The sequence below is a fragment of the Hordeum vulgare genome, chromosome 3H (assembly GCF_904849725.1).
Source record: "Hordeum vulgare subsp. vulgare chromosome 3H, MorexV3_pseudomolecules_assembly, whole genome shotgun sequence".
Taxonomy (NCBI): Eukaryota; Viridiplantae; Streptophyta; class Magnoliopsida; order Poales; family Poaceae; genus Hordeum; species Hordeum vulgare.
Genome location: NC_058520.1, coordinates 467,342 through 539,430, shown reverse-complemented (window position 1 = coordinate 539,430; position 72,089 = coordinate 467,342).

The window sequence follows — 72,089 nt, the reverse complement described above, 5'->3', positions numbered from 1 at the left end:
TTTGATCAACGAGCTAGTCAACTAGAGGCTTACTAGGGACAGTGTTTTGTCTATGTATCCACACAAGTATTGTGTTTCCAATCAATACAATTATAGCATGGATAATAAACGATTATCATGAACTAAGAAATATAATAATAACTAATTTATTATTGCCTCTAGGGCATATTTCCAACAGTCTCCCACTTGAACTAGAGTCAATAATCTAGTTCACATCACCATGTGATTCCAACGAATCCAACACCCATATAGTTATGGGGTCTGATCACGTCTTGCTCGTGAGAGAGGTTTTAGTCAACGGTTCTGAAACTTTCAGATTCGTGTGTTCTTTATGTCATCTTATAGATGCTGCTACTACGTGCTATTCGGAAATGCTCCAAATATCTACTCTACTATACGAATCCATTTCACTACTCATAGTTATCTGGATTAGTGTCAAAGCTTGCATTGACGTAACCCTTTACGACAAACTCTTTAACCACCTCCATAATCGAGAAAAATTCCTTAGTCCATTAGTTACTAAGGATAAATTTCGACCGCTGCTAGTGATCCAATCATGGATCACTCTCTGTACCTCTCAACATACTTTGAGTCAAGGCACACTTCAGGTGCGGTACACAGCATGGCATACTTTAGATTCTACGGCTAAGGCATAGAAGACGACCTTCGTCTATTCTCTTTATTCTGTCGTGGTCGAGTTTTGAGTCTTACTCAAATTCACACCTCACAACGCAACCAAGAACTCCTTCTTTGCTGGTCTATTTTGAACTCTTTCAAAAACTTGTCAAGGCATGCATCTTGTTGAAACTTCTATTAAGCGCTTTCGATCTATCTCCATAGATCTTTGATGCTCAACGTTCAAGTAGCATAATCCAGGTACTCCTTTGAAAACTTCTTTCAAACAACCTTGTATGCTTTACAGAAATTCTACATTACTTCTGATCCACAATATGTCAACCACATATACCTATCAGAAATTCTATAGTGCTCCCACTCACTTCTTTGGAAATACAAGTTTCTCATAAACCTTGTACAAACCCAAAATCTTTGATCATCTCATCAAAGTGTATATTCCAACTCCAAGATGCTTGCACCAGTCCATTGAAGGATCACTGGAGCTTGCATACTTGCTTGTATCTTTAGGATCGACAAAACCTTCTGGTTGTATCACATACAATGTTTGCTCAAGGAAACCGTCGAGAAAACAATGTTTTGACATCCTACGTGCAATATTTCATAAATAATGCATGAACAACTAACATAATTCTAACAGACTTTTAGCATCGCTACGAGTGAGAAAGTCTCATCATAGTCAACTGTTTGATCTTATCGAAAACATCTTTGCGACAAGTCAAGCTTTTCTTAATAGTGACTTATCACCATCATCGTCTGTCTTCTTTTAAAGATCCATTTTTACTCAATAGTCCTATGACCATCAAGTAGTTCTACCAAAGTCTACACTTTGTTTTCACACATGGATCCTATCTTGGATTTCATGGCTTCCAGCCATTTGTCGGAATCTGGGCCCACCATCGCTTTCTCCATAACTCGTAGGTTCACTGTTGCTCAACAACATGACCTCCAAGACAGGGTTACCGTACTACTCTGCAGCAGTACGCAACCTTGTCGACCTACGAGGTTTGTAGTAACTTGATTCGAAGCTCAATGATCATCATCATCAGCTTCCACTTCAATTGGTGTAGGCGCCACATGAACAACTTCCTGCGCCCTGCTACACACTGGTTGAAGTGATGGTTCAATAACCTCATCAAGTTCTACTACCCTCCCACTCAATTCTTTCGAGAGAAACCTTTCCTCGAGAAAGGATCCGTTTCTAGAAACAAACACTTTGCTTTCGGATCTGAGATAGGAGATGTACCCAACTGTTTTGGATATCCTATGAAGATGCATTTATCCGCTTTGGGTTCGAGCTTATCAGACTGAAACTTTTTCACATAAGTGTCGAAACCCCAAACTTTCAAGAAACGACAGTTTAGATTTCTCTAAACCTCAGTCTATACTATGTCATCTCAACGGAAATACGCGGTGCCCTATTTAAAGTGAGTGCGGTTGTCTCTAATGCATAACCCATAAACGATAATGGTAATTCGATAAGAGACATCATAGTATGCACCATACCAAATAGTGCGTGGCTATGACGTTCAGACACATCATCACACTATGATGTTCCAGGTGGCATGAACTACGAAACAATTTCAACATTGTCTTAACTGTGTACCAAAACACGTAACTCAGATATTCATTTCCATGATCATATCGTAGACAGTTTATCCTCTTGTTACGACGAACTTCAGTCTGAAACAGAATTGAACTTTTCAACATTTTAGACTTGTGATTCATTAAGTAAATACTCCTGTATCTACTCAAATCGTCAGTGAAGTAAGAACATAATGATATCCACTGCGTGCCTCAGCACCCATTGGACTGCATACATCAAAATGTATCACTTCCAACAAGTTACTATCATCTCAATGAAAACAAGGCCTTGCTCATGTGGTATGATTCGCATGTCACTAGTGATTCAAAATCAGGTGAGTACAAAGATCCATCAGCATGGAGCCTCTTCATGCAATTTATACTAACATGACTCAAGCGGCAGTGCCACAAGTAAGTGGTACTATCATCATCAACTCGTATCTTTTGGCACCAATATCATGAACATGTGTAACACTACGATCGAGATTCAATAAACCATTGAAGGTGATTATTCAAGAAAACAGAGTAACCATTATTCTCTTTAAATGAATAATCGTATTGCAATAAACACGATCCAATCATGTCCATGCTTAACGCAAGCACCAAATAACAATTATTTAGGTTTAACACCAATCCCGATGGTAGAGGGAGCGTGCGACGTTTGATCATATCAATCTTGGAAACACTTCCAACACGTATCGTCACCTCGCCTTTAGCTAGTCTCCGTTTATGCCGTAGCTTTCATTTCGCGTCACTAATCACTTAGCAACCGAACCGGTATCCAATACCCTCGTGCTACTAGGAGTACTAGTAATGTACACATCAACATCATGTATATCAAATACACTTCTTTCGACTTTTGCCAGCCTTCTTATCTACCAAGTATCTTGAGTTGCTCCGCCTCAATGATTGTTCCCCTCATTACAGAAGCACTTAGTCTCGGGTTTGGGTTTAATCTTGGGTCTCTTCATTAGTGCAGCAACTGTTTTGCCGTTTCACGAAGTATCCCTTCTAGCCCTTGCCTTTCTTGAAACTTAGTGGTTTTACAAACCATCATCTATTGATGCTTCTTCTTGATTTCTACTTTCGCAGTGTCAAACATCGTGAATCGCTCAAGGATCATTGTATGTATCCTTGATATGTTATAGTTCATCACGAAGCTCTCACAGCTTGGTGGCAGTGACTTTGGAGAACTATCACTATCTCATCTGGAAGATTAACTCCCACTTGATTCAAGCGATTGTCGTACTCAGACAATCTGAGCACATGCTCAACGATTGAGCCTTTTCTCCTGTGCTTTGTGGACAAAGAATCTTGTCGGAGGTCTCGTACCTCTTAACAAGGGCACAAGCATGAAATCACAATTTCATCTCTTTAGAACATCACTTATGTTTCGTGACGTTTTACAACATTTTCGGCGCCTTGCTTCTAAGCCATTAAGTATTTTTGTACTGAACTATCGTGTAGTCATCAAAAACGTGTATGTCGGATGTTCACAGCATCCACAGACGACGCTCGAGGTGCAGCACACCGAGTGGTGCATTAAGGACATAAGCCTTCTGTGCAGCAACGAGGACAATCCTCGGTTTTACAGACTCAGTCTGCAAAGTTTGCTACTATCAACTTTCAACTAAATATTCTCTAGGAACATATAAAACAGTAGAGCTATAGCGCAAGCTACATCGTATTTCGCAAAGACCATTAGACTATGTTCATGAAAATTAGTTCAATTAATCATATTACTTAAGAACTCCCACTCAAAAAGTACATCTCTCTAGTCATTTGAGTGGTACATGATCCAAATCCACTATCTCAAGTCCGATCATCACGTGAGTCGAGAATAGTTTCAGTGGTAAGCATCTCTATGCTAATCATATCAACTATACGATTCATGCTCGACCTTTCGGTCTCATGTGTTCCGAGGCCATGTCTGCACATGCTAGGCTCGTCAAGCTTAACCCGAGTGTTCCGCGTGCACAACTGTTTTGCACCCGTTGTATGTGAACGTTGAGTCTATCACACCCGATCATCACGTGGTGTCTCGAAACGACGAACTGTAGCAACGGTGCATAGTCGGGGAGAACACAATTTCGTCTTGAAATTTTAGTGAGAGATCACCTCATAATGCTACCGTCATTCTAAGCAAAATAAGGTGCATAAAAGGATTAACATCACATGCAATTTATAAGTGACATGATATGGCCATCATCACGTGCTTCTTGATCTCCATCACCAAAGCACCGGCACGATCTTCTTGTCACCGGCGTCACACCATGATCTCCATCATCATGATCTCCATCATCGTGTCGCCATCGGGGTTGTCGTGCTACTCATGCTATTACTACTAAAGCTACGTCCTAGCAAAATAGTAAACGCATCTGCAAGCACAAACGTTAGTTATAAAGACAACCCTATGGCTCCTGCCGGTTGCCGTACCATCGACATGCAAGTCGATATTATCTATTACAACATGATCATCTCATACATCCAATATATCACATCACATCGTTGGCCATATCACATCACAAGCATACCCTGCAAAAACAAGTTAGACGTCCTCTAATTTTGTTGTTGCATGTTTTACGTGGTGACCATGGGTATCTAGTAGGATCGCATCTTACTTACGCAAACACCACAACGGAGATATATGAGTTGCTATTTAACCTCATCCAAGGACCTCCTCGGTCAAATCCGATTCAACTAAAGTTGGAGAAACCGACACTTGCCAGTCATCTTTGAGCAACGGGGTTACTCGTAGCGATGAAACCAGTCTCTCGTAAGCGTACGAGTAATGTCGGTCCAAGCCGCTTGAATCCAACAATACCGCGGAATCAAGAAAAGACTAAGGAGGGCAGCAAAACGCACATCACCGCCCACAAAAACTTTTGTTTTCTACTCGAGAAGACATCTACGCATGAACCTAGCTCATGATGCCACTGTTGGGGAACGTCGCATGGGAAACAAAAATTTCCTACGCGCACGAAGACCTATCATGGTGATGTCCATCTACGAGAGGGGATGAGTGATCTACGTACCCTTGTAGATCGTACAGCAGAAGCGTTAGTGAACGCGGTTCATGTAGTGGAACGTCCTCACGTCCCTCGATCCGCCCCGCGAACAATCCCGCGATCAGTCCCACGATCTAGTACCGAACGGACGGCACCTCCGCGTTCAGCACACGTACAGCTCGACGATGATCTCGGCCTTCTTGATCCAGCAAGAGAGACGGAGAGGTAGAGTTCTCCGGCAGCATGACGGCACTCCGGAGGTTGGTGATGACCTTGTCTCAGCAGGGCTCCGCCCGAGCTCTGCAGAAACGCGATCTAGAGGAAAAACCGTGGAGGTATGTGGTCGGGCTGCCGTGAAAAAGTCGTCTCAAATCAGCCCTAAAACCTCCGTATATATAGGTGGGAGGGAGGGGAGGAGGCAGCCTCAAAACCTAAAGGTTTGGCCGAAATTGGAGGTGGAGGAGTCCTACTCCAATCCTACTTCGAGTAGGATTCCACCTTCCCACTTGGAAACTCTTTCCACCTTGTGTTTTTTCCTTCTCAAACCTTATGGGCCTTAGTGGGAACTTATTCGAGCCCACTAGGGGCTGGTTTATCTCTTCCCATAGCCCATGAGACCCCTTGGGGCGTGACACCCCTCCCGATGGTCCCCGGCACCCCTCCCGGCACTCCCGGTACACTACCGATGAGCCCGAAACTTTTCCGGTAATGCAGCAAAACCTTCCGGTAACCAAATGAGGTCATCCTATATATCAATCTTCGTTTCTGGACCATTCCGGAAACCCTCGTGACGTCCGTGATCTCATCCGGCACTCCGAACAACATTCGGTAACCAACCATATAACTCAAATACGCATAAAACAATGTCGAACCTTAAGTGTGCAGACCCTGCGGGTTCGAGAACTATGTAGACATGACCCGAGAGACTCCTCGGTCAATATCCAATAGCGGGACCTGGATGCCCATATTGGATCCTACATATTCTACAAAGATCTTATCGTTTGAACCTCAGTGCCAAGGATTCATATAATCCCGTATGTCATTCCCTTTGTCCTTCGGTATGTTACTTGCCCGAGATTCGATCGTTAGTATCTGCATACCTATTTCAATCTCGTTTACCGGCAAGTCTCTTTACTCGTTCCGTAATACAAGATCCCGCAACTTACATTAAGTTACATTGCTTGCAAGGCTTGTGTGTGATGTTGTATTACCGAGTGGGCCCCGAGATACCTCTCCGTCACACGGAGTGACAAATCCCAGTCTCGATCTATACTAACTCAACGAACACCTTCGGAGATACCTGTAGAGCATCTTTATAGTCACCCTGTTTCGTTGCGACGTTTGATACACACAAAGCATTCCTCCGGTGTCCGTGAGTTATATGATCTCATGGTCATAGGAACAAATACTTGACACGCAGAAAACAGTAGCAACAAAATGACACGATCAAGATGCTACGTCTATTAGTTTGGGTCTAGTCCATCACATGATTCTCCTAATGATGTGATCCCGTTATCAAGTGACAACACTTGCCTATGGCTAGGAAACCTTGACCATCTTTGATCAACGAGCTAGTCAACTAGAGGCTTACTAGGGACAGTGTTTTGTCTATGTATCCACACAAGTATTGTGTTTCCAATCAATACAATTATAGCATGGATAATAAACGATTATCATGAACTAAGAAATATAATAATAACTAATTTATTATTGTCTCTAGGGCATATTTCCAACAGAAGTTCCCCGAACGTTCGTACCGCCCCGGGACTAAAAATCGGAGAGTAATAGCATGAAAAAATGGACAGAATGGACCAAATCTGTGAGTTTTAACGAGGTCCCCGTAAACTGTCCCCAGATTTCGCAGAATGTTCGGATCGCCCCGTGTCACAAAATCAGTGAGTAATAGCATACAAACCCGACCATAATGTATGAAATCTACGAGTTTTGACGAGCTCCCCGTAACTGGAAACCGAAGTTACCCGAACATTCGTATCGCCACGGGACCCAAAATCAGTGAGTAATGGCATATAAAACTGGCCAGAATGTATAAATTCTGCGAGTTTTGACAAGGTCCCCATAAACGCTCCCCGAAGTTCCCCGAACGTTGGGATCGCCCCGGGACCCAAAATCAGTGAGTAGTAGGAGGGAAAACTGGCCACATTGGACCAAATCTGTTAGTTTGGCCGAAGTCCCCTTAACCGGTCCCTAGATCTCGCGGAACGTTCGGGTCGCCATGTGACCCAAAATCAGTGAGTAATAGCATACAAAACTAGCTAGAATGTATAAAAATCTGTGAGTTTTGACGAGGTTTTCGTAACCGAACCCCGAAGTTCCCCAAACATTCGTATCTCCTCGGGACCCAAAATATGTGAGTAATAGCATAAAAAACTGGCCAGAATGTAAAAAATATGCGAGTTTTGATGAGGTCCCCGTAACCAGACCTCGAAGTTCCGCAAACATTTTTATCGCCCCGGGACCCAAACACGGTGAGTAATAGCATACAAAACTGGCTAGAATGGACCAAATCTACGAGTCTTGACAAGGTTTTCGTAACCGGACCCCTTTAGTTCCCCGAACGTTCGTATCACCCTCGGACTAAAAATCGGTGAGTAATAGTATGAAAAAAGGGACAAAATGGACCAAATCTGTGAGTTTTAACGAGGTCCCCGTAAACTGTCCCCAGATTTCGCAGAATGTTCGAATCGCCCCGTCTCACAAAATTAGTGAGTAATGGCATACAAACCGGGCCATAATGTATAAAATCTACGAGTTTTGACGAGCTCCCCGTAACCGGAAACCGAAGTTACCCGAACATTCGTATCGCCCTGGGACCCAAAATCAGTGAGTTATTGCATATAAAACAGGCCAGAATGTATAAATTTGGTGAATTTTGACGAGGTCCTCATAAACGATCCCCGAAGTTCGCCGAACGTTGGGATCGCCCCGGGACCCAAAATCAGTGAGTAGTAGAAGGGAAAACTGGCCACATTGGACCAAATCTGTTAGTTTGGCCGAAGTCCCCTTAAGCGGTCTCTAGATTTTGCGGAACGTTCGGATCGCCCTGTGACCCAAAATCAATGAGTAATAGCATACAAAACTAGCTAGAACATATAAAAATCTGTGAGTTTTGACGAGGTTTTCGTAACCGAACCCCGAAGTTCCCCAAACATTCGTATCGCCTCGGGACCCAAAATATGTGAGTAATAGCATACAAAACTGGCCAGAATGTAAAAAATATGCGAGTTTTGACGAGGTCCCCGTAACCAGACCCCAAAGTTCCGCACACATTCGTATCGCCCCGAGACCCAAACACGGTGAGTTTTGACCAGGATTTCGTAACCGGACCCCGAAGTTCCCCGAACGTTCGTATCACCCCGGGACCAAAAATCAGTGAGTAATAGCATACAAAATTGGCCGGAATGTATAAATCTGCGTGTTTTGTCGAGGTCCCCGTTACCGGAGCATGAAGTTCCCCGAATGTTCATATCGCCCCATAGCCGAAAAACATTGAGTAATAGCATACAAAACTGGCCAGAATGTATAAAATCTGCGAGTTTTCACGAGGTCCCTGTTACCGGAGCCCGAAGTTCCCCGAATGTTCATATCGCCCCGTGACCCAAAATCACTGAGTAATAGCGTACAAAACTGGCTAGAGTGTATAAAATATGCGATTTTTGACGAGTTCGCCGTAACCAGACCCCGAAGTTCCCCAAGCTTTCTGATCGTCCCGAGACCCAAACACGGTGAGTAATAGCATACAAAACTGGCAACAATGAACCAAAACTACGACTTTTGACGAGGTTTTCGTAATTGGACCCCGAAGTTCCCCGAACGTTCGTATCGCCCTGGGACCAACAATCAATGAGTAATAGCATGGGAAAATGGTCAGAATGTACCAAATCTGTGAGTTTTAACGAGGTCCCCGTAACATGTCCCTAGATTCCGCGGAACGTTTGGATCGTCGTGTGACCCAAAATCAGTGAGTAATAGCATACAAAACTAGCTGAATTTATAAAATCTGCGAGTTTTGACGAGGTTTTCATAACGGACCCCAAAGTTCCCGAAACGTTTGTATGGCCCGGGACCCAAAATATGTGAGTAATAGCATACAAAACTGGTCAGAATGGACCAAATCTGCGAGTCTTGACGAGGATTTCGTAACCGGACCCCTTAGTTCCCCGAACTTTCGTATCACCCTCGGACTAAAAATCGGTGAGTAATAGCATGAAAAAATGGACAAAATGGACCAAATCTGTGAATTTTAACGAGGTCCCCATTAACTGTCCCCAGATTTCGCAGAATGTTCGGATCGCCCCGTGTCACAAAATCAGTGAGTAATAGCATACAAACCCGGCCATAATGTATAAAATCTACGAGTTTTTACGAGCTCCCCGTAACCGGAAACCGAAGTTACCCGAACATTCGTATCGCCACGGGACCCAAAATCAGTGAGTAATAGCATATAAAACTGGCCACAATGTATAAATTCTGTGAATTTTGACGAGGTCCTCATAAACGCTCCCCGAAGTTCCCCGAACGTTGGGATCGCCCCGGGACCCAAAATCAGTGAGTAGTAGAAGGAAAAACTGGCCACATTGGACCAAATCTGTTAATTTGGCCGAAGTCCCCTTAAGCGGTCCCTAGATTTCGCGGAACGTTCGGATCGCCCTGTGACCCAAAATCAGTGATTAAAAGCATACAAAACTAGCTAGAATGTATAAAAATCTATGAGCTTTGACGAGGTTTTCATAACCGAACCCCGAAGTTCCCCAAACATTCGTATCGCCTCGGGACCCAAAATATGTGAGTAATAGCATACAAAACTGGCGAGAATGTAAAAAATATGCGAGTTTTGACGAGGTCCCCGTAACTAGACCCCGAAGTTCCACAAACATTCGTATCATCCCGGGACCGAAACACGATGAGTAATAGCATACAAAACTGGCTAGAATGGACCAAATCTACGAGTTTTGACGAGGTTTTCGTAACTGGACCCCGAAGTTCCCCGAACGTTCGTATCGCCCCGGGACTAAAAATCGGAGAGTAATAGCATGAAAAAATGGACAGAATGGACCAAATCTGTGAGTTTTAACAAGGTCCCCATAAACTGTCCCCAGATTTGGTAGAATGTTCGGATCGCCCCGTGTCACAAAATCAGTGAGTAATAGCATACAAACCCAGCCATAATGTATGAAATCTACGAGTTTTGACGAGCTCCACGTAACTGGAAACCGAAGTTACCCGAACATTCGTATCGCCACGGGACCCAAAATCAGTGACTAATAGCATAAAACTGGGCAGAATGGACCAAATCTGCGAGTTTTGACGAGGTCCCCATAAATGCTCCCCGAAGTTCCCCGAACGTTGGGATCGCCCCGGGACCCAAAATCAGTGAGTAGTAGAAGGGAAACTGGCCACATTGGACCAAATCTGTTAGTTTGGCCGAAGTCCCCTTAACCGGTCCCTAGATTTCGCGGAACGTTCGGGTCGCCATGTGACCCAAAATCAGTGAGTAATAGCATACAAAACTAGCTAGAATGTATAAAAATCTGTGAGTTTTGACGAGGTTTTCGTAACCGATCCCCGAAGTTCCCCAAACATTCGTATCTCCTCGGGACCCAAAATATGTGAGTAATAGCATAAAAAACTGGCCAGTATGTAAAAAATATGCGAGTCTTGACGAGGTCCCCGTAACCAGACCTCGAAGTTCCGCAAACATTTTTATCGCCCCGGGACCCAAACACGGTGAGTAATAGCATACAAAACTGGCTAGAATGGACCAAATCTACGTGTTTTGACAAGGTTTTTATAACCGGGCCCTTTAGTTCGCCGAACGTTCGTATCACCCTCGGACTAAAAATCGGTGAGTAATAGCATGAAAAAATGGACAAAATGGACCAAATATGTGAGTTTTAACGAGGTCCCCGTAAACTGTCCCCATATTTCGCAGAATGTTTGGATCGCCCCGTCTCACAAAATCAGTGAGTAATGGCATACAAACTGGGCCATAATGTATAAAATCTACGAGTTTTGACGAGCTCCCCGTAACCGGAAACCGAAGTTACCCGAACATTCGTATCGCCACGGGACCCAAAATCAGTGAGTTATTGCATATAAAACTGGCCAGAATGTATAAATTCTGTGAATTTTGACGAGGTCCCCATAAACGCTCCCCGAAGTTCCCCGAACGTTGGGATCGCCCCGGGACCCAAAATCAGTGAGTAGTAGGAGGGAAAACTGGCCACATTGGACCTAATCTGTTAGTTTGGCCGAAGTCCCCTTAACCGGTCCCTAGATTTCGTGGAACGTTCGGGTCGCCATGTGACCCAAAATCAGTGAGTAATAGCATACAAAACTAGCTAGAATGTATAAAAATCTGTGAGTTTTGACGACGTTTTCGTAACCGAACCCCGAAGTTCCCCAAACATTCGTATCGCCTCGGGACCCAAAATATGTGAGTAATAGCATACAAAACTGGCCAGAATGTAAAAAATATGCGAGTTTTGACGAGGTCCCCGTAACCAGACCTCGAAGTTCCGCAAACATTTTTATCGCCCCGAGACCCAAACACGGTGAGTAATAGCATACAAAACTGGCTAGAATGGACCAAATCTACGAGTCTTGACGAGGTTTTCGTAACCGGACCCCTTAGTTCCCCGAACGTTCTTATCGCCCTGGGACTAAAAATCGGTGAGTAATAGCATGAAAAAATGGACAAAATGGACCAAATCTGTGAGTTTTAACGAGGTCCCCGTAAATTGTCCCCAGATTTCGCAGAATGTTCGGATCGCCCCGTCTCACAAAATCAGTGAGTAATGGCATACAAACCGGGCCATAATGTATAAAATCTACGAGTTTTGACGAGCTCCCCGTAACCGGAAACTGAAGTTACCCGAACATTTGTATTGCCACGGGACCCAAAATCAGTGAGTTATTGCATATAAAACTGGCCAGAATGTATAAATTCTGTGAATTTTGATGAGGTCCTCATAAACGCTCCCTGAAGTTCCCCGAATGTTGGGATCGCCCCGGGACCCAAAATCAGTGAGCAGTAGAAGGGAAAACTGGCCACATTGGACCAAATCTGTTAGTTTGGCCGAAGTCCCCTTAAGCGGTCTCTAGATTTTGCGGAACGTTCGGATCGCCCTGTGACCCAAAATCAGTGATTAATAGCATACAAAACTAGCTAGAATGTATAAAAATCTGTGAGTTTTGACGAGGTTTTCGTAAGCGAACCCCGAAGTTCCCCAAACATTCGTATCGCCTCGGGACCCAAAATATGTGAGTAATAGCATACAAAACTGGCCAGAATGTAAAAAATATGTGAGCTTTGATGAGGTCCCCGTAACCAGACCCCAATGTTCCGCACACATTCGTATCGCCCCGGGACCCAAACACGGTGAGTTTTGACCAGGATTTCGTAACCGGACCCCGAAGTTCCCCGAACGTTCGTATCACCCCGGGACCAAAAATCAGTGAGTAATAGCATACAAAATTGGCCGGAATGTATAAATCTGTGTGTTTTGTCGAGGTCCCCGTTACCGGAGCATGAAGTTCCCCGAATGTTCATATCGCCCCGTGACCCAAAATCACTGAGTAATAGCGTACAAAACTGGCTAGAGTGTATAAAATATGCGAGTTTTGACGAGTTCGCCGTAACCAGACCCCGAAGTTCCCCAAGCTTTCTTATCGTCCCGAGACCCAAACACGGTGAGTAATAGCATACAAAACTGGCTACATTGGACCAAAACTACGACTTTTGACGAGGTTTTCGTAATTGGACCCCGAAGTTCCCCGAACGTTCGTATCGCCCTGGGACCAACTATCAGTGAGTAATAGCATGGGAAAATGGTCAGAAGGTACCAAATCTGTGAGTTTTAACGAGGTCCCCGTAACATGTCCCTAGATTCCGCGGAACGTTTGGATCGTCCTGTGACCCAAAATCAGTGAGTAATAGCATACAAAACTACCTAAATTTATAAAATCTGCGAGTTTTGACGAGGTTTTCATAACGGACCCCGAAGTTCCCGAAACGTTCGTATTGCCCCAGGACCCAAAATATGTGAGTAATAGCGTACAAAACTGGTCAGAATGGACCAAATCTGCGAGTCTTGACGAGGTTTTCGTAACCGGACCCCTTAGTTCCCCGAACGTTCGTATCGCCCTCGGACTAAAAATCGGTGAGTAATAGCATGAAAAAATGGACAAAATGGACCAAATCTGTGAGTTTTAACGAGGTCCCCATAAACTATCCCCAGATTTCGCACAATGTTCGGATCGCCCCATGTCACAAAATCTATGAGTAATAGCATACAAACCTGGCCATAATGTATAAAATCTACGAGTTTTGACGAGCTCCCCGTAACCAGAAACCGAAGTTACCCGAACATTCGTATCGCCACGGGACCCAAAATCAGTGAGTAATAGCATCTAAAATTGGCCAGAATGTATAAATTCTGTGAATTTTGACGAGGTCCTCATAAATGCTCCCCGAAGATCCCCGAACGTTGGGATCCCCACGGGACCCAAAATCAGTGAGTAGTAGAAGGGAAAACTGGCCACATTGGACCAAATCTGTTAGTTTGGCCGAAGTCCCCTTAAGCGGTCCCTAGATTTCGCGGAACGTTCGGATCGCCCTGTGACCCAAAATCAGTGATTAAAAGAATACAAAACTAGCTAGAATGTGTAAAAATCTATGAGTTTTGACGAGGTTTTCGTAACCGAACCCCGAAGTTCCCCAAACATTCGTATCACCTCGGGACCCAAAATATGTGAGTAATAGCATACAAAACTGGCCAGAATGTAAAAAATATGAGAGTTTTGACGAGGTCCCCGTAACCAGACCCTGAAGTTCCTCAAACATTCGTATCATCCCGGGACCCAAACACGATGAGTAATAGCATACAAAACTGGCTAGAATGGACCAAATCTACATGTTTTGACGAGGTTTTCGTAACTGGACCCCGAAGTTCCCCGAACGTACGTATCGCCCCGGGACTAAAAATCGGAGAGTAATAGCATGAAAAAATGGACAGAATGGACCAAATCTGTGAGTTTTAACGAGGTCCCCATAAACTGTCCCGAGATATCGCAGAATGTTCGGATCGTGTCACAAAATCAGTGAGTAATAGCATACAAACCCGACCATAATGTATGAAATCTACGAGTTTTGACGAGCTCCCCGCAACTGGAAACCGAAGTTACCCGAACATTCGTATCGCCACGGGACCCAAAATCAGTGAGTAATAGCATATAAAACTGGCCAGAATGTATAAATTCTGCGAGTTTTGACGAGGTCCCCAGCAACGCTCCCCGAAGTTCCCCGAACCTTGGGATCGCCCCGGGACCCAAAATCAGTGAGTAGTAGGAGGGAAAACTGGCCACATTGGACCAAATCTGTTAGTTTGGCCGAAGTCCCCTTAACCGGTCCCTAGATTTCACAGAACGTTCGGATCGCCCTGTGACCCAAAATCAGTGAGTAATAGCATCCAAAACTAGCTAGAATGTATAAAAATCTGTGAGTTTTGATGAGGTTTTCAGAACCGAACCCCGAAGTTCCCCAAGCATTCGTATCTCCTCGGGACCCAAAATATGTGAGTAATAGCATAAAAAACTGGCCATAATATAAAAAATATGCGTGTTTTGACGAGGTCCCCGTAACCAGACCCCGAAATTCCGCAAACATTCTTATCGCCCCGGGACCCAAACACGGTGAGTAATAGCATACAAAACTGGCTAGAAAGGACCAAATCTTCAAGTCTTGACGAGGTTTTCGTAACCGGACCCCTTAGTTCCCCGAACGTTCGTATCGCCCTGGGACTAAAAATCGGTGAGTAATAGCATGAAAAAATAGACAAAATGGACCAAATGTGTGAGTTTTAACGAGGTCCCCGTAAACTGTCCCAAGATTTCGCAGAATGTTCGGATCGCCCCGTGTCACAAAATCAGTGAGTAATAGCATACAAACCCGGCCATAATGTATGAAATCTACAAGTTTTGACGAGCTCCCCGTAACTGGAAACCGAAGTTACCCGAACATTCGTATCGCCACGGGACCCAAAATCAGTGAGTAATAGCATATAAAACTGGCCAGAATGTATAAATTCTGCGAGTTTTGACGAGGTCCCCATCAACGCTCCCCGAAGTTCCCTGAACGTTGGGATCGCCCCGGGACCCAAAATCAGTGAGTAGTAGGAGGGAAAACTGGCCACATTGGACCAAATCTGTTAGTTTGGCCGAAGTCCCCTTAACCGGTCCCTAGATTTTGCGGAAAGTTTGGATCGCCCTGTGACCCAAAATCAGTGAGTAATAGCATACAGAACTAGCTAGAATGTATAAAAATCTGTGAGTTTTGATGAGGTTTTCATAACCAAACCCCGAAGTTCCCCAAACATTCGTATCTGCTCGGGACCCAAAATATGTGAGTAATAGCATAAATAACTGGCCAGAATGTCAAAAATATGCGAGTTTTGACGAGGTCCCCGTAACCAGACCCCGAAGTTCCGCAAACATTATTATCGCCCGGGGACCCAAACACGGTGAGTAATAGCATACAAAACTGGCTAGAATGGACCAAATCTACGAGTCTTGACGAGGTTTTCGTAACCGAACCCCTTAGTTCCCCGAACGTTCGTATCGCCCTGGGACTAAAAATCGGTGAGTAATAGCATGAAAAAATGGACAAAATGGACCAAATCTGTGAGTTTTAACGAGGTCCCCGTAAACTGTCCCCAGATTTCGCAGAATGTTCGGATCGCCCCGTCTCACAAAATCCGTGAGTAATAGCATACAATCCCGGCCATAATGTATAAAATCTACGAGTTTTGACGATCTCCCCGTAACCGGAAACCGAATTTACCCGAACATTTGTATCGCCACGGAACCCAAAATCAGTGAGTAATAGCATATAAAACTGGCCAGAATGTATAAATTATGTGAGTTTTGACGAGGTCCCCATAAACGCTCCCCGAAGTTCCCCGAATGTTGGGATCGCCCCGGGACCCAAAATCAGTGAGTAGTAGGAGGGAAAACTGGCCACATTGGACCAAATCTGTCAGTTTGGCCAAAGTACCCTTAACCGGTCCCTAGATTTCGCGGAACGTTCGGGTCGCCATGTGACCCAAAATCAGTGAGTAATAGCATACAAAACTAGCTAGAATGTATAAAAATCTGTGAGTTTTGACGAGGTTTTCGTAACCGAACCCCGAAGTTCCCCAAACATTCGTATCTCCTCGGGACCCAAAATATGTGAGTAATAGCATAAAAAACTGGCCAGTATGTAAAAAATATGCGAGTCTTGACGAGGTCCCCGTAACCAGACCTCGAAGTTCCGCAAACATTTTTATCGCCCCGAGACCCAAACACGGTGAGTAATAGCATATAAAACTGGCTAGAATGGACCAAATCTACGAGTTTTGACAAGGTTTTTATAACCGGGCCCCTTAGTTCGCCGAACGTTCGTATCACCCTCGGACTAAAAATCGGTGAGTAATAGCATGAAAAAATGGAAAAAATGGACCAAATATGTGAGTTTTAACGAGGTCCCCGTAAACTGTCCCCATATTTCGCAGAATGTTCGGATCGCCCCGTCTCACAAAATCAGTGAGTAATGGCATACAAACTGGGCCATAATTTATAACATCTACGAGTTTTGACGAGCTGCCCATAACCGGAAACCGAAGTTACCCGAACATTCGTATCGCCACGGGACCCAAAATCAGTGAGTTATTGCATATAAAACTGGCCAGAATGTATAAATTCTGTGAATTTTGACGAGGTCCCCATAAACGCTCCCCGAAGTTCCCCGAACGTTGGGATCGCCCCGGGACCCAAAATCAGTGAGTAGTAGGAGAGAAAACTGGCCACATTGGACCTAATCTGTTAGTTTGGCCGAAGTCCCCTTAACCGGTCCCTAGATTTGGTGGAACGTTCGGGTCGCCATGTGACCCAAAATCAGTGAGTAATAGCATACAAAACTAGCTAGAATGTATAAAAATCTGTGAGTTTTGACGAGGTTTTCGTAACCGAACCCCGAAGTTCCCCAAACATTCGTATCGCCTCGGGACCCAAAATATGTGAGTAATAGCATACAAAACTGGCCAGAATGTAAAAAATATGCGAGTTTTGACGAGGTCCCCGTAACCAGACCCCGAAATTCCGCAAACATTCTTATCGCCCCGGGACCCAAACACGGTGAGTAATAGCATACAAAACTGGCTAGAATGGACCAAATCTACGAGTCTTGACGAGGTTTTCGTAACCGGACCCCTTAGTTCCCCGAACGTTCGTATCGCCCTGGGACTACAAATCGGTGAGTAATAGCATGAAAAAATGGACAAAATGGACCAAATCTGTGAGTTTTAACGAGGTCCCCGTAAATTGTTCCCAGATTTCGCAGAATGTTCGGATCGCCCCGTCTCACAAAATCAGTAAGTAATGGCATACAAACCGGGCCACAATGTATAAAATCTACGAGTTTTGACGAGCTCCCCGTAACCGGAAACCGAAGTTACCCGAACATTTGTATCGCCACGGGACCCAAAATCAGTGAGTTATTGCATATAAAACTGGCCAGAATATATAAGTTCTGTGAATTTTTATGAGGTCCTCATAAACGCTCCCTGAAGTTCCCCAAACGTTGGGATCGCCCCGGGACCCGAAATCAGTGAGCAGTAGAAGGGAAAACTGGCCACATTGGACCAAATCTGTTAGTTTGCCGAAGTCCCCTTAAGCGGTCTCTAGATTTTGCGGAACGTTCGGATCGCCTTGTGACCCAAAATTAGTGAGTAATAGCATACAAAACTAGCTAGAATGTATAAAAATCTGTGAGTTTTGACGGGGTTTTCGTAAGCGAACCCCGAAGTTCCCCAAACATTCGTATCGCCTCGGGACCCAAAATATGTGAGTAATAGCATACAAAACTGGCCAGAATGTAAAAAATATGTGAGTTTTGATGAGGTCCCCGTAACCAGACCCCAATGTTCCGCGCACATTCGTATCGCCCCGGGACCCAAACACGGTGAGTTTTGACCAGGATTTCGTAACCGGACCCCGAAGTTCCCCGAACGTTCGTATCACCCCGGGACCAAAAATCAGTGAGTAATAGCATACAAAATTGGCCGGAATGTATAAATCTGTGTGTTTTGTCGAGGTCCCCGTTACCGGAGCATGAAGTTCCCCGAATGTTCATATCGCCCCGTGACCCAAAATCACTGGGTAATAGCGTACAAAACTGGCTAGAGTGTATAAAATATGCGAGTTTTGACGAGTTCGCTGTAACCAGACCCCGAAGTTCCCCAAGCTTTCTTATCGTCCCGAGACCCAAACACGGTGAGTAATAGCATACAAAACTGGCTACATTGGACAAAAACTACGACTTTTGACGAGGTTTTCGTAATTGGACCCCGAAGTTCCCCGAACGTTCGTATCGCCCTCGGACCAACTATCAGTGAGTAATAGCATGGGAAAATGGTCAGAAGGTACCAAATCTGTGAGTTTTAACGAGGTCCCCGTAACATGTCCCTAGATTCCGCGGAACGTTTGGATCGTCCTGTGACCCAAAATCAGTGAGTAATAGCATACAAAACTACCTGAATTTATAAAATCTGCGAGTTTTGACGAGGTTTTCATAACGGACCGCGAAGTTCCCGAAACGTTCGTATGGCCCCGGGACCCAAAATATGTGAGTAATAGCATACAAAACTGGTCAGAATGGACCAAATCTGCGAGTCTCGACGAGGTTTTCGTAACCGGACCCCTTAGTTCCCCGAACATTCGTATCGCCCTCGGACTAAAAATCGGTGAGTAATAGCATGAAAAAATGGACAAAATGGACCAAATGTGTGAGTTTTAACGAGGTCCCCATAAACTGTCCCCAGATTTCGCACAATGTTCGGATCGCCCCATGTCACAAAATCTGTGAGTAATAGCATACAAACCTGGCCATAATGCATAAAATCTACGAGTTTTGACGAGCTCCCCGTAACCAGAAACCGAAGTTACCCGAACATTCGTATCGCCACGGGACCCAAAATCAGTGAGTAATAGCATATAAAACTGGCCAGAATGTATAAATTCTGTGAATTTTGACGAGGTCCTCATAAATGCTCCCCGAAGATCCCCGAACGTTGGGATCCCCACGGGACCCAAAATCAGTGAGTAGTAGAAGGGAAAACTGGCCACATTGGACCAAATCTGTTAGTTTGGCCGAAGTCCCCTTAAGCGGTCCCTAAATTTCGCGGAACGTTCGGATCGCCCTGTGACCCAAAATCAGTGATTAAAAGAATACCAAACTAGCTAGAATGTGTAAAAATCTATGAGTTTTGACGAGGTTTTCGTAACCGAACCCCGAAGTTCCCCAAACATTCATATCACCTCGGGACCCAAAATATGTGAGTAATAGCATACAAAATTGGCCAGAATGTAAAAAATATGCGAGTTTTGACGAGGTCCCCGTAACCAGACCCTGAAGTTCCGCAAACATTCGTATCATCCCGGGACCCAAACACGATGAGTAATAGCATACAAAACTGGCTAGAATGGACCAAATCTACAAGTTTTGACGAGGTTTTCGTAACTGGACCCCGAAGTTCCCCGAACGTACGTATCGCCCCGGGACTAAAAATCGGAGAGTAATAGCATGAAAAAATGGACAGAATGGACCAAATCTGTAAGTTTTAACGAGGTCCCCGTAAACTGTCCCCAGATTTCGCAGAATGTTCGGATTGTGTCACAAAATCTGTGAGTAATAGCATACAAACCCGGCCATAACGTATGAAATCTACGAGTTTTGACGAGCTCCCCGTAACTGGAAACCGAAGTTACCCGAACATTCGTATCGCCACGGGACCCAAAATCAGTGAGTAATAGCATATAAAACTGGCCAGAATGTATAAATTCTGCGAGTTTTGACGAGGTCCCCAGCAACGCTCCCTGAAGTTCCCCGAATGTTGGGATCGCCCCGGGACCCAAAATCAGTGAGTAGTAGGAGGGAAAACTGGCCACATTGGACCAAATCTGTTAGTTTGGCCGAAGTCCCCTTAACCGGTCCCTAGATTTCGCGGAACGTTCGGATCGCCCTGTGACCCAAAATCAGTGAGTAATAGCATACAAAACTAGCTAGAATGTATAAAAATCTGTGAGTTTTGATGAGGTTTTTAGAACCGAACCCCGAAGTTCCCCAAACATTCGTATCTTCTCGGGACCCAAAATATGTGAGTAATAGCATAAAAAACTGGCCATAATATAAAAAATATGCGAGTTTTGACGAGGTCCCCGTAACCAGACCCCGAAATTCCGCAAACATTCTTATCGCCCCGGGACCCAAACACGGTGAGTAATAGCATACAAAACTGGCTAGAAAGGACCAAATCTTCAAGTCTTGACGAGGTTTTCGTAAGCGGACCCCTTAGTTCCCCGAACGTTCGTATCGCCCTGGGACTAAAAATCGGTGAGTAATAGCATGAAAAAAATGGACAAAATGGACCAAATGTGTGAGTTTTAACGAGGTCCCCGTAAACTGTCCCCAGATTTCGCAGAATGTTCGGATCGCCCCGTGTCACAAAATCAGTGAGTAATTGCATACAAACCCGGCCATAATGTATGAAATCTACGAGTTTTGACGAGCTCCCCGTAACTGGAAACCGAAGTTACCCGAACATTCGTATCGCCACGGGACCCAAAATCAGTGAGTAATAGCATATAAAACTGGCCAGAATGTATAAATTCTGCGAGTTTTGACGAGGTCCCCATCAACGCTCCCCGAAGTTCCCTGAACGTTGGGGTCGCCCCGGGACCCAAAATCAGTGAGTAGTAGGAGGGAAAACTGGCCACATTGGACCAAATCTGTTAGTTTGGCCGAAGTCCCCTTAACCGGTCCCTAGATTTCGCGGAAAGTTTGGATCGCCCTGTGACCCAAAATCAGTGAGTAATAGCATACAAAACTAGCTAGAATGTATAAAAATATGTGAGTTTTGATGAGATTTTCATAACCGAACCCCGAAGTTCCCCAAACATTCGTATCTCCTCGGGACCCAAAATATGTGAGTAATAGCATAAATAACTGGCCAGAATGTCAAAAATATGCGAGTTTTGACGAGGTCCCCGTAACCAGACCCCGAAGTTCCGCAAACATTATTATCGCCCCGGGACCCAAACACGGTGAGTAATAGCATACAAAACTGGCTAGAATGGACCAAATCTACGAGTCTTGACGAGGTTTTCGTAACCGAACCCCTTAGTTCCCCGAACGTTTGTATCGCCGTGGGACTAAGAATCGGTGAGTAATAGCATGAAAAAATGGACAAAATGGACCAAATCTGTGAGTTTTAACGAGGTCCCCGTAAACTGTCCCCAGATTTCGCAGAATGTTCGGATCGCCACGTCTCACAAAATCCGTGAGTAATAGCATACAATCCCGGCCATAATGTATAAAATCTACGAGTTTTGACGATCTCCCCGTAACCGGAAACCGAATTTACCCGAACATTCGTATCGCCACGGAACCCAAAATCAATGAGTAATAGCATATAAAACAGGCCAGAATGTATAAATTATGTGAATTTTGACGAGGTCCTCATAAACGCTCCCCGAAGTTCCCCGAACGTTGGGATCGCCCCGGGACCCAAAATCAGTGAGTAGTAGAAGGGAAAACAGGCCACATTGGACCAAATCTGTTAGTTTGGCCGAAGTCCCCTTAAGCGGTCCCTAGATTTTGCGGAACGTTCGGATCGCCCTGTGACCCAAAATCAGTGAGTAATAGCATACAAAACTAGCTAGAATGTATAAAAATCTGTGATTTTTGACAAGGTTTTCGTAACCGAACCCCGTTCCCCAAACATTCGTATCGCCTCGGGACCCAAAATATGTGAGTAATAGCATACAAAACTGGCCAGAATGTAAAAAATATGAGAGTTTTGACGAGGTCCCCGTAACCAGACCCCAAAGTTCCGCAAACATTCGTATCGCCCCGGGACCCAAACACGGTGAGTTTTGAGAAGGATTTCGTAACCGGACCCCGAAGTTCCCCGAACATTCTTGTCACCCCGGGACCAAAAATCAGTGAGGAATAGCATACAAAATTGGCCGGAATGTATAAATCTGCGTGTTTTGTCGAGGTCCCCGTTACCGGAGCATGAAGTTCCCCGAATGTTCGTATCGCCCAAAAACCGAAAAACAGTAAGTAATAGCATACAAAACTGGCCAGTATGTATAAAATCTACGAGTTTTCACGAGGTCCGTGTTACCGGAGCCCGAAGTTCCCCGAATGATCATATCGCCCCGTGACCCAAAATTAGTGAGTAATAGCGTACAAAACTGGCTAGAGTGTATAAAATATGCGAGTTTTGACGAGTTCGCCGTAACCAGACCCCGAAGTTCCCCAAGCTTTCTTATCGTCCCGAGACCCAAACACGGTGAGTAATAGCATACAATACTGGCTACTTTTGACGAGGTTTTCGTAATTGGACCCCGAAGTTCCCCGAACGTTCGTATCGCCCTGGGACTAACAATCAGTGAGTAATAGCATGGGAAAATGGTCAGAATGTACCAAATCTGTCAGTTTTAACGAGGTCCCCGTAACATGTCCCTAGATTCCGCGGAACGTTTGGATCGTCCTGTGACCCAAAATCAGTGAGTAATAGCATACAAAACTACCTGAATTTATAAAATCTGCGAGTTTTGACGAGGTTTTCATAACGGACCCCAAAGTTCCCGAAACGTTCGTATGGCCCCGAGACCCAAAATATGTGAGTAATAGCATACAAAACTGGTCAGAATGGACCAAATCTGCGAGTCTTGACGAGGTTTTCGTAACCGGACCCCTTAGTTCCCCGAACGTTCGTATCGTCCTCGGACGAAAAATTGGTGAGTAATAGCATGAAAAAATGGACAAAATGGACCAAATTTGTAAGTTTTAACGAGGTCCCCATAAACTGTCCCCAAATTTCGCAGAATGTTCGGATCGCCCCGTGTCACAAAATCAGTGAGTAATAGCATACAAACCCGGCCATAATGTATAAAATCTACGAGTTTTGACGTGCTCCCTGTAACCGGAAACCGAAGTTACCCGAACATTTGTATCGCCACGGGACCCAAAATCAGTGAGTAATAGCATATAAAACTGGCCAGAATGTATAAATTCTGTGAATTTTGACGAGGTCCTCATAAATGCTCCCCGAAGTTCCCCGAACGTTGGGATCGCCCCGGGACCCAAAATCAGTGAGTAGTAGAAGGGAAACTGGCCACATTGGACCAAATCTGTAAGTTTGGCCGAAGTCCCCTTAAGCGGTCCCTAGATTTCGCGGAACGTTTGGATCGCCCTGTGACCCAAAGTCAATGAGTAAAAGCATACAAAACTAGCTAGAATGTATAAAAATCTATGAGTTTTGACGAGGTTTTCGTAACCGAACCCCGAAGTTCCCCAAACATTCGTATCACCTCGGGACCCAAAATATGTGAGTAATAGCATACAAAACTGGCCAGAATGTAAAAAATATGCGAGTTTTGACGAGGTCCCCGTAACCAGACCCTGAAGTTCCGCAAACATTCGTATCATCCCGGGACCCAAACACGATGAGTAATAGCATACAAAACTGGCTAGAATGGACCAAATCTACAAGTTTTGACGAGGTTTTCGTAACTGGACCCCGAAGTTCCCCGAACGTACGTATCGCCCCGGGACTAAAAATCGGAGAGTAATAGCATGAAAAAATGGACAGAATGGACCAAATCTGTGAGTTTTAACGAGGTCCCCGTGAACTGTCCCCAGATTTCGCAGAATGTTCGGATCGCCCCGTGTCACAAAATCAGTGAGTAATAGCATCCAAACCCGGCCATAATGTATGAAATCTACGAGTTTTGACGAGCTGCCCGTAACTGGAAACCGAAGTTACCCGAACATTCGTATCGCCACGGGACCCAAAATCAGTGAGTAATAGCATATAAAACTGGCCAGAATGTATAAATTCTGCGAGTTTTGACGAGTTCCCATCAACGCTCCCCGAAGTTCCCCGAACGTTGGGATCGCCCCGGGACCCAAAATCAGTGAGTAGTAGGAGTGAAAACTGGCCACATTGGACCAAATCTGTTAGTTTGGCCGAAGTCCCCTTAACCGGTCCCTAGATTTCGCGGAACGTTCGGATCGCCCTGTGACCCAAAATCAGTGAGTAATAGCATACAAAACTAGCTAGAATGTATAAAAATCTGTGAGTTTTGATGAGGTTTTCAGAACCGAACCCCGAAGTTCCCCAAACATTCGTATCTCCTCGGGACCCAAAATATGTGAGTAATAGCATAAAAAACTGACCAGAATGTAAAAAATATGCGAGTTTTGACGAGGTCCCCGTAACCAGACCCCGAAATTCCGCAAACATTCTTATCGCCCCGGGACCCAAACACGGTGAGTAATAGCATACAAACCTGGCTAGAATGGACCAAATCTTCAAGTCTTGACGAGGTTTTCCTTAACCGGACCCCTTACTTCCCCGAACGTTCGTATCGCCCTGGGACTAAAAATCGGTGAGTAATAGCATGAACAAAATGGACCAAATGTGTGAGTTTTAACGAGGTCCCCGTAAACTGTCCCCAGATTTCGCAGAATGTTCGGATCGCCCCGTGTCACAAAATCAGTGAGTAATAGCATACAAACCCGGCCATAATGTATGAAATCTACGAGTTTTGACGAGCTCCCCGTAACTGGAAACCGAAGTTACCCGAACATTCGTATCGCCACGGGACCCAAAATCAGTGAGTAATAGCATATAAAACTGGCCAGAATGTATAAATTATGTGAGTTTTGACGAGGTCCCCATCAACGCTCCCCGAAGTTCCCCGAACGTTGGGATCGCCCCGGGACCCAAAATCAGTGAGTAGTAGGAGGGAAAACTGGCCACATTGGACCAAATCTGTTAGTTTGGAGGAAGTCCCCTTAACCGGTCCCTAGATTTCACGGAACGTTCGGATCGCCCTGTGACCCAAAATCAGTGAGTAATAGCATACAAAATTAGCTAGAATGTATAAAAATCTGTGAGTTTTGATGAGGTTTTCAGAACCGAACCCCGAAGTTCCCCAAACATTCGTATCTCCTCGGGACCCAAAATATGTGAGTAATAGCATAAAAAACTGGCCAGAATGTAAAAAATATGCGAGTTTTGACGAGGTCCCCGTAACCAGACCCCGAAATTCCGCAAACATTCTTATCGCCCCGGGACCCAAACACGGTGAGTAATAGCATACAAAACTGGCTAGAATGGACCAAATCTTCAAGTCTTGACGAGGTTTTTGTAACCGGACCCCTTACTTCCCCGAACGTTCGTATCGTTCTGGGACTAAAAATCGGTGAGTAATAGCATGAAAAAAATGGACAAAATGGACCAAATGTGTGAGTTTTAACGAGGTCCCCGTAAACTGTCCCCAGATTTCGCAGAATGTTCGGATCGCCCCGTGTCACAAAATCAGTGAGTAATAGCATACAAACCCGGCCATAATGTATGAAATCTACGAGTTTAGACGAGCTCCCCGTAACTGGAAACCGAAGTTACCCGAACATTCGTATCGCCACGGGACCCAAAATCAGTGAGTAATAGCATATAAAACTGGCCAGAATGTATAAATTCTGCGAGTTTTGACGAGGTCCCCAGCAACGCTCCCCGAAGTTCCCCGAACGTTGGGATCGCCCCGGCACCCAAAATCAGTGAGTAGTATGAGGGAAAACTGGCCACATTGGACCAAATCTGTTAGTTTGGCCGAAGTCCCCTTAACCGGTCCCTAGATTTCGCGGAACGTTCGGATCGCCCTGTGACCCAAAATCAGTGAGTAATAGCATACAAAACTAGCTAGAATGTATAAAAATTTGTGAGTTTTGATGAGGTTTTCAGAACCGAACCCCGAAGTTCCCCAAACATTCGTATCTCCTCGGGACCCAAAATATGTGAGTAATAGCATAAAAAACTGGCCAGAATGTAAAAAATATGCGAGTTTTGACGAGGTCCCCGTAACCAGACCCCGAAATTCCGCAAACATTCTTATCGCCCCGGGACCCAAACACGGTGAGTAATAGCATACAAAACTGGCTAGAATGGACCAAATCTTCAAGTCTTGACGAGGTTTTCGTAACCGGACCCCTTACTTCCCCGAACGTTCGTATCGCCCTGGGACTAAAAATCGGTGAGTAATAGCATGAAAAAAAATGGACAAAATGGACCAAATGTGTGAGTTTTAACGAGGTCCCCGTAAACTGTCCCCAGATTTCGCAGAATGTTCGGATCGCCCCGTGTCACAAAATCAGTGAGTAATAGCATACAAACCCGGCCATAATGTATGAAATCTACGAGTTTTGACGAGCTCCCCGTAAGTGGAAACCGAAGTTACCCGAACATTCGTATCGCCACGGGACCCAAAATCAGTGAGTTATTGCATATAAAACTGGCCAGAATATATAAATTCTGTGAATTTTTATGAGGTCCTCATAAACGCTCCCTGAAGTTCCCCGAACGTTGGGATCGCCCCGGGACCCAAAATCATTGAGTAGTAGGAGGGAAAACTGGCCACATTGGACCAAATCTGTTAGTTTGGCCGAAGTCCCCTTAACCGGTCCCTAGATTTCGCGGAACGTTCGGATCGCCCTGTGACCCAAAATCAGTGAGTAATAGCATACAAAACTAGCTAGAATGTATAAAAATCTGTGAGTTTTGATGAGGTTTTCAGAACCGAACCCCGAAGTTCCCCAAACATTCGTATCTCCTCAGGACCCAAAATATGTGAGTAATAGCATAAAAAACTGGCCAGAATGTAAAAAATATGCGAGTTTTGACGAGGTCCCCGTAACGAGACCCCGAAATTCCGCAAACATTCTTATCGCCCCGGGACCCAAACACGGTGAGTAATAGCATACAAAACTGGCTAGAATGGACCAAATCTTCAAGTCTTTACGAGGTTTTCGTAACCGGACCCCTTAGTTCCCCGAACGTTCGTATCGCCCTGGGACTAAAAACCGGTGAGTAATAGCATGAAAAAATGGACAAAATGGACCAAATGTGTGAGTTTTAACGAGGTCCCCGTAAACTGTCCCCAGATTTCGCAAAATGTTCGGATCGCCCCGTGTCACAAAATCAGTGAGTAATAGCATACAAACCCGGCCGTAATGTATGAAATCTACGAGTTTTGACGAGCTCCCCGTAACTGGAAACCGAAGTTACCCGAACATTCGTATCGCCACGGGACCCAAAATCAGTGAGTAATAGCATATAAAACTGGCCAGAATGTATAAATTATGCGAGTTTTGACGAGGTCCCCATCAACGCTCCCCGAAGTTCCCCGAACGTTGGGATCGCCCCGGGACCCAAAATCAGTGAGTAGTAGGAGGGAAAACTGGCCACATTGGACCAAATCTGTTAGTTTGGCCGAAGTCCCCTTAACCGGTCCCTAGATTTCGCGGAACGTTCGGATCGCCCTGTGACCCAAAATCAGTGAGTAATAGCATACAAAACTAGCTAGAATGTATAAAAATCTGTGAGTTTTGATGAGGTTTTCAGAACCGAACCCCGAAGTTCCCCAAACATTCGTATCTCCTCGGGACCCAAAATATGTGAGTAATAGCATAAAAAACTGGCCAGAATGTTAAAAATATGCGACTTTTGACGAGGTCCCCGTAACCAGACCCCGAAATTCCGCAAACATTCTTATCGCCCCGGGACCCAAACACGGTGAGTAATAGCATACAAAACTGGCTAGAATGGACCAAATCTTCGAGTCATGACAAGGTTTTCATAACCGGACCCCTTAGTTCCCCGAACGTTCGTATCGCCCTGGGACTACAAATCGGTGACTAATAGCATGAAAAAATGGACAAAATGGACCAAATGTGTGAGTTTTAACGAGGTCCCCGTAAACTGTCCCCAGATTTCGCAGAATGTTCGGATCGCCCCGTGTCACAAGATCAGTGAGTAACAGCATACAAACCCGGCCATAATGTATGAAATCTACGAGTTTTGACGAGCTCCCCGTAACTGGAAACCGAAGTTACCCGAACATTCGTATCGCCACGGGACCCAAAATCAGTGAGTAATAGCATATAAAACTGGCCAGAATGTATAAATTATGCGAGTTTTGACGATGTCCCCATCAACGCTCCCCGAAGTTCCCCGAACGTTGGGATCGCCCCGGGACCCAAAATCAGTGAGTAGTAGGAGGGAAAACTGGCCACATTGGACCAAATCTGTTAGTTTGGCCGAAGTCCCCTTAACCGGTCCCTAGATTTCGCGGAACGTTCGGATCGCCCTGTGACCCAAAATCAGTGAGTAATAGCATACAATACTAGCTAGAATGTATAAAAATATGTGAGTTTTGATGAGGTTTTCATAACTGAACCCCGAAGTTCCCCAAACATTCGTATCTCCTCGGGACCCAAAATATGTGAGTAATAGCATAAATAACTGGCCAGAATGTAAAAAATATGCGAGTTTTGACGAGGTCCCCGTAACCAGACCCCGAAGTTCCGCAAACATTCTTATCGCCCCGGGACCCAAACACGGTGAGTAATAGCATACAAAACTGGCTAGAATGGACCAAATCTACGAGTCTTGACGAGGTTTTCGTAACCGGACCCCTTAATTCCCGAACGTTCGTATCGTCCTGGGACTAAAAATCGGTGAGTAATAGCATGAAAAAATGGACAAAATGGACCAAATCTATGAGTTTTAACGAGGTCCCCGTAAACTGTCTCCAGATTTCGCAGAATGTTCAGATCGCCCCGTCTCACAAAATCAGTGAGTAATAGCCTACAAACCCGGCCATAATATATAAAATCTACGAGTTTTGACTAGCTCCCCGTCACCGGAAACCGAATTTACCCGAACATTCGTATCGCCACGGAACCCAAAATCAGTGAGTAATAGCATATAAAACTGACCAGAATGTATAAATTCTGTGAATTTTGACGAGGTCCTCATAAACGCTCCCCGAAGTTCCCCGAACATTGGGATCGCCCAGGGACCCAAAATCAGTGAGTAGTAGGAGGGAAAACTGGCCACATTGGACCAAATCTGTTAGTTTGGCCGAAGTCCCCTTAAGCGGTCCCTAGATTTTGCGGAACGTTCGGATCGCCATGTGACCCAAAATCAGTGAGTAATAGCATACAAAACTAGCTAGAATGTATAAAAATCTGTGAGTTTTGATGAGGTTTTCATAACTGAACCCCGAAGTTCCCCAAACATTCGTATCTCCTCGGGACCCAAAATATGTGAGTAATAGCATAAATAACTGGCCAGAATGTAAAAAATATGCGAGTTTTGACAAGGTCCCCGTAACCAGACCCCGAAATTCCGCAAACATTCGTATCGCCCCGGGACCCAAACACGGTGAGTAATAGCATACAAAACTGGCTACAATGGACCAAATCTACGAGTCTTGACGAGGTTTTCGTAACCGGACCCCTTAGTTCCCCGAACGTTCGTATCGTCCTGGGACTAAAAATCGGTGAGTAATAGCATGAAAAAATGGACAAAATGGACCAAATCTGTAAGTTTTAACGAGGTCCCCGTAAACTGTCCCCAGATTTCGCAGAATGTTCAGATCGCCCCGTCTCACAAAATCAGTGAGTAATACCATACAAACCCGGCCATAATGTATAAAATCTACGAGTTTTGACGAGCTCCCCGTCACCGGAAACCGAATTTACCCGAACATTCGTATCGCCACGGAACCCAAAATCAGTGAGTAATAGCATATAAAACTGACCAGAATGTATAAATTCTGTGAATTTTGACGAGGTCCTCATAAACGCTCCCCGAAGTTCCCCGAACGTTGGGATCGCCCCGGGACCCAAAATCAGTGAGCAGTAGGAGGGAAAACTGGCCACATTGGACCAAATCTGTTAGTTTGGCCGAATTCCCCTTAAGCGGTCCCTAGATTTTGCGGAACGTTCGGATCGCCATGTGACCCAAAATCAGTGAGTAATAGCATACAAAACTAGCTAGAATGTATAAAAATCTGTGAGTTTTGATGAGGTTTTCATAACTGAACCCCGAAGTTCCCCAAACATTCGTATCTCCTCGGGACCCAAAATATGTGAGTAATAGCATAAATAACTGGCCAGAATGTAAAAAATATGCGAGTTTTGACGAGGTCCCCGTAACCAGACCCCGAAGTTCCGCAAAAATTCGTATCGCCCCGGGACCCAAACACGGTGAGTAATAGCATACAAAACTGGCTACAATGGACCAAATCTATGAGTCTTGACGAGGTTTTCGTAACCGGACCCCTTAGTTCCCCGAACGTTCCTATCGTCCTGGGACTAAAAATCGGTGAGTAATAGCATGAAAAAATGGACAAAATGGACCAAATCTGTAAGTTTTAACGAGGTCCCCGTAAACTGTCCCCAGATTTCGCAGAATGTTCAGATCGCCCCGTCTCACAAAATCAGTGAGTAATACCATACAAACCCGGCCATAATGTACAAAATCTACGAGTTTTGACGAGCTCCCCGTCACCGGAAACCGAATTTACCCGAACATTCGTATCGCCACGGAACCCAAAATCAGTGAGTAATAGCATATAAAACTGACCAGAATGTATAAATTCTGTGAATTTTGACGAGGTCCTCATAAACGCTCCCCGAAGTTCCCCGAACGTTGGGATCGCCCCGGGACCCAAAATCAGTGAGCAGTAGGAGGGAAAACTGGCCACATTGGACCAAATCTGTTAGTTTGGCCGAAGTCCCCTTAAGCGGTCCCTAGATTTTGCGGAACGTTCGGATCGCCATGTGACCCAAAATCAGTGAGTAATAGCATACAAAACTAGCTAGAATGTATAAAAATCTGTGAGTTTTGACGAGGTTTTCGTAACCGAACCCCGAAGTTCCCCAAACATTCGTATCGCCTGGGGACCCAAAATATGTGAGTAAGAGCATATAAAACTGGCCAGAATGTAAAAAATATGAGAGTTTTGACGAGGTCCCCGTAACCAGACCCCAAAGTTCCGCAAACATTCGTATCGCCCCGGGACCCAAACACGGTGAGTTTTGACAAGGATTTCATAACCGGACCCCGAAGTTCCCCGAACGTTCGTATCACCCCGGGACCAAAAATCAGTGAGTAATAGCATACAAAATTGGCCGGAATATATAAATCTGCGTGTTTTGTCGAGGTCCCCGTTACCGGAGCATGAAGTTCCCCGAATGTTCGTATCGCCCCATAACCGAAAAACAGTGAGTAATAGCATACAAAACTGGCCAGTATGTATAAAATCTGCGAGTTTTCACGAGGTCCCTGTTACCGGAGCCCGAAGTTCCCCTAATGTTCATATTGCCCCGTGACCCAAAATCAGTAAGTAATAGCGTACAAAATTGGCTAGAGTGTATAAAATATGCGATTTTTGACGAGTTCGCCGTAACCAGACACCGAAGTTCCCCAAGCTTTCTTATCGTCCCGAGACCCAAACACGGTGATTAATAGCATACAGAACTGGCTACAATGGACCAAAACTACGACTTTTGACGATGTTTTCGTAATTGGACCCCGAAGTTCCCCGAACGTTCGGATCACCCCGGGACCCAAAATCAGTGAGTAGTAGGAGGGAAAACTGGCCACATTGGACCAAATCCGTTAGTTTGGCCGAAGTCCCCTTAACCGGTCCCTAGATTTTGTGGAACGTTCGGATCGCCCTGTGACCCAAAATCAGTGAGTAATAGCATACAAAACTAGCTAGAATGTATAAAAATCTGTGAGTTTTGATGAGGTTTTCAGAACCGAACCCCGAAGTTCCCCAAACATTCGTATCTCCTCGGGACCCAAAAAATATGAGTAATAGCATAAAAAACTGGCCAGAATATAAAAAATATGCGAGTTTTGACGAGGTCCCCGTAACCAGACCCCGAAGTTCCGCAAACATTCTTATCGCCCCGGGACCCAAACACGGTGAGTAATAGCATACAAAACTGGCTAGAATGGACCAAATCTATGATTCTTGACGAGGTTTTCGTAACCGGACCCCTTAGTTCCCCGAACGTTCGTATCGTCCTGGGACTAAAAATCGGTGAGTAATATCATGAAAATATGGACAAAATGGACCAAATCTGTGAGTTTTAACGAGGTCCCCGTAAACTGTCCCCAGATTTCGCAGAATGTTCGGATCGCCCCGTCTCACAAAATCAGTGAGTAATAGAATACAAACCCGGCCATAATGTATAAAATCTACGAGTTTTGATGAGCTCCCCGTCACCGGAAACCGAATTTACCCGAACATTCGTATCGCCACGGAACCCAAAATCAGTGAGTAATAGCATATAAAACTGACCAGAATGTATAAATTTTGTGAATTTTGACGAGGTCCTCATAAATGCTCCCCGAAGTTCCCCGAACGTTGGGATCGCCCCGGGACCCAAAATCAGTGAGTAGTAGAAGGGAAAACTGGCCACATTGGACCAAATCTGTTAGTTTGGCCGAAGTCCCCTTAAGCGGTCCCTAGATTTTGCGGAACGTTCGTATCGCCATGTGACCCAAAATCAGTGAGTAATAGCATACAAAACTAGCTATAATGTATAAAAATCTGTGAGTTTTGACGAGGTTTTCATAACCGAACCCCGAAGTTCCCCAAACATTCGTATCGCCTCGGGACCCAAAATATGTGAGTAATAGCATACAAAACTGGCCAGAATGTAAAAAATATGAGAGTTTTGACGAGGTCCCCGTAACCAGACCCCAAAGTTCCGCAAACATTCGTATCGCCCCGGGACCCAAACACGGTGAGTTTTGACAAGGATTTCATAACCAAACCCCGAAGTTCCCCGAACGTTCGTATCGCCCCGGGACCAAAAATCAGTGAGTAATAGCATACAAAATTGGCCGGAATGTATACATCTGCGTGTTTTGTCGAGGTCCCCGTTACCGGAGCATGAAGTTCCCCGAATGTTCGTATCGCCCCATAACCGAAAAACAGTGAGTAATAGCATACAAAACTGGCCAGTATGTATAAAATCTGCGAGTTTTCACGAGGTCCCTGTTACCGGAGCCCGAAGTTCTCCGAATGTTCATATCGCCCCGTGACCCAAAATCAGTAAGTAATAGCGTACAAAACTGGCTAGAGTGTATAAAATATGCGAGTTTTGACGAGTTCGCCGTAACCAGACCCCGAAGTTCCCCAAGCTTTCTTATCGTCCCGAGACCCAAACACGGTGAGTAATAGCATACAAAACTGGCTACAATGGACCAAAACTACGACTTTTGACGACGTTTTCGTAATTGGACCCCGAAGTTCCCCGAACGTTCGGATCGCCCCGGGACCCAAAATCAGTGAGTAGTAGGAGGGAAAACTGGCCACATTGGACCAAATCTGTTAGTTTGGCCGAAGTCCCCTTAACCGGTCCCTAGATTTCGCGGAACGTTTGGATCGCCCTGTGACCCAAAATCAGTGAGTAATAGCATACAAAACTAGCTAGAATGTATAAAAATCTGTGAGTTTTGATGAGGTTTTCAGAACCGAACCCCGAAGTTCCCCAAACATTCGTATCTCCTCGGGACCCAAAATATGTGAGTAATAGCATAAAAAACTGGCCAGAATATAAAAAATATGCGAGTTTTGACGAGGTCCCCGTAACCAGACCCCGAAGTTCCGCAAACATTCTTATCGCCCCGGGACCCAAACACGGTGAGTAATAGCATACAAAACTGGCTAGAATGGACCAAATCTACGAGTCTTGACGAGGTTTTCGTAACCGGACCCCTTAGTTCCCCGAACGTTCGTATCGCCGTGGGACTAAAAATCGGTGAGTAATAGCATGAAAAAATGGACAAAATGGACCAAATGTGTGAGTTTTAACGAGGTCCCCGTAAACTGTCCCCAGATTTCGCAGAATGTTCGGATCGCCCCGTGTCACAAAATCAGTGAGTAATAGCATACAAACCCGGCCATAATGTATGAAATCTACGAGTTTTGACGAGCTCCCCGTAACTGGAAACCGAAGTTACCCGAACATTCGTATCGCCACGGGACCCAAAATCAGTGAGTAATAGCATATAAAACTTGCCAGAATGTATAAATTCTGCGAGTTTTGACGAGGTTCCCATCAACGCTCCCCGAAGTTCCCCGAACGTTGGGATCGCCCCGGGACCCAAAACCAGTGAGTAGTAGGAGGGAAAACTGGCCACATTGGACCAAATCTGTTAGTTTGGCCGAAGTCCCCTTAACCGGTCCCTAGATTTCGCGGAACGTTCGGATCGCCCTGTGACCCAAAATCAGTGAGTAATAGCATACAAAACTAGCTAGAATGTATAAAAATGTGTGAGTTTTGATGAGGTTTTCATAACCGAACCCCGAAGTTCCCAAACATTCTTATCTCCTCGGGACCCAAAATATGTGAGTAATAGCATAAATAACTGGCCAGAATGTAAAAATATGCGAGTTTTGACGAGGTCCCCGTAACCAGACCCGGAAGTTCCGCAAACATTCTTATCGCCCCGGGACCCAAACACGGTGAGTAATAGCATACAAAACTGGCTAGAATGGACCAAATCTACGAGTCTTGACGAGGTTTTCGTAACCGGACCCCTTAGTTCCCCGAACGTTCGTATCGCCCTGGGACTAAAAATCGGTGAGTAATAGCATGAAAAAATGGAAAAAATGGACCAAATCTGTGAGTTTTAACGAGGTCCCCGTAAACTGTCCCCAGATTTCGCAGAATGTTCGGATCGCCCCGTCTCACAAAATCAGTGAGTAATAGCATACAAACCCGGCCATAATGTATAAAATCTACGAGTTTTGACGAGCTCCCCGTAACCAGAAACCGAATTTACCCAAACATTCGTATCGCCACGGAACCCAAAATCAGTGAGTAATAGCATATAAAACTGGCCAGAATGTATAAATTTTGTGAATTTTGACGAGGTCCTCATAAACGCTCCCCGAAGTTCCCCGAACGTTGGGATCGCCCCGGGACCCAAAATCAGTGAGTAGTAGAAGGGAAAACTGGCCACATTGGACCAAATCTGTTAGTTTCGCCGAAGTCCCCTTAAGCGGTCCCTAGATTTTGCGGAACGTTCGGATCACCCGGTGACCCAAAATCAGTGAGTAATAGCATACAAAACTAGCTAGAATGTATAAAAATCTGTGAGTTTTGACGAGGTTTTCGTAACCGAACCCCGAAGTTCCCCAAACATTTGTATCGCCTCGGGACCCAAAATATGTGAGTAATAGCATACAAAACTGGCCAGAATGTAAAAAATATGAGAGTTTTGACGAGGTCCCCGTAACCAGACCCCAAAGTTCCGCAAACATTCGTATCGCCCCGGGACCCAAACACGGTGAGTTTTGACAAGGATTTCGTAACCGGACCCCGAAGTTCCCCGAACGTTCGTATCACCCCGGGACCAAAAATCAGTGAGTAATAGCATACAAAATTGGCCGGAATGTATAAATCTGCGTGTTTTGTCGAGGTCCCCGTTACCGGAGCATGAAGTTCCCCGAATGTTCGCATCGCCCCATAACCGAAAAACAGTGAGTAATAGCATACAAAACTGGCCAGTATGTATAAAATCTGCGAGTTTTCACGAGGTCCCTGTTACCGGAGCCCGAAGTTCCCCGAATGTTCATATCGCCCCGTGACCCAAAATCAGTGAGTAATAGCGTACAAAACTGGCTAGAGTGTATAAAATATGCGAGTTTTGACGAGTTCGCCGTAACCAGACACCGAAGTTCCCCAAGCTTTCGTATCATCCCGGGACCCAAACACGATGAGTAATAGCATACAAAACTGGCTAGAATGGACCAAATCTACGAGTCTTGACGAGGTTTTCGTAACCGGATCCCTTAGTTCCCCGAACGTTCGTATCGCCCTGGGACTAAAAATCGGTGAGTAATAGCATGAAAAAATGGACAAAATGGACCAAATGTGTGAGTTTTAGCGAGGTCCCCGTAAACTGTCCCCAGATTTCGCAGAATGTTCGGATCGCCCCGTGTCACAAAATCAGTGAGTAATAGAATACAAAACGGGCCATAATGTATGAAATCTACGAGTTTTGACGAGCTCCCCGTAACTGGAAACCGAAGTTACCCGAACATTCTTATCGCCACGGGACCCAAAATCAGTGAGTAATAGCATATAAAACTGGCCAGAATGTATAAATTATGCGAGTTTTGACGAGGTCCCCATCTACGCTCCCCGAAGTTCCCCGAACGTTGGGATCGCCCCGGGACCCAAAACCAGTGAGTAGTAGGAGGGAAAACTGGCCACATTGGACCAAATCTGTTAGTTTGGCCGAAGTCCCCTTAACCGGTCCCTAGATTTCGCGGAACGTTCGGATCGCCCTGTGACCCAAAATCAGTGAGTAATAGCATACAAAACTAGCTAGAATGTATAAAAATGTGTGAGTTTTGATGAGGTTTTCATAACCGAACCCCGAAGTTCCCAAACATTCTTATCTCCTCGGGACCCAAAATATGTGAGTAATAGCATAAATAACTGGCCAGAATGTAAAAATATGCGAGTTTTGACGAGGTCCCCGTAACCAGACCCGGAAGTTCCGCAAACATTCTTATCGCCCCGGGACCCAAACACGGTGAGTAATAGCATACAAAACTGGCTAGAATGGACCAAATCTACGAGTCTTGACGAGGTTTTCGTAACCGGACCCCTTAGTTCCCCGAACGTTCGTATCGCCCTGGGACTAAAAATCGGTGAGTAATAGCATGAAAAAATGGACAAAATGGACCAAATCTGTGAGTTTTAACGAGGTCCCCGTAAACTGTCCCCAGATTTCGCAGAATGTTCGGATCGCCCCGTCTCACAAAATCAGTGAGTAATAGCATACAAACCCGGCCATAATGTATAAAATCTACGAGTTTTGACGAGCTCCCCGTAACCAGAAACCGAATTTACCCGAATATTCGTATCGCCACGGGACCCAAAATCAGTGAGTAATAGCATATAAAACTAGCCAGAATGTATAAATTATGCGAGTTTTGACGAGGTCCCCATCTACGCTCCCCGAAGTTCCCCGAACGTTGGGATCGCCCCGGGACCCAAAATCAGTGAGTAGTAGGAGGAAAAACTGGCCACATTGGACCAAATCTGTTAGTTTGGCCGAAGTCCCCTTAACCGGTCCCTAGATTTCGCGGAACGTTCGGATCGCCCTGTGACCCAAAATCAGTGACTAATAGCATACAAAACTAGCTAGAATGTATAAAAATCTGTGAGTTTTGATGAGGTTTTCATAACCGAACCCCGAAGTTCCCCAAACATTCGTATCGCCTCGGGACCCAAAATATGTGAGTAATAGCATACAAAACTAGCCAGAATGTAAAAAATATGCGAGTTTTGACGAGGTCCCCGTAACCAGACCCCGAAGTTCCGCAAACATTCTTATCGCCCCGGGACCCAAACACGGCGAGTAATAGCATACAAAATTGTCTAGAATGGACCAAATCTACGAGTCTTGACGAGGTTTTCGTAACCGGACCCCTTAGTTCCCCGAACGTTCGTATCGCCCTGGGACTAAAAATCGGTGAGTAATAGCATGAAAAAATGGACAAAATGGACCAAATATGTGAGTTTTAACGAGGTCCCCGTAAACTGTCCCCAGATTTCGCAGAATGTTCGGATTGCCCCGTCTCACAAAATCAGTGAGTAATAGCATACAAACCCGGCCATAATGTATAAAATCTACGAGTTTTGACGAGCTCCCCGTCACCGGAAACCGAATTTACCCGAACATTCGTATCGCCACGGAACCCAAAATCAGTGAGTAATAGCATATAAAACTGACCAGAATGTATAAATTCTGTGAATTTTGACGAGGTCCTCACAAACGCTCCCCGAAGTTCCCCGAACGTTGGGATCGCCCCGGGACCCAAAATCAGTGAGTAGTAGAAGGGAAAACTGGCCACATTGGACCAAATCTGTTAGTTTGGCCGAAGTCCCCGTAAGCGGTCCCTAGATTTTGCGGAACGTTCGGATCGCCCTGTGACCCAAAATCAGTGAGTAATAGCATATAAAACTAGCTAGAATGTATAAAAATCTGTGAGTTTTGACGAGGTTTTCTAACCGAACCCCGAAGTTCCCCAAACATTCGTATCGCCTCGGGACCCAAAATATGTGAGTAATAGCATACAAAACTGGCCAGAATGTAAAAAATATGAGAGTTTTGACGAGGTCCCCGTAACCAGACCCCAAAGTTCCGCAAACATTCGTATCGCCCCGGGACCCAAACACGGTGAGTTTTGACAAGGATTTCGTAACCGGACCCCGAAGTTCCCCGAACGTTCGTATCACCCCGGGACCAAAAATCAGTGAGTAATAGCATACAAAATTGGCCGGAATGTATAGATCTGCGTTTTTGTCGAGGTCCCCGTTACCGGAGCATGAAGTTCCCCGAATGTTCGTATCGCCCCGTAACCGAAAAACTGTGAGTAATAGCATACAAAACTGGCCAGTATGTATAAAATCTGCGAGTTTTCACGCGGTCCCTGTTACCGGAGCCCGAAGTTCCCCGAATGTTCATATCGCCCCGTGACCCAAAATCAGTGAGTAATAGCGTACAAAACTGGCTAGAGTGTATAAAATATGCGAGTTTTGACGAGTTTGCCGTAACCAGACCCCGAAGTTCCCCAAGCTTTCGTATCATCCCGGGACCCAAACACGATGAGTAATAGCATACAAAACTGGCTAGAATGGACCAAATCTACGAGTTTTGACGAGGTTTTCGTAACTGGACCCCGAAGTTCCCCGAACGTTCGTATCGCCCCGGGACTAAAAATCGGAGAGTAATAGCATGAAAAAATGGACAGAATGGACCAAATCTGTGAGTTTTAACGAGGTCCCCGTAAACTGTCCCCAGATTTCGCAGAATGTTCGGATCGCCCCGTGTCACAAAATCAGTGAGTAATAGCATACAAACCCGGCCATAATGTATGAAATCTACGAGTTTTGACGAGCTCCCCGTAACTGGAAACCGAAGTTACCCGAACATTCGTATCGCCACGGGACCCAAAATCAGTGAGTAATAGCATATAAAACTGGCCAGAATGTATAAATTCTGCGAGTTTTGACGACGTCCCCATCAACGCTCCCCGAAGTTCCCCGAACGTTGGGATCGCCCCGGGACCCAAAATCAGTGTGTAGTAGGAGGGAAAACTGGCCACATTGGACCAAACCTGTTAGTTTGGCCGAAGTCCCCTTAACCGGTCCCTAGATTTCGCGGAACGTTCGGATCGCCCTGTGACCCAAAATCAGTGAGTAATAGCGAAGAAAACTAGCTAGAATGTAGAAAAATCTGTGAGTTTTGATGAGGTTTTCATAACCGAACCCCGAAGTTCCCCAAACATTCTTATCTCCTCGGGACCCAAAATATGTGAGTAATAGCATAAATAACTGGCCAGAATGTAAAAAATATGCGCGTTTTGACGAGGTCCCCGTAACCAGACCCCGAAGTTCCGCAAACATTCTTATCACCCCGGGACCCAAACACGGTGAGTAATAGCATAAAAAACTGGCTAGAATGGACCAAATCTACGAGTCTTGACGAGGTTTTCGTAACCGGACCCCTTAGTTCCCCGAACGTTCGTATCGCCCTGGGACTAAAAATCGGTGAGTAATACCATGAAAAAATGGACAAAATGGACCAAATGTGTGAGTTTTAACGAGGTCCCCGTAAACTGTCCCCAGATTTCGCAGAATGTTCGGATCGCCCCGTGTCACAAAATCAGTGAGTAATAGAATACAAACCGGGCCATAATGTATGAATTCTACGAGTTTTGATGAGCTCCCCGTAACTGGAAACCGAAGTTACCCGAACATTCTTATCGCCACGGGACACAAAATCAGTGAGTAATAGCATATAAAACTGGCCAGAATGTATAAATTATGCGAGTTTTGACGAGGTCCCCATCTACGCTCCCCGAAGGTCCCCGAACATTGGGATCGCCCCGGGACCCAAAATCAGTGAGTAGTAGGAGGGAAAACTGGCCACATTGGACCAAATCTGTTAGTTTGGCCGAAGTCCCCTTAACCGGTCCCTAGATTTCGCGGAACGTTCGGATCGCCCTGTGACCCAAAATCAGTGACTAATAGCATACAAAACTAGCTAGAATGTATAAAAATCTGTGAGTTTTGATGAGGTTTTCATAACCGAACCCCGAAGTTCCCCAAACATTCTTATCTCCTCGGGACCCAAAATATGTGAGTAATAGCATAAATAACTGGCCGGAATGTAAAAAATATGCGAGTTTTGACGAGGTCCCCGTAACCAGACCCCGAAGTTCCGCAAACATTCTTATCGCCCCGGGACCCAAACACGGTGAGTAATAGCATACAAAATTGTCTAGAATGGACCAAATCTACGAGTCTTGACGAGGTTTTCGTAACCGGACCCCTTAGTTCCCCGAACGTTCGTATCGCCCTGGGACTAAAAATCGGTGAGTAATAGCATGAAAAAATGGACAAAATGGACCAAATCTGTGAGTTTTAACGAGGTCCCCGTAAACTGTCCCCAGATTTCGTAGAATGTTCGGATCGCCCCGTCTCACAAAATCAGTGAGTAATAGCATACAAACCCGGCCATAATGTATAAAATCTACGAGTTTTGACGAGCTCCCCGTCACCGGAAACCGAATTTACCCGAACATTCGTATCGCCACGGAATCCAAAATCAGTGAGTAATAGTATATAAAACTGACCAGAATGTATAAATTCTGTGAATTTTGACGAGGTCCTCATAAACGCTCCCCGAAGTTCCCCGAACGTTGGGATCGCCCTGGGACCCAAAATCAGTGAGTAGTAGAAGGGAAAACTGGCCACATTGGACCAAATCTGTTAGTTTGGCCAAAGTCCCCGTAAGCGGTCCCTAGATTTTGCGGAACGTTCGGATCGCCCCGTGACCCAAAATCAGTGAGTAATAGCATACAAAACTAGCTACAATGTATAAAAATCTGTGAGTTTTGACGAGGTTTTCGTAACCGAACCCTGAAGTTCCCCAAACATTCGTATCGCCTCGGGACCCAAAATATGTGAGTAATAGCATACAAAACTGGCCAGAATGTAAAAAATATGAGAGTTTTGACGAGGTCCCCGTAACCAGACCCCAAAGTTCCGCAAACATTCGTATCGCCCCGGGACCCAAACACGGGGAGTTTTGACAAGGATTTCGTAACCGGACCCCGAAGTTCCCCGAACGTTCGTATCACCCCGGGACCAAAAATCAGTGAGTAATAGCATACAAAATTGGCCGGAATGTATAAATCTGCGTGTTTTGTCGAGGTCCCCGTTACCGGAGCATGAAGTTCCCCGAATGTTCGTATCGCCCCATAACCGAAAAACAGTGAGTAATAGCATACAAAACTGGCCAGTATGTATAAAATCTGCGAGTTTTCACGCGGTCCCTGTTACCGGAGCCCGAAGTTCCCCGAATGTTCATATCGCCCCGTGACCCAAAATCAGTGAGTAATAGCGTACAAAACTGGCTAGAGTGTATAAAATATGCGAGTTTTGACGAGTTTGCCGTAACCAGACCCCGAAGTTCCCCAAGCTTTCGTATCATCCCGGGACCCAAACACGATGAGTAATAGCATACAAAACTGGCTAGAATGGACCAAATCTACGAGTTTTGACGAGGTTTTCGTAACTGGACCCCGAAGTTCCCCGAACGTTCGTATCGCCCCGGGACTAAAAATCGGAGAGTAATAGCATGAGAAAATGGACAGAATGGATCAAATCTGTGAGTTTTAACAAGGTCCCCGTAAACTGTCCCCAGATTTCGCAGAATGTTCGGATCGCCCCGTGTCACAAAATCAGTGAGTAATAGCATACAAACCCGGCCATAATGTATGAAATCTACGAGTTTTGACGAGCTCCACGTAATTGGAAACCGAAGTTACCCGAACATTCGTATCGCCACGGGACCCAAAATCAGTGAGTAATAGCATATAAACTGGCCAGAATGTATAAATTCTGCGAGTTTTGACGACGCACCCATCAACGCTCCCCGAAGTTCCCCGTACGTTGGGATCGCCCCGGGACCCAAAATCAGTGAGTAGTAGGAGGGAAAACTGGCCACATTGGACCAAATCTGTTCGTTTGGCCGAAGTCCCCTTAACCGGTCCCTAGATTTTGCGGAACGTTTGGATCGCCCTATGACCCAAAATCAGTGAGTAATAGCATACAAAACTAGCTAGAATGTATAAAAATCTGTGAGTTTTGACGAGGTTTTCGTAACCGAACCCCGGAGTTCCCCAAACATTCGTATCGCCTCGGGACCCAAAATATGTGAGTAATAGCATACAAAACTGGCCAGAATGTAAAAAATATGCGAGTTTTGACGAGGTCCCCGTAACCAGACCCCAAAGTTCCGCAAACATTCGTATCGCCCCGGGACCCAAACACGGTGAGTTTTGACAAGGATTTCGTAACCGGACCCCGAAGTTCCCCGAACGTTCGTATCACCCCGGGACCAAAAATCAGTGAGTAATAGCATACAAAATTGGCCGGAATGTATAAATCTGCGTGTTTTGTCGAGGTCCCCGTTACCGGAGCATGAAGTTCCCCGAATGTTCGTATCGCCCCATAACCGAAAAACAGTGAGTAATAGCATACAAAACTGGCCAGTATGTATAAAATCTGCGAGTTTTGACGAGGTCCCTGTTACCGGAGCCCGAAGTTCCCCGAATGTTCATATCGCCCCGTGACCCAAAATCATTGAGTAATAGCGTACAAAACTGGCTAGAGTGTATAAAATATGCGAGTTTTGACGAGTTCGCCGTAACCAGACCCCGAAGTTCCCCAAGCAATCTTATCGTCCCGAGACCCAAACACGGTGAGTAATAGCATACAAAACTGGCTACAATGGACCAAAACTACGACTTTTGACGAGGTTTTCATAATTGGACCACGAAGTTCCCCGACGTTCGTCTCGCCCTGGGACCAACAATTAGTGTGTAATAGCATGGGAAAATGGTCAGAATGTACCAAATCTGTGAGTTTTAACGAGGTCCCCGTAACATGTCCCTAGATTCCGCGGAACGTTTGGATCGTCGTGTGACCCAAAATCAGTGAGTAATAGCATACAAAACTACGTGAATTTATAAAATCTGCGAGTTTTGACGAGGTTTTCATAACGGACCCCGAAGTTCCCGAAACGTTCGTACGGCCCCGGGACCCAAAATATGTGAGTAATAGCATACAAAACTGGTCAGAATGGACCAAATCTGCGAGTCTTGACGAGGTTTTCGTAACCGGAGCCCTTAGTTCCCCGAACGTTCGTATCGCCCTCGGACTAAAAATCGGTGAGTAATAGCATGAAAAAATGGACAAAATGGACCAAATCTGTGAGTTTTAACGAGGTCCCCATAAACTGTCCCCTGATTTCGCAGAATGTTCGGATCGCCCCGTGTCACAAAATCAGTGAGTAATAGCATACAAACCCGGCCATAATGTATAAAATCTACGAGTTTTGACGAGCTCCCCGTAACCGGAAACCGAAGTTACCCGAACATTCGTATCGCCACGGGACCCAAAATCAGTGAGTAATAGCATATAAAACTGGCCAGAATGTATAAATTCTGTGAATTTTGACGAGGTCCTCATAAATGCTCCCCGAAGTTCCCCGAACAATGGGATCGCCCCGGGACCCAAGATCAGTGAGTAGTAGAAGGGAAAACTGGCCACATTGGACCAAATCCGTTAGTTTGGCCGAAGTCCCCTTAAGCGGTCCCTAGATTTCGCGGAACGTTCGGATCGCCCTGTGACCCAAAATCAGTGAGTAAAAGCATACAAAACTAGCTAGAATGTATAAAAATCTGTGAGTTTTGACGAGGTTTTCGTAACCGAACCCCGAAGTTCCACAAACATTCGTATCGCCTCGGGACCCAAAATATGTGAGTAATAGCATACAAAACTGGCCAGAATGTAAAAAATATGCGAGTTTTGACGAGATCCCCGTAACCAGACCCCGAAGTTCCGCAAACATTCGTATCATCCCGGGACCCAAACAGGATGAGTAATAGCATACAAAACTGGCTAGAATGGACCAAATCTACGAGTTTTGACGAGGTTTTCGTAACTGGACCCCGAAATTCCCCGAACGTTCGTATCGCCCCGGGACTAAAAATCAGAGAGAAATAGCATGAAAAAATGGACAGAATGGACCAAATCTGCGAGTTTTAACGAGATCCCCGTAAACTGTCCCCAGATTTCGCAGAATGTTCGCATCGCCCCGTGTCACAAAATCAGTGAGTAATAGCATACAAACCCGGCCATAATGTATGAAATCTACGAGTTTCGACGAGCTCCCCGTAACTGGAAATCGAAGTTATCCGAACATTCGTATCGCCACGGGACCCAAAATCAGTGAGTAATAGCATATAAAACTGGCCAGAATGTATAAATTCTGCGAGTTTTGACGACGTCCCCATCAACGCTCCCCGAAGTTCCCCGAACGTTGGGATCGCCCCGGGACCCAAAATCAGTGAGTAGTAGGAGGGAAAACTGGCCACATTGGACCAAATCTGTTAGTTTGGCCGAAGTCCCCTTAACCGGTCCGTAGATTTCGCGGATCGTTCGGATCGCCCTCTGACCCAAAATAAGTGAGTAATAGCATACAAAACTAGCTAAAATGTATAAAAATCTGTGAGTTTTGATGAGGTTTTCAGAACCGAACCTCGAAGTTCCCCAAACATTCGTATCTCCTCGGGACCCAAAATATTTGAGTAATAGCATAAAAAACTGGCCAGAATGTAAAAAATATGCGAGTTTTGACGAGGTCCCCGTAACCAGACCCCGAAATTCCGCAAACATTCTTATCGCCCCGGGACCCAAACACGATGAGTAATAGCATACAAAACTGGCTAGAATGGACCAAATCTACGAGTTTTGACGAGGTTTTCGTAACTGGACCCCGAAGTTCCCCGAACGTTCGTATCGCCCCGGGACTAAAAATCGGAGAGTAATAGCATGAAAAAATGGACATAATGGACCAAATCTGTGAGTTTTAACGAGGTCCCCATAAACTGTCCACAGATTTCGCAGAATGTTCGCATCGCCCCGTGTCACAAAATCAGTGAGTAATAGCATACAAACCCGGCCATAATGTATGAAATCTACGAGTTTTGACGAGCTCCCCGTAACTGGAAACCGAAGTTACCCGAAAATTCGTATCGCCACGGGACCCAAAATCAGTGAGTAATAGCATATAAAACGGGCCAGAATGTATAAATTCTGCGAGTTTTGACGAGGTCCACATCAACGCTCCCCGAAGTTCCCCGGACGTTGGGACCGCCCCGGGACCCAGAATCAGTGAGTAGTAGGAGGGAAAACTGGCCACATTGGACCAAATCTGTTAGTTTGGCCGAAGTCCCCTTAACCGGTCCCTAGATTTCGCGGAACGTTTGGATCGCCCTGTGACCCAAAATCAGTGAGTAATAGCATACAAAACTAGCTAAAATGTATAAAAATCTGTGAGGTTTGATGAGGTTTTCGTAACCGAACCCCGAAGTTCCCCAAACATTCGTATCTCCTCGGGACCCAAAATATGTGAGTAATAGCATAAGTAATTGGCCAGAATGTAAAAAATATGCGAGTTTCGACGAGGTCCCCGTAACCAAACCCCGAAGTTCCGCAAACATTCTTATCGCCCCGGGACCCAAACACGGTGAGTAATAGCATACAAAACAGGCTAGAATGGACCAAATCTACGAGTCTTGACGAGGTTTTCGTAACTGGAACCCTTAGTTCCCCGAACGTTCGTATCGCCCTGGGACTAGAAATCGGTGAGTAATAGCATGAAAAAATGGACAAAATGGACCAAATCTGTGAGTTTTAACGAGGTCCCCGTAAACTGTCCCCAAATTTCGTAGAATGTTCGGATCGCCCCGTCTCACAAAATCAGTGAGTAATAGCATACAAACCCGGCCATAATGTATAAAATCTACGAGTTTTGACGAGCTCCCCGTAACTGGAAACCGAAGTGACCCGAACATTCGTATCGCCACGGGACCCAAAATCAGTGAGTAATAGCATATAAAACTAGCCAGAATGTATAAATTCTGTGAATTTTGACGAGGTCCTCATAAACGCTCCCCAAAGTTCCCCGAACGTTGGGATCGCCCTGGGACCCAAAATCAGTGAGTAGTAGAAGGGAAAACTGGCCACATTGGACCAAATCTGTTAGTTTGGCCGAAGTCCCCTTAAGCGGTCCCTAGATTTTGCGGAACGTTCGGATCACCCTGTGACCCAAAATTAGTGAGTAATAGCATACAAAACTAGCTAGAATGTATAAAAATCTTTGAGTTTTGACGAGGTTTTCGTAACCGAACCCCGAAGTTCCCCAAACATTCGTATCGCCTCGGGACCCAAAATATGTGAGTAATAGCATACAAAACAGGCCAGAATGTAAAAAATATGCGAGTTTTGAATAGGTCCCCGTAACCAGACCCCGAAGTTCCGCAAACATTTGTATCATCCCGGGACCCAAACACGATGAGTAATAGCATACAAAACTGGCTAGAATGGACCAAATCTACGAGTTTTGATGAGGTTTTCGTAACTGGACCCCGAAGTTCCCCGAACGTTCGTATCGCCCCTGGACTAAAAATCGGAGAGTAATAGCATAAAAAATGGACAGAGTGGACCAAATCTGTGAGTTTTAACGAGGTCCCCGTAAACTGTCCCCAGATTTCGAAGAATGTTCGGATCGCCCCGTGTCACAAAATCAGTGAGTAATAGCATACAAACCCGGCCATAATGTATGAAATCTACGAGTTTTGACGAGCTCGCCGTAACTGGAAACCGAAGTTACCCGAACATTCGTATCGCCACGGGACCCAAAATCAGTGAGTAATAGCATATAAAACTGGCCAGAATGTATAAATTCTGCGAGTTTTGACGAGGTCCCCATCAACAATCCCCGAAGTTCCCCGAACGTTGGGATCGCCCCGGGACCCAAAATCAGTGAGTAGTAGAAGGGAAAACTGGCCACATTGGACCAAATCTGTTAGTTTGGCCGAAGTCCCCTTAACCGGTCCGTAGATTTCGCGGAACGTTCGGATCGCCCTGTTACCCAAAATCAGCGAGTAATAGCATACAAAACTAGCTAGAATGTATAAAAATCTGTGAGTTTTGATGAGGTTTTCGTAACCGAACCCCGAAGTTCCCCAAACATTAGTATCTCCTCGGGACCCAAAATATGTGAGTAATAGCATAAATAACTGGCCAGAATGTAAAAAATATGCGAGTTTTGACAAGGTCCCCGTAACCAGACCCCGAAGTTCCGCAAACATTCTTATCACCCCGGGACCCAAACACGGTGAGTAATAGCATACGAAACTGGCTAGAATGGACCAAATCTACGAGTCTTGACGAGGTTTTCGTAACCGGACCCCTTAGTTCCCCGAACGTTCGTATCGCCCTGGGACTAAAAATCGGTGAGAAATAGCATGAAAAAATGGACAAAATGGACCAAATCTGTGAGCTTTAACGAGGTCCCCGTAAACTGTCCCCAGATTTCGCAGAATGTTCGGATCGCCCCGTCTCACAAAATCAGTGAGTAATAGCATACAAACCCGGCCATAATGTATAAAATCTACGAGTTTTGACGAGCTCCCCGTAACTGGAAACCGAAGTTACCCGAACATTCGTATCGCCACAGGACCCAAAATCAGTGAGTAATAGCATATAAAACTGGCCAGAATGTATAAATTCTGTGAATTTTGACGAGGTCCTCATAAACGCTCCCCGAAGTTCCCCGAACGTTGGGATCGCCCCGGGACCCAAAATCAGTGAGTAGTAGAAGGGAAAACTGGCCACATTGCAACAAATCCGTTAGTTTGGCCGAAGTCCCCTTAAGAGGTCCCTAGATTTTGCGGAACGTTCCGATCGCCCTGTGTCCCAAAATCAATGAGTAATAGCATGCAAAACTAGCTAGAATGTATAAAAATCTGTAAGTTTTGACGAGGTTTTCGTAACCGAACCCCGAAGTTCCCCAAACATTCGTATCGCCTCGGGACCCAAAATATGTGAGTAATAGCATACAAAACTGGCCAGAATGTAAAAAATATGCGAGTTTTGAAGAGGTCCCCGTAACCAGACCCCGAAGTTCCGCAAACATTCGTATCATCCCTGGCCAGTATGTATAAAATCTGCGAGTTTTCACGCGGTCCCTGTTACCGGAGCTCGAAGTTCCCCGAATGTTCATATCGCCCCGTGACCCAAAATCAGTGAGTAATAGCGTACAAAACTGGCTAGATTGTATAAAATATGCGAGTTTTGACGAGTTTGCCGTAACCAGACCCCGAAGTTCCCCAAGCTTTCGTATCATCCCGGGACCCAAACACGATGAGTAATAGCATACAAAACTGGCTAGAATGGACCAAATCTACGAGTTTTGACGAGGTTTTCGTAACTGGACCCCGAAGTTCCCCGAACGTTCGTATCGCCCCGGGACTAAAAATCGGAGAGTAATAGCATGAAAAAATGGACAGAATGGATCAAATCTGTGAGTTTTAACGAGGTCCCCGTAAACTGTCCCCAGATTTCGCAGAATGTTCGGATCGCCCCGTGTCACAAAATCAGTGAGTAATAGCATACAAACCCGGCCATAATGTATGAAATCTACGAGTTTTGACGAGCTCCCCGTAATTGGAAACCGAAGTTACCCGAACATTCGTATCGCCACGGGACCCAAAATCAGTGAGTAATAGCATATAAAACTGGCCAGAATGTATAAATTCTGCGAGTTTTGACGACGTCCCCATCAACGCTCCCCGAAGTTCCCCGTACGTTGGGATCGCCCCGGGACCCAAAATCAGTGAGTAGTAGGAGGGAAAACTGGCCACATTGGACCAAATCTGTTCGTTTGGCCGAAGTCCCCTTAACCGGTCCCTAGATTTTGCGGAACGTTTGGATCGCCCTATGACCCAAAATCAGTGAGTAATAGCATACAAAACTAGCTAGAATGTATAAAAATCTGTGAGTTTTGACGAGGTTTTCGTAACCGAACCCCGGAGTTCCCCAAACATTCGTATCGCCTCGGGACCCAAAATATGTGAGTAATAGCATACAAAACTGGCCAGAATGTAAAAAATATGCGAGTTTTGACGAGGTCCCCGTAACCAGACCCCAAAGTTCCGCAAACATTCGTATCGCCCCGGGACCCAAACACGGTGAGTTTTGACAAGGATTTCGTAACCGGACCCCGAAGTTCCCCGAACGTTCGTATCACCCCGGGACCAAAAATCAGTGAGTAATAGCATACAAAATTGGCTGGAATGTATAAATCTGCGTGTTTTGTCGAGGTCCCCGTTACCGGAGCATGAAGTTCCCCGAATGTTCGTATCGCCCCATAACCGAAAAACAGTGAGTAATAGCATACAAAACTGGCCAGTATGTATAAAATCTGCGAGTTTCGACGAGGTCCCTGTTACCGGAGCCCGAAGTTCCCCGAATGTTCATATCGCCCCGTGACCCAAAATCATTGAGTAATAGCGTACAAAACTGGCTAGAGTGTATAAAATATGCGAGTTTTGACGAGTTCGCCGTAACCAGACCCCGAAGTTCCCCAAGCAATCTTATCGTCCCGAGACCCAAACACGGTGAGTAATAGCATACAAAACTGGCTACAATGGACCAAAACTACGACTTTTGACGAGGTTTTCATAATTGGACCCCGAAGTTCCCCGACGTTCGTCTCGCCCTGGGACCAACAATTAGTGTGTAATAGCATGGGAAAATGGTCAGAATGTACCAAATCTGTGAGTTTTAACGAGGTCCCCGTAACATGTCCCTAGATTCCGCGGAACGTTTGGATCGTCGTGTGACCCAAAATCAGTGAGTAATAGCATACAAAACTACGTGAATTTATAAAATCTGCGAGTTTTGACGAGGTTTTCATAACGGACCCCGAAGTTCCCGAAACGTTCGTACGGCCCCGGGACCCAAAATATGTGAGTAATAGCATACAAAACTGGTCAGAATGGACCAAATCTGCGAGTCTTGACGAGGTTTTCGTAACCGGAGCCCTTAATTCCCCGAACGTTCGTATCGCCCTCGGACTAAAAATCGGTGAGTAATAGCATGAAAAAATGGACAAAATGGACCAAATCTGTGAGTTTTAACGAGGTCCCCATAAACTGTCCCCTGATTTCGAAGAATGTTCGGATCGCCCCGTGTCACAAAATCAGTGAGTAATAGCATACAAACCCGGCCATAATGTATAAAATCTACGAGTTTTGACGAGCTCCCCGTAACCGGAAACCGAAGTTACCCGAACATTCGTATCGCCACGGGACCCAAAATCAGTGAGTAATAGCATATAAAACTGGCCAGAATGTATAAATTCTGTGAATTTTGACGAGGTCCTCATAAATGCTCCCCGAAGTTCCCCGAACAATGGGATCGCCCCGGGACCCAAGATCAGTGAGTAGTAGAAGGGAAAACTGGCCACATTGGACCAAATCAGTTAGTTTGGCCGAAGTCCCCTTAAGCGGTCCCTAGATTTCGCGAAACGTTCGGATCGCCCTGTGACCCAAAATCAGTGAGTAAAAGCATACAAAACTAGCTAGAATGTATAAAAATCTGTGAGTTTTGACGAGGTTTTCGTAACCGAACCCCGAAGTTCCACAAACATTCGTATCGCCTCGGGACCCAAAATATGTGAGTAATAGCATACAAAACTGGCCAGAATGTAAAAAATATGCGAGTTTTGACGAGATCCCCGTAACCAGACCCCGAAGTTCCGCAAACATTCGTATCATCCCGGGACCCAAACAGGATGAGTAATAGCATACAAAACTGGCTAGAATGGACCAAATCTACGAGTTTTGACGAGGTTTTCGTAACTGGACCCTGAAGTTCCCCGAACGTTCGTATCGCCCCGGGACTAAAAATCAGAGAGTAATAGCATAAAAAATGGACAGAATGGACCAAATCTGTGAGTTTTAACGAGGTCCCCGTAAACTGTCCCCAAATTTCGCAGAATGTTCGGATCGCCCCGTGTCACAAAATCAGTGAGTAATAGCATACAAACCCGGCCATAATGCATGAAATCTACGAGTTTCGACGAGCTCCCCGTAACTGGAAATCGAAGTTACCCGAACATTCGTATCGCCACGGGACCCAAAATCGGTGAGTAATAGCATATAAAACTGGCCAGAATGTATAAATTCTGCGAGTTTTGACGACGTCCCCATCAACGCTCCCCGAAGTTCCCCGAACGTTGGGATCGCCCCGGGACCCAAAATCAGTGAGTAGTAGGAGGCAAAACTCGCCACATTGGACCAAATCTGTTAGTTTGGCCGAAGTCCCCTTAACCGGTCCGTAGATTTCGCGGAACATTCGGATCGCCCTGTGACCCAAAATCAGCGAGTAATAGCATACAAAACTAGCTAGAATGTATAAAAATCTGTGAGTTTTGATGAGGTTTTCGTAACCGAACCCTGAAGTTCCCCAAACATTAGTATCTCCTCGGGACCCAAAATATGTGAGTAATAGCATAAATAACTAGCCAGAATATAAAAAATATGCGAGTTTTGACAAGGTCCCCGTAACCAGACCCCGAAGTTCCGCAAACATTCTTATCGGACCCAAACACGATGAGTAATAGCATACAAAACTGGCTAGAATGGACCAAATCTACGAGTCTTGACGAGGTTTTCATAACCGGACCCCTTAGTTCCCCGAACATTCGTATCGCCCCGGGACTAAAAATCGGAGAGTAATAGCATGAAAAAATGGACAAAATGGACCAAATCTGTGAGTTTTAACGAGGTCCCCGTAAACTGTCCCCAGATTTCGCAGAATGTTCGGATCGCCCCGTCTCACAAAATCAGTGAGTAATAGCATACAAACCCGGCCATAATGTATGAAATCTACGAGTTTTGACGAGCTCCCCGTAACTGGAAACCGAAGTTACCCGAAAATTCGTATCGCCACGGGACCCAAAATCAGTGAGTAATAGCATATAAAACGGGCCAGAATGTATAAATTCTGCGAGTTTTGACGAGGTCCACATCAACGCTCCCCGAAGTTCCCCGGACGTTGGGACCGCCCCGGGACCCAAAATCAGTGAGTAGTAGGAGGGAAAACTGGCCACATTGGACCAAATCTGTTAGTTTGGCCGAAGTCCCCTTAACCGGTCCCTAGATTTCGCGGAACGTTTGGATCGCCCTGTGACCCAAAATCAGTGAGTAATAGCATACAAAACTAGCTAAAATGTATAAAAATCTGTGAGGTTTGATGAGGTTTTCGTAACCGAACCCCGAAGTTCCCCAAACATTCGTATCTCCTCGGGACCCAAAATATGTGAGTAATAGCATAAGTAATTGGCCAGAATGTAAAAAATATGCGAGTTTCGACGAGGTCCCCGTAACCAGACCCCGAAGTTCCGCAAACATTCTTATCGCCCCGGGACCCAAACACGGTGAGTAATAGCATACAAAACAGGCTAGAATGGACCAAATCTACGAGTCTTGACGAGGTTTTCGTAACTGGAACCCTTAGTTCCCCGAACGTTCGTATCGCCCTGGGACTAGAAATCGGTGAGTAATAGCATGAAAAAATGGACAAAATGGACCAAATCTGTGAGTTTTAACGAGGTCCCCGTAAACTGTCCCCAAATTTCGTAGAATGTTCGGATCGCCCCGTCTCACAAAATCAGTGAGTAATAGCATACAAACCCGGCCATAATGTATAAAATCTACGAGTTTTGACGAGCTCCCCGTAACTGGAAACCGAAGTTACCCGAACATTCGTATCGCCACGGGACCCAAAATCAGTGAGTAATAGCATATAAAACTAGCCAGAATGTATAAATTCTGTGAATTTTGACGAGGTCCTCATAAACGCTCCCCGAAGTTCCCCGAACGTTGGGATCGCCCTGGGACCCAAAATCAGTGAGTAGTAGAAGGGAAAACTGGCCACATTGGACCAAATCTGTTAGTTTGGCCGAAGTCCCCTTAAGCGGTCCCTAGATTTTGCGGAACGTTCGGATCACCCTGTGACCCAAAATTAGTGAGTAATAGCATACAAAACTAGCTAGAATGTATAAAAATCTTTGAGTTTTGACGAGGTTTTCGTAACCGAACCCCGAAGTTCCCCAAACATTCGTATCGCCTCGGGACCCAAAATATGTGAGTAATAGCATCAAAAACTGGCCAGAATGTAAAATATATGCGAGTTTTGATGAGGTCCCCGTAACCAGACCCCGAAGTTCCGCAAACATTCGTATCGCCCCGGGACCCAAACACGATGAGTAATAGCATACAAATCTGGCTAGAATGGACCAAATCTACGAGTCTTGACGAGGTTTTCGAAATCGGACCCCTTAGTTCCCCGAACGTTCGTATCGCCCTCGGACTAAAAATCGGTGAGTAATGGCATGAAAAAATGGACAAAATGGACCAAATATGTGAGTTTTAACGAGGTCCCCGTAAACTGTCCCCAGATTTCGCAGAATGTTCGGATCGCCCCATGTCACAATATCAGTGAGTAATAGCATACAAACCCGGCCATAATGTATAAAATCTACGAGTTTTGACGAGCTCCCCATAACCGGAAACCGAAGATACCCAAACATTCGTATCGCCACGGGACCCAAAATCAGTGAGTAATAGCATTTAAAACTGGCCAGAATGTATAAATTCTGTGAATTTTGACGAGGTCCTCATAAACGCTCCCCGAAGTTCCCCGAACGTTGGGATCGCCCCGGGACCCAAAATCAGTGACTACTAGAAGGGAAAACTGGCCACATTGGACCAAATCTGTTAGTTTGGCCGAAGTCCCCTTAAGCGGTCCCTAGATTTTACCGAACGTTCGGATCGCCCTGTTACCCAAAATCAGCGAGTAATAGCATACAAAACTAGCTAGAATGTATAAAAATCTGTGAGTTTTGATGAGGTTTTCGTAACCGAACCCCGAAGTTCCCCAAACATTCGTATCTCCTCGGGACCCAAAATATGTGAGTAATAGCATAAATAACTGGCCAGAATGTAAAAAATATGCGAGTTTTGACAAGGTCCCCGTAACCAGACCCCGAAGTTCCGCAAACATTCGTATCGCCCCGGGACCCAAACACGGTGAGTAATAGCATACAAAACTGGCTAGAATGGACCAAATCTACGAGTCTTGACGAGGTTTTCGTAACCGGAGCCCTTAGTTCCCCGAACGTTCGTATCGCCCTCGGACTAAAAATCGGTGAGTAATAGCATGAAAAAATGGACAAAATGGACCAAATCTGTGAGTTTTAACGAGGTCCCCATAAACTGTCCCCTGATTTCGCAGAATGTTCGGATCGCCCCGTGTCACAAAATCAGTGAGTAATAGCATACAAACCCGGCCATAATGTATAAAATCTACGAGTTTTGACGAGCTCCCCGTAACCGGAAACCGAAGTTACCCGAACATTCGTATCGCCACGGGACCCAAAATCAGTGAGTAATAGCATATAAAACTGGCCAGAATGTATAAATTCTGTGAATTTTGACGAGGTCCTCATAAATGCTCCCCGAAGTTCCCCGAACAATGGGATCGCCCCGGGACCCAAGATCAGTGAGTAGTAGAAGGGAAAACTGGCCACATTGGACCAAATCCGTTAGTTTGGCCGAAGTCCCCTTAAGCGGTCCCTAGATTTCGCGAAACGTTCGGATCGCCCTGTGACCCAAAATCAGTGAGTAAAAGCATACAAAACTAGCTAGAATGTATAAAAATCTGTGAGTTTTGACGAGGTTTTCGTAACCGAACCCCGAAGTTCCACAAACATTCGTATCGCCTCGGGACCCAAAATATGTGAGTAATAGCATACAAAACTGGCCAGAATGTAAAAAATATGCGAGTTTTGACGAGATCCCCGTAACCAGACCCCGAAGTTCCGCAAACATTCGTATCATTCCGGGACCCAAACAGGATGAGTAATAGCATACAAAACTGGCTAGAATGGACCAAATCTACGAGTTTTGACGAGGTTTTCGTAACTGGACCCTGAAGTTCCCCGAACGTTCGTATCGCCCCGGGACTAAAAATCAGAGAGTAATAGCATAAAAAATGGACAGAATGGACCAAATCTGTGAGTTTTAACGAGGTCCCCGTAAACTGTCCCCAAATTTCGCAGAATGTTCGGATCGCCCCGTGTCACAAAATCAGTGAGTAATAGCATACAAACCCGGCCATAATGCATGAAATCTACGAGTTTCGACGAGCTCCCCGTAACTGGAAATCGAAGTTACCCAAACATTCGTATCGCCACGGGACCCAAAATCGGTGAGTAATAGCATATAAAACTGGCCAGAATGTATAAATTCTGCGAGTTTTGACGACGTCCCCATCAACGCTCCCCGAAGTTCCCCGAACGTTGGGATCGCCCCGGGACCCAAAATCAGTGAGTAGTAGGAGGCAAAACTGGCCACATTGGACCAAATCTGTTAGTTTGGCCGAAGTCCCCTTAACCGGTCCGTAGATTTCGCGGAACATTCGGATCGCCCTGTGACCCAAAATCAGCGAGTAATAGCATACAAAACTAGCTAGAATGTATAAAAATCTGTGAGTTTTGATGAGGTTTTCGTAACCGAACCCTGAAGTTCCCCAAACATTAGTATCTCCTCGGGACCCAAAATATGTGAGTAATAGCATAAATAACTAGCCAGAATATAAAAAATATGCGAGTTTTGACAAGGTCCCCGTAACCAGACCCCGAAGTTCCGCAAACATTCTTATCGGACCCAAACACGATGAGTAATAGCATACAAAACTGGCTAGAATGGACCAAATCTACGAGTCTTGACGAGGTTTTCATAACCGGACCCCTTAGTTCCCTGAACATTCGTATCGCCCCGGGACTAAAAATCGGAGAGTAATAGCATGAAAAAATGGACAAAATGGACCAAATCTGTGAGTTTTAACGAGGTCCCCGTAAACTGTCCCCAGATTTCGCAGAATGTTCGGATCGCCCCGTCTCACAAAATCAGTGAGTAATAGCATACAAACCCGGCCATAATGTATGAAATCTACGAGTTTTGACGAGCTCCCCGTAACTGGAAACCGAAGTTACCCGAAAATTCGTATCGCCACGGGACCCAAAATCAGTGAGTAATAGCATATAAAACGGGCCAGAATGTATAAATTCTGCGAGTTTTGACGAGGTCCACATCAACGCTCCCCGAAGTTCCCCGGACGTTGGGACCGCCCCGGGACCCAAAATCAGTGAGTAGTAGGAGGGAAAACTGGCCACATTGGACCAAATCTGTTAGTTTGGCCGAAGTCCCCTTAACCGGTCCCTAGATTTCGCGGAACGTTTGGATCGCCCTGTGACCCAAAATCAGTGAGTAATAGCATACAAAACTAGCTAAAATGTATAAAAATCTGTGAGGTTTGATGAGGTTTTCGTAACCGAACCCCGAAGTTCCCCAAACATTCGTATCTCCTCGGGACCCAAAATATGTGAGTAATAGCATAAGTAATTGGCCAGAATGTAAAAAATATGCGAGTTTCGACGAGGTCCCCGTAACCAGACCCCGAAGTTCCGCAAACATTCTTATCGCCCCGGGACCCAAACACGGTGAGTAATAGCATACAAAACAGGCTAGAATGGACCAAATCTACGAGTCTTGACGAGGTTTTCGTAACTGGAACCCTTAGTTCCCCGAACGTTCGTATCGCCCTGGGACTAGAAATCGGTGAGTAATAGCATGAAAAAATGGACAAAATGGACCAAATCTGTGAGTTTTAACGAGGTCCCCGTAAACTGTCCCCAAATTTCGTAGAATGTTCGGATCGCCCCGTCTCACAAAATCAGTGAGTAATAGCATACAAACCCGGCCATAATGTATAAAATCTACGAGTTTTGACGAGCTCCCCGTAACTGGAAACCGAAGTTACCCGAACATTCGTATCGCCACGGGACCCAAAATCAGTGAGTAATAGCATATAAAACTAGCCAGAATGTATAAATTCTGTGAATTTTGATGAGGTCCTCATAAACGCTCCCCGAAGTTCCCCGAACGTTGGGATCGCCCTGGGACCCAAAATCAGTGAGTAGTAGAAGGGAAAACTGGCCACATTGGACCAAATCTGTTAGTTTGGCCGAAGTCCCCTTAAGCGGTCCCTAGATTTTGCGGAACGTTCGGATCACCCTGTGACCCAAAATTAGTGAGTAATAGCATACAAAACTAGCTAGAATGTATAAAAATCTTTGAGTTTTGACGAGGTTTTCGTAACCGAACCCCGAAGTTCCCCAAACATTCGTATCGCCTCGGGACCCAAAATATGTGAGTAATAGCATCAAAAACTGGCCAGAATGTAAAATATATGTGAGTTTTGATGAGGTCCCCGTAACCAGACCCCGAAGTTCCGCAAACATTCGTATCGCCCCGGGACCCAAACACGATGAGTAATAGCATACAAATCTGGCTAGAATGGACCAAATCTACGAGTCTTGACGAGGTTTTCGAAATCGGACCCCTTAGTTCCCCGAACGTTCGTATCGCCCTCGGACTAAAAATCGGTGAGTAATGGCATGAAAAAATGGACAAAATGGACCAAATATGTGAGTTTTAACGAGGTCCCCGTAAACTGTCCCCAGATTTCGCAGAATGTTCGGATCGCCCCATGTCACAATATCAGTGAGTAATAGCATACAAACCCGGCCATAATGTATAAAATCTACGAGTTTTGACGAGCTCCCCATAACCGGAAACCGAAGATACCCAAACATTCGTATCGCCACGGGACCCAAAATCAGTGAGTAATAGCATTTAAAACTGGCCAGAATGTATAAATTCTGTGAATTTTGACGAGGTCCTCATAAACGCTCCCCGAAGTTCCCCGAACGTTGGGATCGCCCCGGGACCCAAAATCAGTGACTACTAGAAGGGAAAACTGGCCACATTGGACCAAATCTGTTAGTTTGGCCGAAGTCCCCTTAAGCGGTCCCTAGATTTTACCGAACGTTCCGATCGCCCTGTTACCCAAAATCAGCGAGTAATAGCATACAAAACTAGCTAGAATGTATAAAAATCTGTGAGTTTTGATGAGGTTTTCGTAACCAAACCCCGAAGTTCCCCAAACATTCGTATCTCCTCGGGACCCAAAATATGTGAGTAATAGCATAAATAACTGGCCAGAATGTAAAAAATATGCGAGTTTTGACAAGGTCCCCGTAACCAGACCCCGAAGTTCCGCAAACATTCGTATCGCCCCGGGACCCAAACACGGTGAGTAATAGCATACAAAACTGGCTAGAATGGACCAAATCTACGAGTCTTGACGAGGTTTTCGTAACCGGACCCCTTAGTTCCCCGAACGTTCGTATCGCCCTGGGACTAAAAATCGGTGAGAAATAGCATGAAAAAATGGACAAAATGGACCAAATCTGTGAGCTTTAACGAGGTCCCCGTAAACTGTCCCCAGATTTCGCAGAATGTTCGGATCGCCCCGTCTCACAAAATCAGTGAGTAATAGCATACAAACCCGGCCATAATGTATAAAATCTACGAGTTTTGACGAGCTCCCCGTAACTGGAAACCGAAGTTACCCGAACATTCGTATCGCCACAGGACCCAAAATCAGTGAGTAATAGCATATAAAACTGGCCAGAATGTATAAATTCTGTGAATTTTGACGAGGTCCTCATAAACGCTCCCCGAAGTTCCCCGAACGTTGGGATCGCCCCGGGACCCAAAATCAGTGAGTAGTAGAAGGGAAAACTGGCCACATTGCAACAAATCCGTTAGTTTGGCCGAAGTCCCCTTAAGAGGTCCCTAGATTTTGCGGAACGTTCCGATCGCCCTGTGTCCCAAAATCAGTGAGTAATAGCATGCAAAACTAGCTAGAATGTATAAAAATCTGTAAGTTTTGACGAGGTTTTCGTAACCGAACCCCGAAGTTCCCCAAACATTCGTATCGCCTCGGGACCCAAAATATGTGAGTAATAGCATACAAAACTGGCCAGAATGTAAAAAATATGCGAGTTTTGAAGAGGTCCCCGTAACCAGACCCCGAAGTTCCGCAAACATTTGTATCATCCCGGGACCCAAACACGATGAGTAATAGCATACAAAACTGGCTAGAATGGACCAAATCTACGAGTTTTGACGAGGTTTTCGTAACTGGACCCTGAAGTTCCCCGAACGTTCGTATCGCCCCGGGACTAAAAATCGGAGAGTAATAGCATAAAAAATGGACAGAATGGACCAAATCTGTGAGTTTTAACGAGGTCCCCGTAAACTGTCCCCAAATTTCGCAGAATGTTCGGATCGCCCCGTGTCACAAAATCAGTGAGTAATAGCGTACAAACCCGGCCATAATGCATGAAATCTACGAGTTTTGACGAGCTCCCCGTAACTGGAAACCGAAGTTACCCGAACATTCGTATCGCCACGGGACCCAAAATCAGTGAGTAATAGCATCTAAAACTGGCCAGAATGTATAAATTCTGCGAGTTTTGACGAGGTCCCCATCAACGCTCCCCGAAGTTCCCCGAACGTTGGGATCGCCCCGGGACCCAAAATCAGTGAGTAGTAGGAGGCAAAACTGGCCACATTGGACCAAATCTGTTAGTTTGGCCGAAGTCCCCTTAACCGGTCCGTAGATTTCGCGGAACATTCGGATCGCCCTGTGACCCAAAATCAGCGAGTAATAGCATACAAAACTAGCTAGAATGTATAAAAATCTGTGAGTTTTGATGAGGTTTTCGTAACCGAACCCTGAAGTTCCCCAAACATTAGTATCTCCTCGGGACCCAAAATATGTGAGTAATAGCATAAATAACTAGCCAGAATATAAAAAATATGCGAGTTTTGACAAGGTCCCCGTAACCAGACCCCGAAGTTCCGCAAACATTCTTATCGGACCCAAACACGGTGAGTAATAGCATACAAAACTGGCTAGAATGGACCAAATCTACGAGTCTTGACGAGGTTTTCATAACCGGACCCCTTAGTTCCCCGAACATTCGTATCGCCCTGGGACTAAAAATCAGTGAGTAATAGCATGAAAAAATGGAAAAAATGGACCAAATCTGTGAGTTTTAACGAGGTCCCCGTAAACTGTCCCCAGATTTCGCAGAATGTTCGGATCGCCCCGTCTCACAAAATCAGTGAGTAATAGCATACAAACCCGGCCATAATGTATAAAATCTACGAGTTTTGACGAGCTCCCCGTAACTGGAAACCGAAGTTACCCGAACATTTGTATCGCCACGGGACCCAAAATCCGTGAGTAATAGCATATAAAACTGGCTAGAATGTATATATTCTGTGAATTTTGACGAGGTCCTCATAAACGCTCCCCGAAGTTCCCCGAACATTGGGATCGCCCCGGGACCCAAAATCAGTGAGTAGTAGAAGGGAAAACTGGCCACATTGGACCAAATCTGTTAGTTTCGCCGAAGTCCCCTTAAGCAGTCCCTAGATTTTGCGGAACGTTCGGATCGCCCTGTGACCCAAAATCAGTGAGTAATAGCATACAAAACTAGCTAGAATGTATAAAAATCTGTGAGTTTTGACGAGGTTTTCGTAACCGAACCCCGAAGTTCCCCAAACATTCGTATCGCCTCGGGACCCAAAATATGTGAGTAATAGCATACAAAACGAGCCAGAATGTAAAAAATATGTGAGTTTTGACAAGGTCCCCGTAACCAGACCCCGAAGTTCCGCAAACATTCGTATCACCCCGGGACCCAAACACGGTGAGTAATACCATACAAAACTGGCTAGAATGGACCAAATCTACGAGTTTTGACGAGGTTTTCGTAACTGGACCCCGAAGTTCCCCGAACGTTGTATCGCCCCGGGACTAAAAATCGGTGAGTAATAGCATGAAAAAATGGACAGAATGGACCAAATCTGTGAGTTTTAACGAGGTACCCTTAAACTATCCCCAGATTTCGCAGAATGTTCGGATCGCCCCGTGTCACAAAATCAGTGAGTAATAGCATACAAACCCGGCCATAATGTATGAAATCTACGAGTTTTGACGAGCTCCCCGTAACTGGAAACCGAAGTTACTTGACCATTCGTATCGCCACGGGACCCAAAATCAGTGAGTAATAGCATATAAAACTGGCCAGAATGTATAAATTATGCGAGTTTTGACGATGTCCCCATAAACGCTCCCCGAAGTTCCCCAAACGTTGGGATCGCCCCGGGACCCAAAATCAGTGAGTAGTAGGAGGGAAAACTGGCCACATTGGACCAAATCTGTTAATTTGGCCGAAGTCCCCTTAACCGGTCCCTAGATTTCGCGGAACGTTCGGATCGCCCTGTGACCCAAAATCAGTGAGTAATAGCATACAAAACTAGCTAGAATGTATAAAAATCTGTGAGTTTTGACGAGGTTTTCGTAACCGAACCCCGAAGTTCCCCAAACATTCGTATCTCCTCGGGACCCAAAATATATGAGTAATAGCATCAAAAACTGGCCAGAATGTAAAATATATGCGAGTTTTGATGAGGTCCCCGTAACCAGACCCCGAAGTTCCGCAAACATTCGTATCGCCCCGGGACCCAAACACGGTGAGTAATAGCATACAAATCTGGCTAGAATGGACCAAATCTACGAGTCTTGACGAGGTTTTCGTAATCGGACCCCTTAGTTCCCCGAACGTTCGTATCGCCCTCGGACTAAAAATCGGTGAGTAATGGCATGAAAAAATGGACAAAATGGACCAAATATGTGAGTTTTAACGAGGTCCCCGTAAACTGTCCCCAGATTTCGCAGAATGTTCGGATCGCCCCATGTCACAATATCAGTGAGTAATAGCATACAAACCCGGCCATAATGTATAAAATCTACGAGTTTTGACGAGCTCCCCATAACCGGAAACCGAAGATACCCAAACATTCGTATCGCCACGGGACCCAAAATCAGTGAGTAATAGCATTTAAAACTGGCCAGAATGTATAAATTCTGTGAATTTTGACGAGGTCCTCATAAACGCTCCCCGAAGTTCCCCGAACGTTGGGATCGCCCCGGGAACCAAAATCAGTGACTACTAGAAGGGAAAACTGGCCACATTGGACCAAATCTGTTAGTTTGGCCGAAGTCCCCTTAAGCGGTCCCTAGATTTTGCCGAACGTTCGGATCGCCCTATGACCCAAAATTAGTGAGTAATAGCATACAAAACTAGCTAGAATGTATAAAAATCTGTGAGTTTTGACGAGGTTTTCGTAACCGAACCCCGAAGTTCCCCAAACATTCGTATCGCCTCGGGACCCAAAATATGTGAGTAATAGCATACAAAACTGGCCAGAATGTAAAAAATATGCGAGTTTTGACGAGGTCCCCGTAACCAGACCCCGAAGTTCCGCAAACATTCGTATCGCCCCGGGACCCAAACACGGTGAGTAATAGCATACAAAACTGGCTAGAATGGACCAAATCTACGAGTTTTGACGAGGTTTTCGTAACTGGACCCCGACGTTCCCCGAACGTTCGTATCGCCCCGGGACTAAAAATCGGTAAGTAATAGCATGAAAAAATGGACAGAAGGACCAAATCTGTGAGTTTTAACGAGGTCCCCGTCAACTCTCCCCAGATTTCGCAGAATGTTCGCATCGCCCCGTGTCACAAAATCAGTGAGTAATAGCATACGAACCCGGCCATAATGTATGAAATCTACGAGTTTTGACGACCTCCCCATAACTGGAAACCGAAGTTACCCGAACATTCGTATCGCCACGGGACCCAAAATCAGTGAGTAATAGCATATAAAACTGGCCAGAATGTATAAATTCTGCGAGTTTTGACGAGGTCCCCATCAACGCTCTCCGAAGTTCCCCGAACGTTGGGATCGCCCCGGGACCCAAAATCAGTGAGTAGGAGGAGGAAAAACTGGCCACATTGGACCAAATCTGTTAGTTTGTCCGAAGTCCCCTTAACCGGTCCCTAGATTTCGCGGAACGTTCGGATCGCCCTGTGACCCAAAATCAGCGAGTAATAGCATACAAAACTAGCTAGAATGTATAAAAATCTGTGAGATTTGATGAGGTTTTCGTAACCGAACCCCGAAGTTCCCCAAACATTAGTATCTCCTCGGGACCCAAAATATGTGAGTAATAGCGTAAATAACTGGCCAGAATGTACAAAATATGCGAGTTTTGACAAGGTCCCCGTAACCAGACCCCGAAGTTCCGCAAACATTCTTATCACCCCGTGTCGTGGTTTTGTCACGGCAGATGTCCTCGTGAAAGGACTTAGTACTGGAGCCATCGCACCTTGGTGGCGACTCAAAGGGGTTAAGCGGGAGAGACACGGCGATTTACCCAGGTTCGGCCCCTCGAGAAGAGGTAATAGCCTACGTCATGCTTTGTGTGTATTGATGTGGATTCGATTACAAGGAAGGCGTAGCTCGCCCTAACCTAGCACTCGATGATTTCTAACCTATCTCTCCCCCTCCAGACTCGCCTTTATATATAGGTCGAAGCCTCAGAGTTTACAAGAGTCCCTTCCTTTTTACAAATCGTGACCACCGCGGTCTCTAAGTCGCCGTCTTGTTGAACCCAGAGTCCTTCCATAAATCATAACCATCCTGCGACTTCGAACCGCCCGGACAGAGGCCCAACTAGCCTTAAAGGATGAATCGCCTTAACAGTAACCCGGCCCATATTTGGCGGGTCACAACTGCAGGCAATATCCCCAACATTAGGCCCCAAATTGACTTGAATCTTCATGCCAATGCCTCCATTTTAGTCGAAGGCGATTCACTCTTCTGTGTTCCTCCTTGCACCAGAAATCTTAACTCGCCAATTGGTGCCGGAAAAAGTCTCTGAGCCGCCAACGCATTTCCCATCAGTACTCTCCTTGGCCCTCGATTTTCGGGAACTCCAACACAATCTCAACGGATCTTTTGGGCGCATCATTATCCCAAAATTTTCGGATGTCATCATGGCGAATCTTTTCTTTCTCAACGGTTCCCGCTCACGGCGCCTCGATCCCCGCGCCCATCCTGATAAATAGGCGGAAGGGACAGGGCTGACACCGTCCACCTACCAGTCCCGTCGATTTCTCCACCATCATCACAGCGAGAAAAGACGCTCCGCATCCCGAAGGCTCCGCCGCCGGCCGCAATCTCTGCCTCCATCCGAAGAACTCCGGTGCTGCCCGCAGGCCGTTGCCGCCCGAGAAGCTCCGGCGCCGCCCGCAAACCGTCGCCGTTTGAGGAGCTCCGGCGCCACCAGCAAGCCGCTGCCGTTCGAAGAGCTTCAGCGCCGTTCGAGGGACTCCAGCGCCGCCCGCACGTCGTCGTCGTCGCCAGGCTCCATCGTCACCAACCTTCTTCGACCAAGATCTTCAGGTTAGGCCACTGCTTCCTTCTTTAAGGGTAGATTTAGTTCTTGTTCTTGCCGCCGCCATTGCCATAGCTTCGAAGCTCTATGTTCGCCACCATCTTAACTGTTGAACTGATTAGCCCGAGCGCCATTAGGGCACCTAGTGTTTCGGACAATGCTATCCATCCGTGCCCTTGCGAATTTTCGCAACAGACTAGTCTTTTTGAACATGAGGCACCACCCTGATCGCACACCGCTCATGTTTTAGCCACATCCGTAAGCTTTTATATCCGTTGGATAGATCCATTCCTCTTTCACTATTTGCAAAAAACTGTTTGGAAACCTCGTCCTTCCCTTAGTGTTTCGGAAAGAATAAATGTTACCACCCATAGTAGCATCGCTTCTGAAAATAGCCCTGCTCTGATAGGTCGCCACATCAATCCAACCCGGCCTCCCAATCTGGCGGGTTAAGCAGAAGCTAGTTCTGACTTACATAATAAATGCTCGAGACACGTAATACCATTTTCTTGCCTATTTGTAGCATGGGTGCCGTTTTCAAGAGCGATTGGCTCCCCACCAAAGTTGACGATGCTGTTTTGGCGAATTACGTGAAAGCGGGCTGCTTGGATCCTCAAGACGTCATTGGATGGCGCACCGGGTTAGGAGAAGACCTACCCAACCCTAAGGAAGGAGAGATAGTAGTTTTTGTGGAACACTTAGAACGGGGTTTTAAACCGCCCGGATCTAAATTCCTTAGAGACGCCCTGAATTTTATGAACGTCCGACTCCAGGATCTGGAACCCAATTCCATAAGCAACCTGAGTCAATTCCAAGTCCTTTGCGAAGCTTATTTGCGGATTGAGCCTTCCGTCCCTCTGTTTTGGTATTTCTTCCACTTGAATCGCCTGACGGAATTCCACAATGGCCCCAGTTTGGAACTCGGCGGGGTCAACGTCCAGCGTCGCCGGGACAGTCCGTTCCCTGCGCTCACTATGCCTATCCATCCCAAGGGCTGGGGTGAATCTTGGTTCTACTGCAAGGAAACACCCCTGCCGGCGAAAACAATCTTCAGGGTTACAGGCCAAGCCGCCTCCCAGTCAACTTCAAGCTCCCTGACAAGCTCACCGAGGAAGAAGAGTCGGAATTCGTCCGAATTCTGTCCGAACTGAGATCCTTGACGAATAACGGTCTCACTGGGGTTGACTTGATTCGCTGCTGGGTCGAATGGCGGATCCTTCCTCTGAGCCGCCGAGACGGCCTGATGTGCGATTTTGACGGTACTCTGGACCATCCCCAATGCTACTTCCACACAGCGTTAACGGAAAAAGACATAGTCACCATCATCAGGAAGCTGACCGGCGAACCTGCAGCGAAATGCGGCCAAATTGGCCTTAAGCCCTTCTACAAGATTAACCCGGCACCCAAGGTAACCAAAGCTAACTCGCCCTCAATTTTTATTTCATCTGGTTTACGGTCACCATGACTTCTTGCCATATCCCTTTCCAGAAAGGCAACAAGTTCTGGTCCAGGAGACCTAAGAAGCAAGCCATGAAGAGTGCTAAGCCGCCTTCCAAGAAAAACAAAGGCAAAGGCAAATCGGCTGCGGCCGAGCCATCTGAAGTCGACGAATCTCAAGCCGGCGACGCACTATCAGAGGTACCAATCCGTCCTCATCTTCACTCGCCACTCATCACCCTTTTAACTTTTACTTATCTCTCGCTCCTCTTATAACAGAATGAAGATAACGAGAGCCAGGAAGACTCTGTCGAGGTAATTTTCGTCTCTTCCGATTCATCTCCTTCTCCACCTAAGCCGGCCCGACGAATATGTGGGAAAGTACCTCTCTCACATCCAAATGCCCATTTGGACCCAAATTTCTTACTGAAGAAAACGCAGCACGCCTCGAAACGGAAAACGCGAAGTCATTCTGGCGACCTGACACCTGGCTTGCCAACAAGGAACAAAAGAAAACCAAGCGAGGTACCTCCTTTTCTTATTTGAGCAACCATTGTTCGTGCTGCTTTGGATCACAGTCCTAACCCGCCCGTATTATCGATGTACCAATTATGCAGGATTCTCCCCCCACTTCTGGCGACTCAGTGATGTCGACCCTTCCACCAATGATCCGAGTCCCGGGGTAAGTTCCTTGTCCTGATCCTTGAGAATAATACTCTTTTTAATAATAATTTTTAACACGCCTATCTCTTTCATTAGGGCGCAAGCCAAAAAGAGGAAGACCAGTGGATCAAACTCTGACGCCACTCCTGAACCTCCAAGGAAAGCTATTCCGACTCAAGAGGATCCGAGTCAAAACTAGCCGACAATTCAAGCAAACCCTCCTGAGTCGCCCAAAGGATCAACGGATGTCCCTAGATCACCGGTCATAATGGCGACAGCTGATGACCCAGATGCTGTGGTCATTACTGGTTTTGGTTTTTCCAAGCCGGCAGAGACAATCCTCTCCAACCATACAGCATCCCCTTCTCCATCAATTCTCGAGTCTGGGCCTTCCAAGGCGAAACTTTCTGACTATGCAGGTCTAGAGTTTAAAGAGCTCTGTTCTGGCTTCGCAAGTCGCCTGGAAGCGAGTTACGAGATGGAAAAGAATCTGCTGAAGATGTTAAATAACAAACATGAGGTAAAAATTTATACTCTATATTATCCTCAGTAACCCCCAAGGGCCGGGTCATCAGTAAAATGATGAGCCGGGTCTTTTAAAAGCTTCGCGACCAGTAACCCCCAAGGGCCGGGTCATCAGTAAAATGATGAGCCGGGTCTTTTAAATGCTTCGCGACCAGTAACCCCCAAGGGCCGGGTCATCAGTAAAATGATGAGCCGGGTCTTGATTTCTGTATAATTTCCCTTGAAAAATTATACATTAGCCCCCAAGTGTCAGGGGTATTGCCTTGCAATAATTCTGAGACTTGTCTCTGTTTTTAAATTTTGAACAGGAAAGCCTTGCCCAGACCGAACTGGCCCTGGGCGACTTAAGGAAGAACTTGGCTGACCAACAAGATGCCCGAGCTCAGTCGGAAGACAAATATAAGCTGGCTCTGGTTGAACTGGAAAAACTCAAAGCCGAGTTAGAAAGAACTCAGGCTGACCACAGCGCGGTTTTGACGAGAGCCGAAAAAGCAGAAGCAAAGCTGGCAACTATGCAGCAGGAGCTATCCGGCTTAAAGCGCCATATTTCCAACATGACTCAAGCCATCTTTGGTAAGCTTTACCTAACTCGCCAATCTTATCCTCTTTCTTAGGCAAAATTCCTCAATGTTTAATTTACCGGTTATTTAATCACAGGCTCGAGAGTCGCCAATCTGCAAGATGACAGCGTGTTGATGCTGAAGGCGATCTATACGCTGACGGAACAGCTGTACACAGGCAGTGTGCTGACCGTCAAAGCTGTGATTGGTGCAAAGGAGCCCATAACTTCTATCAAGAAGGTGCTTGGATATCTATCCACACTGCTTCCCCAGATCGGCGAGTTAACCCGATCAGCCGCCCGGAAGGGTGTCCTGACGGCTCTGAGTCGCTGCCTGGCGTATGCTCCAGAAATCAATTTGGAAGAAGTAGCTGTCGGCTTCCCTCAGCTTAAAGATGACGGCTCGGAGTTCGTGGAGGAAGACTACCAGAAGGTTGTCAAGGATTCTCGACTGGCCGCGACCCAACTCGCCGCCAGCCTTGACTTGACAAAATATCAGGCGGCTTACGATGACAAGAATAAGAAAATCAACCCGCCAACCTTCGTGGTGACCAACCTTATCCCTCGGCGACCCAAGAATCCCTTTGACTGGGAAACAGACCTGGCATCAATCTTGACCGATGAAGACGATTTTGCCTCTTTGTCCAGATGCAACTGGGTCTTGGGCGATTTACAAATCGAAGCTGGTCAAAGCTCACGCCAGGATTTAGCGGAATAGATTTTCCTTGAATTTGGCCCAAGAGTCATGTAATAGTCAGTACTATCTTTTGATGACATCTTCTGCAAAAAACCCTTATATCGCCTTTTAGGCGGTTTAAAATATTTTGTTAATCCTTATCAGAGTCGCCTGAAATGCTCAATCCGCCAAGGATGAAAGCCTTGAGCACCTTATCTGTGAAAAGAACCACAAACAGTTTTAACAAGTAAGCAGTGAGGATAAAGATTTCCAAGGTCAAATCATAACACGAGTAATTTTGTCGGCTCATACGGTCGCGACAGGAGGGGGCGAGTCAGGAAGCTCATGCACCCACCCTTAATGCAGGTTTCGTCGGCTCATACGGTCGCGACAGGAGGAGGCGAGTCAGAAAGCTCGTGCACCCACCCTTAATGCAGGTTTCGTCGGCTCATACGGTCGCGACAGGGGGAGGCGAGTCAGAAAGCTCGTGCACCCACCCTTAATGCAGGTTTCGTCGGCTCATACGGTCGCGACAGGGGGAGGCGAGTCAGAAAGCTCGTGCACCCACCCTTAATGCAGGTTTCGTCGGCTCATACGGTCGCGACAGGGGGAGGCGAGTCAGAAAGCTCGTGCACCCACCCTTAATGCAGGTTTCGTCGGCTCATACGGTCGCGACAGGGGGAGGCGAGTCAAAAAGCTCATGCACCCACCCGTAATGCAGGTTTCGTCGGCTCATACGGTCGCGACAGGGGGAGGCGAGTCAAAAAGCTCGTGCACCCACCCGTAATGCAGGTTTCGTCGGCTCATACGGTCGCGATAGGGGGAGGCGAGTGAGAAAGCTCGTGCACCCACCCTTAATGCATGTTCTGTCGGCTCATAAGGTCGCAACAGGATGTTATGAAACTGCATCTTTCTTTTTCTTAAAGAAGAAGCCCCCGAGTCAGGGAAACATTATATTATTCCATAATGAAAAATCGAAAAACTTACAAAGCATGGAGTTTTAAGAACTCAAGTGTAATAAGGCCGCAAATGGACAATATTCCAAGGGCGAGTTGACTCAGCCCCCGTAGTCGGTCGATCAGACCGAAGATCCATCAAGTAGTAAGAACCATTGCGGAGATTCTTGCTGACAACGAAAGGTCCCTCCCAAGGGGGCGAAAGCTTGTGCATGCCTGCCCGGTCTTGTATCAGTCGAAGCACCAAATCGCCTTCCTGGAAGGTCCGACTCTTCACCCGGCGACTATGATAACGCCGCAGATCTTGCTGATAGATCGCCGAGCGAGCCGCTGCTAAGTCACGTGCCTCTTCCAAGGCGTCCAAAGAGTCCTGACGCGCCAGCTCGTTGTCCTGCTCCACATATGCGGCGACTCTAAGAGAATCATGCCTTATGTCAGTAGGGAGGACGGCCTCTGCACCATAGACCAAGAAGAAAGGAGTGAACCCCGTGGACCGATTCGGGGTGGTTCGGATGCTCCATAATACCGAAGGTAACTCCTCCACCCAACATCCTGGAGTTCTTTCCAGGGGAATTATGAGCCGAGGTTTGATCCCTCGCAAAATTTCCTGATTCGCCCGCTCGGCCTGTCCGTTTGACTGCGGGTGAGCAACTGCAGAGATATCAAGCCGGATATGTTCACGGAGACAGAAATCCAGCATCGCTCCTTGGGACAAGTTAGTACCATTGTGTGTGATGATACTGTGCGGATATCCAAAACGGAAAATCAGCTTCTTCAGAAATTTTACCGCAGTCTCCACGTCGCAGGTCCCAACAAGCTCCGCCTCAATCCATTTAGTGAATTTATCAACCGCCACCAATAAGTGGGTTTTCCTGTTGGAGGACATCTTAAAGGGACCGACCATGTCCAGCCCCCAGACCGCGAAAGGCCAAGTAATGGGGATCATCTTCAATTCTTGAGCTGGCACATGAGCCTGTCTCCTGTATCGTTGGCACCCCTCGCACCGCCGCACTATATCTTCTGCATCTGCGTGAGCCATCAACCAGAAGAAACCATGTCGAAAGGCTTTTGATACCAAAGAACGTGACCCGGCGTGATGTCCGCAGTCTCCAGAATGGATGTCATTAAGGATTGTGCATCCTTCCTCGGAGGAAACGCACCGCTGAAAGACCCCTGAAGCACTTCGTTTATATAACTCGCCATTAATAATGACCATGGACTTGCTACGCCGAACAATCTGGCGAGCCAAAACTTCGTCAGTGGGTAACTCTCCACGAGCAAGATAAGCTAGATAAGGAAGAGCCCAATCCGGAGCGATATGGAGAGCCGCCACAAGCTGAGACTCGGGATCTGGTATCGCCAATTCCTCCTCCGTGGGTACAGTTACGGACGGTTTATGCAGGACATCCAAGAAGACATTAGGGGGGACCGGTTTTCTCTGTGAGCCGAGTCGCGAGAGGGCATCAGCTGCTTCGTTGAGTCGCCGATCGATATGATCGACCTGGTACCCATGAAAATAGCCCGCCACGTCAGATACGGCTCGCCTGTAAGCCGCCATCATAGGATCTCGAGAGTCCCAGGTGCCCGAAACCTGTTGCGCCACCAGATCTGAGTCCCCAAAACACCTGACACGGGTTAGGTTCATCTCTTTTGCTAGTCGCAAACCGTGAAGCAGAGCTTCATACTCTGCCGCATTATTTGTACAAGGGAACATGAGCCGGAGGACGTAGCAGAACTTATCTCCTTGAGGGGGTATCAACACCACACCAGCCCCCGAGCCCTCCAACTGTCTGGATCCATCAAAATAAATAGTCCAATAGGTAAGGTCAGGTCGATCTTCCGGAGCCTGAAGCTCCGTCCAGTCATTGACGAAATCAACCAGTGCCTGGGATTTGATGGCCGTGCGGGGGGTATACTGAATGTGATGTGACCCGAGTTCTATTGCCCATTTGGCGATTCACCCTGTTGCCTCGCGGTTTTGGATGACGTCGCCGAGGGGCGCGGAACTGACCACGGTGATTGGGTGTTCTTGGAAATAATGTTTAAGCTTCCGACTCGCCATGAACACCCCATAGACCAGTTTCTGCCAATGTGGGTATCGCTGTTTGGAAGGAGTTAACACCTCACTGATGAAGTACACCGGGCGTTGTACCGGGTATTCCTTTCCTTCCTCCTTTCTTTCGACGACCATAGCCACGCTGACCGCTTTGGAATTCGCGGCGATATATAGGAGCATAGGCTCCTTTTCAGCCGGGGCCGCCAGGACCGGCGAGTTAACAAATTGATGTTTCAAGGCCTGAAGTGCCTCGTCAGCTTCCTCTGTCCACACGAATCGGTCAGACTTTCTCAACAATTGATAGAGCGGAATCGCCTTTTCTCCGAGGCGGCTTACAAAACGACTGAGAGCCGCAATGCGACCCGCCAATCGCTGAACTTGGTTAACATTCGTCGGCTTGCCGAGGGAGGTAACCGCTTCAATTTTGTCCGGGTTAGCCTCGATGCCGCGCTCCGATACCAAGAAACCCAGTAGTTTTCCCGCAGGTACGCCGAAAACGCACTTGGTAGGATTTAGCTTCATCTGATATACCCGTAAATTATCAAAGGTTTCCTTAAGGTCTTCCAGAAGTGTCTCCTCCCGGCGGGTCTTGATCACAATGTCGTCAACATAAGCATGGACGTTGCGGCCAATTTGGCTATGAAGACAATTCTGGATGCAACGCTGGTAAGTCGCCCCTGCGCTCTTGAGCCCGAACGGAATGGACACATAGCAAAAGGCCCCGAAGGGGGTTATGAAAGCGGTCTTTTCTTGA